Here is a 70318-nt window from a genome sequence, read left to right on the forward strand (position 1 = left end):
CAGGGGCCTGGGAGGGCAGCTTCCAGGCCAGTGGTGAGCCCCTTGCTGAGCCTGAAGCACTCATAGGCTCGGGGAATAGGCAGTCATCAGGACAGTATGGCCTAGAGCAGAATCTGGGAGTCATAAGCTGGGGTGACTTCCTACTCTGGGAAGGAAGCTGAGATTTGAGGAGGAAAGTGACATACCCAGGACCACACAAATGATCATCTGGAGGACAGGCTTGGGACTCACTCAGAGGCACTTAGCTTATTGTTTGACTGTATTCAACCCCAGGGCTGGACACAGACTGGGTCTCAAAGTAGTTCTCTCAGACAGCTGCATGCCATGGTTAAGGACATGACATCTGGGGCCGGACTGTCTAGGTTAAGTCCTGCCTCTTACCAGCTGTGTAACTTCAGGCAAGCCTCCTAAGTCCTCTGTGCCTCAGCTTCCTTGTCTATAAACCAGGGGTTATAGTAGGTTGTTGGGACAGTTAGCTGAGTCAACACAAGTGAAGTACTTTGTAAAGTGTTTGGCACGTGATGGATGTCAGTCATCATGGTAGCATCTGTTTGATAGGAAACTGAGGTTTAACAAAATCACGCATGACCCAGCATTACAGTTGTTAGAACTCAGGTCCAGGTGACTCCAAAGACTAGATTGGTTTGCCTCTGCTGAGCTGCCTGTCCTTACTGGACTTCCCTATTGGTTGATGTCTATAATTTGGGAGACAGAAGTCCCCACTCAAAAGCCCTTCGGAGGAGATCCTGTGGCCTTCTGGGCTCCCTGTCTGGGCCCAGTTCTGATGTGAACACAACCCTAAATGCTGTTTGCTGGAAAGATCTACCTTTGCCCTTGCCAGAGACCAGTCCTGCTCCACTTGGGACATCTCAGGCCCGGTGCCTCCCCTCCCCCGGGAAGACACATTGTGTTCTACCTAGAGGACAAAAAAGGGCAGGAATTTAAACAAGGACAGCACCTCTTGGATGGTGAGAGAATTTTAGACATGAATGCCAGGAACAGCAGGAGTGAGGGAATTTAGGGAAAGTGTGTGTGGAGTGGAGATGGTAGGTGTGTTTAGGGTAGAATGTGAGGAGGAGAGAATCAAACAAAATGCAAACTGACAATGCTCCAAATAAACAGTGTGGTGAAAACAAATTAGCCTGACCCAGCCCCTCTGGAGAGAGTCAGAACAGAGGCACCTGGGAGGGGGGGGCGGGGCGCCTGAGTTCAACAGCCCCTCCTTGCCCTTGTGGTTTGCATGGCACCTCAGCCTGGCCACCGTGGGAGAAGAGCAGCTGCTGCTCACTCTGCTTCCTGCGGTCCCCATCTCCATGCTGGGAACCCCATCAGGAGAGGAAGTGACTCATCTTCCTAGAAAAGCAGGCAGCATGTCCTCAACTCCCTGCACAAGCCACAGAAACGAACCTGGGTGGTAAGGAGCTCTCGGCTTGCTCCCGATGACCCGTGTGCTGCTGCTCACAGACTTTCCTGAGAAGTTGCCTCAAGAGAATAAAATAATAGTAACATTCATTGAGTACTTGTTAGCCACCTGCCAGGCGCTGTGCAGAGCACATCCACCCATTACTGAGCCAGCCTGCGGACAAGAAAGGAGAGGCACAAAGAATTAACTAACATGTGGGCATGAAGTTCCCCTTTGGGAAGATGGAAAAGTTCTGGAGATAGAAGGTGGGGATGGTTGCACAGCAGTGTGAATGGACTTGCTGCACGGAACTGTACACTTCAAATGTGGCGCAAGTGGTAGATTTTATGTTACAGATATTTTACCACAATGAAGAATAAAATGACTAAGATTTAAGCGACACAGGGGAGGAAGCCAGAAGTGACACCACGCGGTCCTGCTCAAAGCCTTATTCTTGATCACCCCCTTCATCATCTCCTTTGTTAGGGGAAACGCTGAGCAGGCAGTAGAGGCACGGACAGGGGCCCTTGGTGTCAGGTTGAGAGGGACAGGCTTATCCTAAGGGCTGGGCAGTGTTTTAAGCAGGGTGGAGCATGGTGAGGCTTAAGGGGTGAAATCTCCCTCTGGCTCGCAGGAAGATGGCAAGGAGGCTGGGGCAGGACCTAGACCAGAGCTGCTGGTGGCTGCACCAGGGCAGTAACAGCCCAACAAAAAGACTTGTGACGTGGACTACACCACTGTGGGAGAGGGAGAAGCGGACAGTGACAGCTCCTGCTGGTTCCTTCTGGCCTGTCCACTTCTGCTTCTCTGACAGTGGCCCTTGGACACAGACCTCCTCTCTGGCCCCCAGGGGGCAGTGTTGCAAAGTCTTCAGGGAGTTGGGCCCTTGCTCCAAACTCCAGGCAGCAGGGGGTGGGGAGATGCCCTTCTGTCTGTCTCCTCTCACAGGTTGCCCTGCACCCTGCCCCCAGGAGCCAAATTATTAATAACCATAATCCCTCATGTCCCTCACTTGGCACTTTATAAAAGTAATGGTACATTCTTTAGCTTACGTGGTTCTTTATGAAACACAGGGACAAGGAGAAAGAGACCCTTTTTCTATTCCTCCCCCTCTCCTGCTTACCATTTTCTTTTCTTTTCTTTTTTTAAAAGATTTATACAAGAACTGGGGTATGTATTTATACAGTCAGAAGCGCGGGAGGGTGAGAGGATTCACCAGAGACAGAGCGGGGAGCAGAACAGGCAGATGGACCAAAGACAATGCTGAGGGGAGCAGCGGGCACTGCAGGAGAGGCCTGCCGTGCCATGTGGGTTGCTCCCTGGCTGGCCGGGATCAAACCCGCGCTGCAGAGGCTGCGGACAGCTTCACAGTGTGGCGCTCAACCCGCTGCTCCACTGGGGAGGCCCTGCTTACCATTTTCTAATAAGAAAATTGAGGACCAGACAGGAAATGGGGCTTGCCCAATGCCAGCATGTTCATGGCAGAGCCGGGGCTGGGATCTGCAAGCCTAGTCGGGAGCACCCACAGAACCACAGCTTCTAACAATGGCCGCCCAGTTTGCTTGCTGAGCCCCTTCTTTGTCCTTGAGCTCCCTCCCAAGTCAGGGGGCCTTCCTGGTGATTAATTCCCGTGGGGCTGTCAGGTCAAACTGACGCGGTGCACACCTGCCATGATTTACTTCCTCTTCATCCTCTGCTTCCAGAAGTACAGCAGTCATCCTCGCTGCCAGCCTCACCCTATCAATAATGGCTCACAGCTGCTCAGCTCTCAGAACTTAGCAAGCACCATCCATCAGCTCACCTGAGCCCTGTGACAGCCTCAGGAAGATAATTCACTGAGGATCAGAGAGGGCAAGTGAGCCACACCAGGTCACCCAGGAGGGCTTGGGGCAACCGACAGTCTCCTGGGAAAGGGAAGCTGCGCACACGAGTTGAAGCTATGCCGGCATGGGGTTAGCGCAGCCCTGCTGGGAGGCTTCCTATCACTAACTTCACAGATGAGGAACCTGAGTCTCAGCGACCTTCTTATGTGTCAGGATTGAACTGTCTGAAGAGCCTGTTGGTGATTTTCCTGGAGCACAGAGCTGCCATTTTCAGGGAGGGATGCAGAATTTCTCGTGAAGTGTGTATTCTCTCCAGGCTCGAGGAGAGGCAGATGGGAGGTGGAGGCAGGTCACTGTTGGAGCTACGGGCTTGCCAAAGGAGGTGTTGGAGGTGAGGAAGAAACTCCAGGGGTTTAGCTGCTACAGAAAGCACAGCATAGGCCATGCAAGACTGGGTGGGCTGAAGGAGCCCCTGGCTACGCGCAGCCAGGTGGGTGAGACTGAGCAGCCAGGCCAGATACGCACCTGCCTGCAGACCTGTGCTTCTCCTCATGTGGCCAGGACGTTCACTGTGTCCTGACCTGGGAGCCATGCCCACAGGGAGGGGAGAAAGCCTTGAACCATTAGCAGGATGGAGTCTGCTTCTCACCAACCATGCAGGGAAACTGAATCCCAGGGAGAGATAGTGACTTCCCCAGTCCCCACACAGCAGAGACAGTGACTTCCCCCGGTCCCCACACAGCAGGCCTTCATCTCCCAGCCTCAGTCTCCCAACCTGAAAGAGGAAAGGGTTAAATGAAATGAATTCCAAATTCCTTCCTACTCTGATCTTCTGAGTATCCTGGGTCTATCCTTGCTATCCTTGGCCTCTCTGTACACTGGACAAGTAGCCCTGGGCAAGTCACACCCCCTCTCCAAGAGCCAGAGTCCCCATGGGTAAGCAACGGTAACATCGCCTTCCTTGGGCAGATTTAATGAGCCGTGCATGGGAACATGTCCTCACAATTTGGGGGTTGACCACCATGGAGCATCTGGGGGTTGGGAAGGCTGAAGCTCTGACTGAGGCCCTTGTGTGCCCAGCTGAGGGTCATTTATAGATATCCGTTCTCTGGCTGCGGGGCCAGAAGGGAAGTTGGAGCAAAGGTGCTGAGGTGGCAGTTTGGAACCCTTTTCAGGAAGAAACCACTGACCACTCTTCCCTCTTGCACCCGCGCTCCCCCCCCACTCCAACTTCTGGGCATCCTCACAGCTCTCTTCATGACAGTCCTCAAGGTGGGTGGTCATTCAGCAGAACCTCCATTAACAGATGGGGAATGAGACCTGGGGGGGGAGCAAGGACTTGCTCAATGTCCTACAACGAGGTAGTGACAGAGCTGAGACTAGTATCGGGTCTCTAGCCTAGAGCCCAGGATGCTTTCCTTGTTTTCAATTCAGCATGCTCTATGAAATGGGTCTTCCATTTTGCAGGGTTTGCAAAAGACTGTGGAACCAAGCTTAGCCAAGGTTTCGCCATTTTGTATATCCTCCACCTTGCTATGTTAGTCCTTGTCCAGCCGCATTCCGGAGATAGTTTCAGCAGTCACAACCCTCACTCCACTTGGTGACGAAAAAGCAGACCACCCCAGCCGCCAATGAGGGCAGTCCTGTCCATAAATGGGACAGCATCTCTAACCGTCCAATCAGTTTGAAACTGTAACCGCGCGCCAAAATGCCTTTGTAGTAGCCAGTGAGTAATTGCCAGCTTCTTGCAAAGTTCGCGCCACTCGCGACCCTATAAGATACCCCTGCTTCCTCTGTTCGAGGCTCTCGACCTCTGCCGTTGCATCGGTGCGTGTCGAGGGCCCGGTCTCGAGCCCGTAATAAACTCCCTTTTGCATTTGCATCAGCTGTCTTTGGATTCTTGGAGGCTATGCTCGCCGAGTCTGCTGATCTTGGGCACAACAAGACCTTTCCCTATATGGGTTGATTTAAAGAGGGCAAGGTTTCTGCAAATAGCCCTGGGGTTTTATGAACAGCATTATGTTCAGTACCAGACCTAGGACTGGTCAAGCATCATGGGCCCTGGAAGATGCAGAGTTCTACAAAACCATGCCAGGCTTTGCCAGCAGCATGGGACTCTTGAAAAGACATCAAGTTTTGTAAACTGTGGGATCTACAGATGGTGCTGTGATCCACATGCACTGTGGGGCTCTGTGAATGCACATAGCCCTGCAAACACCATGTACACAAATGGCAAAGCCAGGATGCAAACCAGATTGGTTGAAACTCAAGACTTGGCTGCTCATAATCGGACCTCTGCAGGATTAGCCCAAAGAGATCTGGTTAGCCTACTTTCCAGAAACTCCTGGGTATCTGATCTTTACTCCAGTTCCATAGCTGTGAGTTCAGGCAGATCCTTAGATCAGGATCCTTAGATCCTATGCCAACCCAGGGAAGCAAAGGAGATGAAAGGTCCATGCAGCAGGCCTGAATGCAGGAGCCAACCAGGAAGCCCACCTGGGGAGCAGGAATGCGGATACCTGCCTGGAGGAGTCAGGCGGTGCGCCTTCCCCCCTCCCACTACGAGTCTCGTCTCAGACAAAGAACCTCTACCTGCCCTACAAACTTTTCCCGCCGTACGAGCCCAACTTCCCACCTGACCTCTCCTCGCCCTATAAAACCCTGCTTTCCCCTAACAATGTGCGCGGCTTCACTGACCCCCGCCTTGGGTCTGTGAGGTCCGCCCGGGGCGCAATAAACTTTCCCTCCCTTTGAGAAATGTAGCCTGGCTCTCCTTTTCTTTACCGCGCCAAACCTTTCAGGAGAGAAGTGAAGACCAATTATGCCAGAGGTTACTCCATGTACCTGCCCTGTGGGTACTGTGCATTGTTTCACTCAAGAAATAAGATAATCCTGGCTGGTCAAACTGGTTCCAGCACATGCCCAAACCAATCCATGAATATTGAATATCTTCAGCCTTTAGGATCAAGACAGGAGCAAATGAGTCCCCAGAAAATCTAAAGGAATGGTCCCTCTCTCAACCTGCACCTGCATTTTGGAGTCTGGAAGGTTGTATCTCTGCCAATCTCCCACAGTGCTGACATAAGTCAGAAGGATTTAGAGAAATAGACCCAATTTGGTTTTCTCAAGCAGGATCAGGCAGGTCTGGTCTGTCTGTGAATCCAAGTCAACTATTGATCTTTTCTAGTGCTATAGTTGACATTATGCAAGAAATATCTATTGACCCCCTACAACGTGCCAGGCAGATCTGCGTTTATTTTAAATGCTTTCTACTTCTTACTGGAACCCTCATACAGTCACTAGCAGCCAAGTGGGGATGATGTATAGTTATCATTGCTCCCTAAAAGTTGTACTCCAAATCCATATCCGCATTCCAATCAAAGACCTATTCCTAGAACTGGATCAGTTTCACTTCTATGTCTTGGGTTTGGAAACACCCAGCTGTCTTCCTGAGAAAATGTAGCCTGGGTGGAGTAAAAAAATCTGGTTCTACCACAAAAGGCCCCAAAAATAGCCAGAGCAAGTGTGTTGGGTTTGGGAACACCCAGATGTCTTCCTCAGAAAATGTAGCCTGGATGGAGTAATAAGTCTGGTTCTACCACAAAAGGCCCCAAAGTAGCCAGAGCAATCCTGACAAACAGAAAAATAGAGGTATCACTCTCCTCGACCTCAAACTATATACTACAAAGCTATAGTAATCAAAACACTGATTGAAATTAAAACAGACATGCAGATCAATGGAATAGAACTAAGAGCCCAGAAATAAGCCCACAAGGAGCCAAGAGCATACAATGGAGAAAGAAAAGTCACTTCCACAAATGGTATTGGAAGAACTGAACAGCCACATGCAAAAGAATGAAACTAGGCCACTATCTCACACCAAATACAAAAATTAACTCAAAGTGAATGAAAGACTTGGACGTAAGGCGAGAAATCATAAAGTACATAGAAGGTAACTCTACAAGTTTGACATCAGTGATGTCTTTGGGGACTCAACTACAATGGCGAGGGAAACAAAAGCAAAAATAAGTAAGTGGGGCTACCCCAAACTAAAAAGCTTTAATATTAAAACAGAAGGACACACTACTAAATAGCAGGAAATATTTGCACATCATGCATCCAACAAGGGACTCATATCTAAGATTTACAAAGAACTCATACAACTAAACCACAAGAAAACAAATAACCTAATCAAAATAATGGCTGAAGATCTACATATACACTTTTCCAAAGAAGACATACAGATGGCAAATGGGCACATGAAAAAGTATTCATCCTCGCCTATCCTCTAGGAAAGGCAAATCAAATCCAAAATGAGAGAATACCTCACGCTGAGAATGGCTCATGCCAAAAGACCAGAAACAAGTGCTGGTGAGGGTATAGATGAAAAGGAACCCTCTTGCTCTGTTGGTAGAAATGTAGACTGGTCTAGCACCTCTGGAAAACAGTATAGAAGTTTCTCAAAATATTAAAAATAGAATTACCACATAGTTCTAGAACTTGGCATCTCCCAGAAGAATATGGAAACACAAATGAAGGGATATGTGCACTCCTATGTTCATTGCAGCACTATTTACAATAGTCGAACTATGGAAACGAACTAAGTGTCCAAAGGCAAATAAGTGGGTTAAGAAGATGAGATATATACATGTAATAGAATGCTACTCAGCTATTTAAAAGAAGGGAAAAAAATCTTACCATTTGCAACAGCGTGGAAGCGACTACGAGGGGATTATGCTGAGCAAAATGAGTCAGAAGGTGAAAGACAAATACTGGATGAATTCACTGACATGTGAATATATATATATATAAAGCAAAGGAACAGAAAAAATTAAGCCAAACAAATCCTAGAAATTTGAGTATCCTGGAAAGGAAATATGGGGGTGAGGAGCAAGTGGAGGTAGGGGCCCAATGGACCTGGAGCACTCTTGGTGCTTTGGTGGTGGATGTGATGTGATACACACATTTGAAGAGGTGTGAACATGTATCCCTAAGACATATACAGTGTTTTAAATCAATGTTAATTCAATAAAAATATTTTTAATTAAAAAAGGTCTGGCTCTAGCATCAGGAGTTCAAGGTAAGGGGCGCATTACCTACCAGCTGGGTGATCTTTGGGCAGTTACTGAAACTCAATACCTGATTTGCAAAATGGGTGAATAAATATTTACTCCAGGGTCAATAGGACCATGCAGTGGGGCCTCCCCATGTGAATGTGCTGATCAAGCAGGAAAAGGCAAACAGGGTTTGTCTTCTCTTGCTGCCCTGTCCTGAGCCCATCTCCAGGCTTGGCTTCTTGCTAGCTCACTGAGCTTGGACAGCAGCCCTGAAATGAATAATATGGTGCTTCTAACACTCAAGAGGTGCAGGGACTTGTCTAAGGCCACTTAGCCAGGGATTGACAGGGCTGTGGCAGGACCCAGGCCTGTCTGGTTCCAAAGCCTCCATCCTCAGTCCTCATTTCAGAAAACTGGGGATTTTATATTTGCCCTTCTGCTCCCTGCCAACCCTCTACCGAGATGGCAGTCATGAATGGGGCTGCCACCATGAGTTACCCCTGGGCAGGCTGGCCATTGTGATCTTCAGTGTCCAGAGCCCCTCCTTGCTCGGATCTTTGGAGATGGGAGTTCAGTGAAAGGGGATGAGAGCATAAGTGGGACAGAGGCCCAGTGAAGGAGGGCAGTGGGGTACGGGGGTCTGGATGGGGCTCATAGAGATGACCAAGTTCTGTAACAGGGACAAGAGTTTGGTGGGGAGGGGGCTCAGATGAAAATAGGAGACCAGGGAGGAAACTGGAGAATCAGGACTGAATTACCCTGGGGCTTGGGGAAGCCTATCACATTCCCTCTGCTCCCACCTCTGCACCAAGGACAGAGCAGGAGAAACTATCCAAGGGAAATGCTGAGGCAAGAGGCAGAGAAGGGGCAGGCTTGGGAGAGGAAAGACAGGAGAGGCCAGACAGCAGCCTCCTCCCATCAGCGGGCTGGATCTCAACAAACCCAGCCTTTCACAAAACTGGTTCTGGGCTGCCCCAGCCGGGATCAGAGTTCAGAAAGAGACAAGGAGCAAGTGGCCGCGGGAGACAGACACGTGGGGAGGGTGGTCAAGTTCAGCAGGGCTTCCTAAGCCAGTCGCCAGGGAGGCGGCTGCCCTCAGGGTGGCCCAGGAAGTATCAGCCCCGGGACTGGGCCCGGAGTCCCCTCCACTAGCACATCCTGCTGCAGCTCCGCGCCTCCAGGCCACGGGACAGCCGCACTCCTCACTCCTCCCCTCCTGCTAAGCTGTGCTGCTGAGATTGAAGCAGGGCCAGGACTCACTGTGCCCCAGGAGCCATGGGACCCAGGATAGGTAAGTCCAGAGCAAGTCAGCAAGGGGCATTGGGAGGGAGTCTGGAACCACGTTCCCAGGGCGAGGGTGCAGCTGAGAGGCAACACGGGTGTGTTGGGGTGGGGTGGAGGCTCACGTTCTCCACACAGAGCCGGTGCTCAGCGGGCCTGGGGCAGGTATGCAGGATGAATGCATAATGACTGGAGGGGCACAGAGGGCTGCTGTTTACTCAGCCGGAGGCAGGGAACTCCCCCTCACCTCCCCGCGGGAGACAGAGACCAAGAGGGCAACGGAAAGGCAGGGCCTTGACACTGACCCGAGACCTTTCCCCCCTTCTCTGAAGGAGACCAAGATAGAGACAAAGCAGAGGAAATGAGAGATCGAGAGAAGTACAGTCAGAGACGGCAAGTCCAGAAATGAGTCTAACAAAGCCGGAGACTGAAGGACAGGCAGGGGAGAAGACAAAGCTCAACAGGTGCCTGCAGGGGTGCAGGGAAAGAGAGGAAAGGAGCCTGCAGGGGAGACTGGAGCAGAAACGCTGAGACAGAGAAGGAGGACAGGAGACAGACAGCCCTGCACAGGGAGAGCCAGAAAGGTAGACACAGGAAAGAGAAGGATGCAGAGAGACTCACAGAGACAGATGTGCCTTGGTGGTGGGGTGGGGTGGAGGCTGCAGGGGCAAAATCTTGAGGCTTCTAGATCCAAGCCTGATCAGAGCACCATGTGGAGAGGGAAGTGGTTCCGGGAGCCCCCCACCCAGTATTTCTTGGCCAAGCAAGCTAGGGAGGTGGAAGAAACAAAGGGTCTTCAGACAGACGCTGCAGCGTTGTTGCCTCCGGCCTCCCTCCCAGCTGACTGATCTCCCTGGTTGTGTTGGCCCCACACCCACTCAGGCAAGGCCCAACTTGTTCCAGAGCATTCGGGAGCTCAGCAGTGAGGGTTTCTTGGGCCAGCAGACCGATGCTCGGGGACTGTGACGCTGCAGGAAGGGTGGGGTGGATGATTCCTCCGGGGCCCTCACAGGGAAGATGACACTGAGGTCAGATTTGGGTGAGTTGGTCCGGAGACGAGCCCCTGACATCAGCCTTGGTGCCATGGGGTGGGGTGCGTGCTCCTGCAGGTATCTGAAGGAACTAGAGACCTTGGCAGTACTGCACCTTCCCCCTGGACCAGCCCCCGGCCCCCACTGTGATTCTGGCCCCTGCAGGAATATTCTGTAGTGGCCACTCCATGCACCCCCTCCCCACCCACAACACAGCAGGAGGCTGATCCCAGCACCTGCCCACTGGGCCAAAGATCAACAACCAGGCCTCCCTGGTGGTGCAGGCAGTTGAGAGCGACATTGTGAAGCTGTCTGCAGCCTCTGCAGGGCGGTTCAATCCCGGCCAGCCAGTGAAAATCCCACATGGCACAGGGGAATCTCTCCTGTCTCGCCCACTGCTCCCCTCAGCAGTGTATTTCATCAGTCTGCCTGTTCTGTTCCCCACTCTGTCTCTGGTGAATCCTCTCACCCTCCTGCGCATCTGGCCTGTACCCCAGTTCTTGTATAAATAAATAAATCTTTAAAAAAAAAAAATCAGCAACCACCACTAACTCACTTTCTGAGTTCCAACCGGCACTTTGGACAGGCTTTCCTCATGCCCTCTTTCTGGTCTGAGGACACTTAGGGTTGTGGGGGTGAAGGCAGAGCAGGATACAGAACCTGGGAAGAGATGGGGTCCAGCAATCCCAGCCAGGGGCAGACCTGACTGTCAGCCCAGCCACACCACCCACACACCATGTGTACTTTGGCAACAGCAGAGCTTCCCTATCTGGTAGGGTGGCGGGCGGTGGGGCGGGGGGTAGGGGTAGGGGTGGAAGGGATAATGATCTTCCTAGCAGCTCCCACTTTGTGATTCAGCCACTATCCCACCTCTGCTGGTAACATCTATTTTCCAGCTCTTCCAAACGCAGAACTCTTCCAGGAAGCCTTCCAGATTGGCTCTCCCAGGGGAAAGTAACTTCTCTGCCACATGCCGCCTGCCCCTCTCTTCGCTGCTCATCCTTGCTTGCTCCTGGTGATGTCTTTGCTGCTCTCTCCAGTCCCTCTGCCTTCAAATGCAAACCCACCCTGCACAGCTAGGTGGAGCAAGGAAAAGAACCAGCAGCCCTAGCTTCAAGTTTCAGCTCTGCCTCACCAGCTTTATGAGAATGTATTGACATGCAGTCACTCTTTTTCATAGGTGAGGAAACAGATGCTCAGAGAGGGCAAATGACTTGCTCAAGGTCACCCAGCAAGCAAGTAGCAGAGTGGGGGCCAAAAACGCAGATCCGCCTGATGCCGAAGCTCTTTCCTCTCTGTGCCATTGTTCTCGGGGCTTCCTCTTCCTTCCACAGACCCCCAGACTGGTGAGCCCGTACCCCGCTTGGACACTTCTACCCTGGCTCTAGACCAAAGCAAGCTGTTCTCCAGGCGTGAGTGGCTGGAGAGTAGGTGGGGACACGGACATTTACTTTCTCCCAGGCTGGTCCTTTTCTGCTAGGCCAGACTTCAGACAGCTGCAAACCAGGTGGGGCCTAGATGACACAAGCGCTGCCAAGCATCCAGTGCCTGTTCTGCCTCTGTCCCTGTCTGGGACGCGCTGTCTCCGTGTAGGCGGTGGATGCCTGTGGTTGACCACGATGGTCAGTTGGTTCCTTTCTGTGCTGATAAACTCAGCCCTCTGTCTCTGGAGGGAGCGGTGAAGCAGCGGCATCTCCAAAGGGGAAAGTCTATGGTTTCCCCACGAGTGTTAGCTATTTCCGGGATACCTGCCTAGGATGGAGAAGAAATAAACTTGGTCCCTGCCAGAGCTCGTGGGTTGCATGCAGCCCAGATCTCTAAGCACTGATGCTTGAAATAATGGCTGGACTGGGGACTCCCTGGGATAGGGCCTATTTGATCTGTTTGTGAGGACCCAGATCCCAGTGGAGTCTATGCAGAGATGAGGTTGAAGGAAGACTCAGTGTGTAAATGTCCGCCTTCCTCTCCTTGACCTCGTGACGTTTTTCCCTTCCCTCTAACCTATTTTGAAAGCTTACCCTTATCAAGGACCGGGGTTCCCATGTTGTGGAGTAAAGCGGGTTACAGTGATGCCCTCTGAGAGTAAATGTAAGCAGAGAGAGACATGGGCTGGGATTCATGTTGGGGGGGGTGCTGTGCTCTAGGATGATGCCACCTGTCTTGGCGCCTCAGGCTCAGTGTTTCAGACCTAAGGAGACTGGCTTGCATGCCCTATGCACTCGGGGCTCGCCCTCCCCCCAGGCCCTCATTATATTTAGGGTCATCTTGAGTCTAGATGAAGTGGAAAGGACCAAAACCGGGAACAGAAAGTCCCACCACAGGGCCCCAACACTGCATGGAAACCACCAGAAAGTGTTTGACCTCCCCCCCACCCCACCCTACTAGGAGCTCCTTCAAGGAGCAACAGCTGGGAGGCTTGCAAAAGCTGGACTTTGAGCACACTATTGTCCTCCCAGCACAACACCCAAGGGTCCTGCTAGAAGGAATTTCCCAAAGATGACAGCCAAGCCCAAGGCCCAGAGACCCTCCCCCTTCTGGACCCACTCAGGCCACACCAGGGACTGGAACCCCCACACTTCCTCCTACCTCAACTCGCCCTGCACCCCCAGCACAACGCCCCCATGCTCCAGCCTTCTCTTTTCCTGCAATCAGCTTAGCTCAACTCAACAATCACACTTCAGAGCTGGGCCAGGTCTTGAAAGATGAGAAGTGATTTTCTGGGGAGGAAGGACACCCAGGCCGAGAGTACAGCATGTGCAAGGCTGAGGGGTGGAAAAGAACAGGATGAATTTGGGGAATGGCAAGCATCTCGTGCCAGACAATCATGTTCATTAGGGGTGGGGAGAGGAGGCTGGCCTGGACCTCTTAGAGGCTCCTCACTGTTGCAGCCAGAGTGGGGAGCAGGAGGGGTCTATCCATTGTTGAGGACTTCAGTGTAGCAGGCAGGGCTTTTTCCCTCAATGCTACCAAAAATGCAAGATGGCCACTATTCTCTCACTTTCAGAGACGAGGTCTGGAGAGGCTAAGTAAGCAGCCCAAGGTCACACAGTGACAATGTAGCAAAACAGATATTTGAATCCAAAGTCTTCTGACTCAGGATTTCTGGCACGGCCATCAGGACACAGGATAAGATGGCCTCTGTGAGGTGGGTTCATACCAAATCAGGCAGATAAGAGGGGCACGGGTAAGGTCGGAGAGACACCAACCTTAAAACCAAGAGAAAGGGCAGAGGAAACCGGCAATGGGATGGGGTTTTCTGGCAGAAGAGACATTTGGCATGGGCCACAGGAATCAAGGAGAAGGACCCGCAGGCCAAGGGAACCCAGGGCAATCTAGGAGGTAGGAAGGACTCAAGACAGGGCGGGCAGCCATAATGAGGAGGCCTCCTCTCACCCAACACCTCCAACATCAGCTGTCATAAGGGATTGATTGTCTGAAATCTGCTGCTGGGAACACTTCCCTTCCCAGGCTCGGGCTGTGGGTCTGCTAGTGCTGGAAGCTGGTGGGATTCCCCTTTTCCCTTCCTTGACACGCCGACCTGGTTCTGGGGTGGTTTCTTCCTCAGGTGGGGCACAAGGCTTCTCACCCTCACTGGGCAAGTTGCCCACTTGTAGCTTCTGTTGTCTTCTCTCCACACTTGCCTCCCAGACTCCCAGACACTATCTCATATTCCCTCATGGAGTCTCCTGGAACCCATGATCTCCCAGGCATCTCCTCCTGGGTGCCCTCTGCCAACCTAAACTCACCATATCCAAGGCTGAATTCAGCATCACCTATAATCCTGGCCTCAATAGTGGCATACCCAGATAGAAAACTGTGCCTCTCCTGTTTGCCTGCCCTAGAACTCCCCAGCCTCCTGTGCTCTCCACCAAGCCCTGCTCATCCAATGCGGCCTGTGGGCTCACTTTTCTCCATCGCTATTGTCACTACTTGGCCCAGGCCCACTCTTACTCATTCGCTTGGCCTCCAACTCCTGCTTGTCCCTGGTCCTTACCTGCAATCTGCGTCTCCACTCCCCTGCAGCAAGCATGGAAGTTTCTTCCCAAGAGGCCAAATCTAATCTCATCACTGGGCTCAGGACAAATCTGGCTATTCCGGTTGGCATTTGAGCCTCGTCATAGCCTGGTCCCTCTAACCACTTCAGCCTTACCTCCCCACCTGGATTCCTTACCAGACTATTTGTTCCCTGAGCAGTCTTTGAACTTTCATGCTTCTACCCTGTCTCTGATGTTTCTTCCTCCAGAAAGTCTTCCAGAACCTTATAACCCAGGCCAGGTCCTCTCTGCTTATAGCTCCTTCTAGCCCATCACTAAGCACATGTCATTGTGAGTCTATTAGATGTCTGCCTCTCCTCACCCCACACATACACGATCCCTGAGGAGTGGGAGCAGGGACTGGGGCTGCCCTGGGTCCCCAGCAACCTGCTTTAGGGAGCTGTCAGTTTGTGGAATGAATCTTCGTCCTCACTCATAAATCAGCAAAGATTAGTTCTGTCCTTGCTGTGGTGACCCTGGATAAGTCATGGCTCCCTCTGGCCCTGTTTCCTCACTCCTGAAAGGGTTAACCCAGCCTTGGCTTCCTGTCCTGTGTTGCTGTGGAACATGGCAGAGGAAGAAGGTCAGTAAAGTGGGTCAGGTGGGCATCGCCAAAAAGCCTCCAACAGGGCAAACTGCCACATGCAGACCCAGCATCTTGAACCAGCTGAGCATTGTTATTTAGAAATGTAGGCCCGCTATTGCCAAATGTGCTCATCTTTCAAGAAAAAACAAAAAAATTGGAGTTTTATGTAAAATTTCCTGATTTTTAAATGCTGGCCAACTAACTTAAAAATACTCAGTGAGTCAGCATCATGCAAGTCCCCAAAATGTCTAAGAGTCAGATGTGCCCCTAGGCAGGACTGCCATGCACTGCACAACTCCAGAGGGCACCCTCCAGCTCATGCTCCATGGCCATGCATGTGGGCCAGCGCTGCCAGTTGTAACATCTGCCTGACGTTCTCTCTCTGAAGGCTCCTTTGATCCTCCAGACAAAAATGTGTGTGTGGAGGGAGGGGCCTTTCCTTCTTTTGCACAGGGAAATTATTAGGAAAAAACAAAAAGGTCTTGGAAGGCAGCTGTGGGGACAGGGTGAGGAGGGGGCTTTAAAGACAGCAGGAGGCATTCAGAGGGGTCAGTGGCCCCTCAGAGAGATCAGTAGGTGAGAACAATTCTGGGGGAGACTCCCATAGGCAGAAAACAAGTTATTCTGAGGTCTGGTGGTCAAACCTACTCCCTGGTGGGTTTGGGGACAGTTTGCCAAAACTGAAGCTTATGAGACATCTTGGAATTGACAAAGGACATTAACCCGTGTGACCTTTGTGCAGGCTTGCGAGGCAAGGTTTATATTCCAAGTTTTACAGAGCATCAGAGAGGTCTAATTGCTGGCCCAAGACCACAACCAGGTCTAAGTGATTTTAGATCTTGTTCTCTCTGCTGAGAGACAGATGGAACATTCTGGAGAGAAAGTGTCATTGTCTTACCCTTTGCTGATCCAAGCCCTCCTTCTAGTCTCAGGATGTGGGAAATCTCCATGGCTTTCTCGGGGTCCTCAGCTCAAATCTGAGCTTTGGTTCTGAGTCCTGATCTCCACGGTGGTCAGACCCCCTGGGCCAGCAGCCACATGTCTCTCTGAGGCCATCAGATGAGGCAGATGACTAACCAGTGAACTAACTGACTGGCTGGCTAGCGAGTCAGCTGGAAGACAGCAGATCATCTCATAACTGTCTTTGAAAATTCACAAGAGGGAATCGGGGCTGGAGTCAGAAATGGCTATGTGGACATTATATTTGCATTTGTTCAAAGGCTGTCATTTCAGCCAGCATCTTGGGGTTGCCATTGGACTCTGCAAGGAGTCAGATCTGGGTTCTAATCCAGGCTTGGTCATTTAACCAGCCCCAGGGCCCTGAATAAGTCACTTCCCTCTCTGTAACTGTTTCGTCATCCGAATCATGGAGTCACGACAGTTACCTGAAGGGCTGTTAGGAAGATGGGTGAGTGGGCCCAGCCTGGCATACAGCTGGATCTATGGCAGCCCCAGGGACAAGGTCCTCTGTCAGGGCACTTCCTGTAGGGGTGGAGTTAAGCCCTGGTCATTCCAGTTGAACTTTCTCTGGTTTCTCAGGTTCTAGAAGTGACATTTCCTCTTGTTACCACAATGCAAGTATAGAGGCAGATGGGTGTTTGTGACAGGAGAGATTGCCAACAGAAAAACTGATTTCCTTGGAGAAGAAATTTTCCTTCACTGAGCACCAGCTCTGAATTTTGTCAGTGCTGGCAACCAGTGATGAGATGAAGTCTGTTGTTCACAGTCATGAGGGACAACTCCATTTTTCTAAGTTTTGCCAGTGTCACAGAGTGTGGCGGAGGAAAGTCAATATTTGTTGAAACTTACTTAGAAGTTTGTTTGAAGGCCAGTTCTTCAGTGCCGAGAGGGAGGTGGATGCAGGTTTGACTGGGATTGGTGAGTCAATAGTGGTGAGATAGCCGTCGTGGAGTAATGTGGAAACAACAAGGTAAGGAGCGGAGAGGAGGGTTGAGTTTCAAAGACTCCGAGGCACACACTGTATTGAAGTCTACCTTGGAAAAGTCTCTCTGGACGCTCCTTAAATGAACAATTGAGCGATTTGCTTGGATTGGTCAGTGTAGGAAGAGTGAGAAGAAAAAATGCTAATGAAGACAATGGAGTAGCAAAGTCAAATTGACATAGAAGGTAAGGTGTGTTTCCAGGCTTTTAGTGTCCAGGCTGAATGTGGGTAGAAAATTCTGGTTCTCAGAGAGTGCTTTTTGCACTGGGAAGTTGACATCACCGCACCTGCTTTGTGGATAAGGAGGCAAAGAGGCCACTGGACTATGGCCCCATCTTGGAACTGCAGCTGGAGGGCTTCAAACCAAGGCAATTGTCTCCAAAGCTAGTAAGTATGCATAGAGGGAAGGGAGCCCACGTCTCAGGTCTTGTGGTTGGAGCTTGGAGAGGGAAAGAGATAATCAAGAGATGGGTTAACCTGGAGGAGCCAATGTGCGTGGAAGGGGATGGTTCTGTTGGACCTTGTGGCCTCAGAAATGCTTGAAGATGATCAGGAAAGGAGACGGCCGTGGTCCTTAGTAGGCCTGAAACCGATGCCCTGAATGCCTTATCTCCTTGAGGTAGATGCCGTATCCTCCCCTAAGTATGATAAAACAGACTTAGAAAGATGAAGGGGATGTCCAGGCTCCCACAGAGACCAGTGGCAAGGCTGGAGTTCAGACCAGGTCTGGGGACTTTGAAACCAACAGTTAGGCCCACTTATAGCTGGAAGAGGCAGATTCCAGCAAAGAACCAGCAGAGAAAGTTGGCCCTGTCAGGTTGCCCTCTGAAACCTTGTCCTTTAACACCCAGACTCAACTGGTATGAAGATTGCCAAAACCTGCCCACAGAGAGGGTAGCTAGGCTCAGACTGGTGATCTGCCTTGCAGACCTCTGCAAGTATCTGACTGAACAGAAGGTCTCTGGCTGACAATTTCAGGGTGACTAACAGGTTTGCTGTGCATCTTACGCTGCAGGCCAAACGGACAAATCTCCTGAAAGACAACAGGAGCAGTGACTTACCAGCTGGTAGATGTGGGGGTGAATGACCAGTCTTGTAACCAACTGACAGACACATGGCCCCCAGGCCTGCCAGGTCTGAGACCATGGGCTCCTAGCCCTAGAACTGCCTGGCCTATGTGGGGCCCCCAAACCTGGCTGCCCACCTGGGAGAGAAAGGGGCTGGAATCTGTTTCTGGCTCCCTGCCCCTGCCCTCATGCCTGAGGCCACACTGTCCTGGCCCAAGTTGACTCCCATAACCAGCCTTGTCCCACCAGGGCTGGCCCCTGACAAAGGCTTCACGGGACCAGAAGGGCCTCAGGATTATGAGGAGGCACATAACCCTAGACCCAGGAGCCACCTTTTGAGGGGAGTTCTGACCTTACTCAGGGAGTCAGACTGTGTGCTGCCATCCCTCAGTAGAGGCCCCAGCTATAGGAGGGGCCAAAGGAGACCAAACCTGCGTGACCAGTCCCTTCAATGACCAACTGACCAATCTCCTTGCTTGCTGATGGCTGCTCTTAAAGTCCAAAGGATGGGACCTGTACCTTCATCCCCCACCCAGAGGCTCAGTCTGTGGATTCTCCATCAGAAACCGAAAGCAACTTTATCTTTAGAGGGAGAAAGAATCCAGGGAAGACTTAGAGGTTTCGGTGGAGATTCAGGGAGGACCAGCAGGTGAGGGGGTGGGGAGTTGGGCACAGGGAGCATGCCCCAGGTATTCCCAGGAGGTCATGCCATCAGTACAGGATCTCAGAGGATCTGGGCTAGGGCTCAGTTTCAGCCTGCTTCTCTGAGATTCTGAGCTGGTCTGTTGGGTAGCTTTCTGTCTCCCTGCCGCATCCATCCCCTCAGCTTCTTTCAGAGATAGGGCTCCAAGTCAGTGACCTTTGCCCTCCCAGAGTCAGCTCCAGCCCCATCAACTGCCTGCCTGTCCCCTGCTTCCTAACCTACCTTTGGTTAGGCCAAGACACAGAATGTTCCCTTAGTCAAACCTATGCAAGGAGCATGGAGTGGTGTTGAGGTTAACTCCTGGGCTTGAGTCCTTGCTCGGTTGTTAGCCAACAGAGCTAGTTCCTTCTGAGCCACTGTGTCCTCATTACAAGAAAAGAGATAACAAAAGCACCACAGGAAGAGTGTGGAGAGGCTTCCCCCTGTGTGGAGTGGGCGTATAAAGCACACACGCATATAAAGCATGCAGCACACACCTGTGCAGTGGCAGGGGACCTGTGTCTGCTGGTGACAGGCACCAGGGACTCATAAATGGTCCCATCAGTCTCCTCCGCGTGAGTTTGCTTGAAGCCCCCTCATCTTCAAAGTGAACTCCACAGAGTCCCCTAACTCTGCTTCACTTGGCCAAACCCGTATCTCCCCATGTTAGGTGTCACTTTTGTTTCACTATCTCCTTATTTCCTCTGTGTGCTTGTGGCCTCAAAAGGGCTCCTCTTCAGCCAGACACACTTTTATTTCTTCAACCAAACTCCTCAAGCTTTTTGCATCGACATTTATCCAAAGAAGATAAACAAATAGCAAATAAGCACATGAAAAGATGCTCAACATCAATAGTCATTAGAGAAATGCAGATCAAAACCACATGAGACATCACTTCACGCCCTGTAGGAGAGCTATAATCAAAATGACAGGCAATAATGAGTATTAGCAAGAATGTAGAGAAATGGAGCCATCTTACACTGCTGTGGGGGGTATGATGGTATAGCTGCCTTGGAAAAAATTGACAGCTCCTCAAAAAGTTAAACATAGAGTTATCATATGACCCAGGAATTCCATTCCTGTCTACAGACTCAAAAGAATTCAGAAAATACGTTTACCGAAAAATTTGTGCATGAATATACATAATACTTGAAGCAACCCAAGTGTCCATCAACGGATGAAAGGATAAACAAAATGGAATACATACACATACCATGGAATATTAGTCAGCCAGGAAAAATAATGAAATACTGATGCATGCTACCGCATGGATAAACCTTGAAAACATTATGTGCGAAGCCAGTCGCCAAGGACCACATGTTGTATGATTTCATTTCTCTAAATGAATACAAGATATTCAGAATAAACAGCTCCAGAGAGCCAGAAAGTTGACTCATGGTTGCCAGGAGCTAGGAGAGGTAGGAATGGAGAGTGACTGCTAATGGATCTGGGATTTCTCATTGGGGTGATGAAATGTTCTGGTGTTAGATAATGGTGATGGCATATAACTTTTTTAATATACTAAACACCATTGAGCTGTATATTTTTAAATGAGTAGATTTTATGGCATGGGAATTATATCACCATTATTTGAAAATTCCTGACTCTGAGGTCTCTTGTGTGTGGAGCACAAAACCTTGGCTTGCAGCAGTTCCAGGCCTCTTTAGCCCCCTCCCTGAGTTTGTTTTCCAGGTCTGGAGATGGAATGAGAGTCCCTCAGGGTCTTTAGCATCCTTAAGTTAGTTGCCAGGTTCCAGAAGGAGCTTGTTGAATGAGGGGAAACTCCTGACAGAGTTGAGAGGCATATCAGACAATGGAAGAGACTTCCGCAGGAAGTGGGGTACTAGGAGGGCAGGAAGGCCAAGGAGGCTTAGGTTGCCAGGAGGCAGCAGGTGATTTTCATTTGAAGTGGAGGGTGGAGTGTCCCAAGGCCAGACTTCTGGGCTCCTTGCTGAGTTAAGGAGACCCTGGGAGATGCTTCTGAGGGATCAGCTTTCCTCTCACTGCAGTGAGTGGGGTACTGACACGTTACCGTGGAGGAAACCCATCTGTCTAACGGGCAGGGTCCAGGTTTTACACAGCTTTGTCTCAAGTCATCTCTCCCACTCCGGGGTCTCAGCTTGTTGGGAAGGGCTTTCAGGTTTGATGAACTTTGAGGGCAATTTCTGTCCCAAGCAACAACATGGTTTGATGGTCTGATTTGGGGACTGGGCTGGTTAGCTCTGTGATCACATGCAGGGTGATGTCCTGTGGGGTCTCAGGATCTGTTCCAAACTCCCCCCTGGGAAAGCCTTTATTCCCTGACTATGGACCAAGTTTGACCCTGCACCTGGCCCAGACCTCTGGTCCTAGGCTGCGCTAGACTGACCCAGACCCAGACGCAGCCTCCAGGAGCAGTGGACATGACAAAGTTGTAAACCCAAGGAGGCAATAAGACTGGGCATCCCCACCACCAGGGCCACTCTCAAAGGCCAGCAGCTTCTCCCTGAAGCCAGGTGTGTGCTGGGAACAGAATGGAGGCCTGAAATAGGTGGTCCTGTCAGGATCTATGGCACACGGAGGGCACAGTCCCAATTAGGTTGGGACCCTCCAGCACCTGGGACTCAGGAAGGCAAAGGTGCTTTGACTCTCAGATTCTCACCAACCACTAAGATTTCTTCCCTGTGAAGTATTGTGTCAGGGTCATTCTCTAGGATTCCATCTCCACTCTCACTTCCTGACTGGCTGTCCCACAGGGCCGGTGGGCGAAGAGCCCCAGATACCAGAGCAGGACGCGAAGGCCATGATGGGCACAGAAGACATCCCTGGAGGCAAAGCCAGCCTGGGCCCTCAGGACTCGCGGCCACGCATGTTTCACAGCATTAAGGTATCTCGGGGGGGCCTGGCAGGAGCAGGACCATCTGAAATGGACAGCATTGGTGCAGCCACTTCTTGGCTGTAACGCCAAGTGGGTTGCTCCCTTTCTCTGAGTCTATCCTCTCGTCTGGAGAATGGGGTGCTGTGAGGATTGAAGGGACAAATTTTACACTTAGTTTGGTTTTGGGTACATGGAAGGTGGCCAGTACATGCTCTCTCCTTCCAGAGAGGAAGGGGGGACCTCCGTGGGGAATGGAGGCCTTGTTTCCATAAAAGGAAAGAGAAGGACCCCATGGGACCTGACTAGTATGAGTACAGGGGAGTTCTGGCTCCACTAAGGGCAGCCCTAACCACTGGAGCATCCACTGGCCCTACAGGGTGCTGGGCTCTGTGCCAGGTGCTGCCTCCACACAGGCTCACGGCGTTCTCAGTTACCCTGGGAGGTAGGGACATCAGCTTCCCTGGCAGAGATGAGGGAAATGCAACTCAGAAGAACGGAGTAAAGTTTACCAAGCTCTGGCATTAACACCCTATTTTTTAATTTTGTGAAACTAGTTTTTCTTCTCTTAGGAATTCTGCCAGTTTTTCAGGAGGCAGGCTGAGATGTTTGGGGTGGGGCTTAGTAGGGTAGGCCAGGTGGGGTGGGGAAGGATATGAGATCAGTTCCTGAATCAGGGCCAGGGTGGGGGAAGAGGGAGGAAGGTTCTATATATCTTCGGGTACTATCCCTGAGCATCGGAGTAGGCTCCCACCATCCTTGGCCCCATGAAGACCTACCCTCAGTCATGTGGGTCATGAGTGTATCCAGGAGCTTTTCTAGATGTAGAGCTGTGTAAGAAGCTGTGCAATAATTCTCTTTCTCCTCCCCCCATCTCCCCCATCCACCCCCCTGCCTTTCCTCCACCCTCTCTCTGTCTCTCTTCTTGCTCATGACTCTCTCCTCTGACTGTCTCCCCATCTTTACTTGTTGCCTCACTCGTGGCTTCTCTCTCTCTTTCCCAACTGTCTCTCCTCATCTCCCCACCTGTCTCCCTGTTCTCTGCCGGCTGCCATCCCTGGGGTTCTGGGGCCAGTTCTTCGTCCTGTGCCACAGCCTGCTGCAGCTGGCCCAGCTCATGATCTCCGGCTACCTCAAGAGCTCCATCTCCACGGTGGAGAAGCGTTTTGGCCTCTCCAGTCAGACCTCTGGGCTGCTCGCCTCCTTCAATGAGGTACTGGCCTGGCCCAACCACAGGGGTGGGCTTAAGGAAGCTCCATATCCTTACCTGACCCACGGCTCTGGCCCTCCTCTCTCACTATCCCACCACAAACACTTTACCTGTGTGCAGGCAACCCCATGCCAGCTTCCTCCTCCAAACCAGCTCCTTCCTCAGTGTCCTGGTCCAGAAACTGACCAGCTAGACGTTAGGACAAGGCATAACAGGAGATGTGAAGGGTCTCCACCTGTTCCTGCCCATGGAAGGTCAGACCCGAGGTCCATCCTGCTCTTGGGTCACTTTTTCGAGGGTTTAAGTTAAAAGGAAGAAAGAGCTTTCAGAGCTTGGGGTGTGGGGGTGGGTCACCTTCAGAGTTGTCCAGGGATCCAAGGGCCTCTGCCTCTGGGCTGATAGCCAGGCGGCAGGAAGCAGGTGAGCTGCTTTAGGCTTTGGAGAGCACAGTCCAGCTGTGCCAAGCCCTCCTCTCAGAGAAGGCCTCAGTTCTGTTTGGAGAACGCTCTCCTTCTTCCCTACCCCCTCAGATTTCTGTGAAATTCTCTACCCCTTGGGTGATGTGTCACATTCCTCCCAACCCAGGACCTGCAAGCTACACATCACTCACAGATGTTCCCCAGCACCCCACTTCCAAGTCTCAGAGGTGGGAAGGGAAGGCTAGTACTCAGTTCTCAGTCTTTGAAGGACTCATTCCCCATCTCCAGGCCTCAGTATCCCATCTATGAAATGTAGAGTTGTTGTCCTTCCCAGATTCAGCCCTCCTGCCGACCCTCAGCTGATACTCCCCCATCCACCATGAGGACCCATCAATGGCCACCAGCCAGACAGCAATATAATAGGACTCATACCCCAGCCCCTCATGGTGGAGCCTGCCCCTTCCCTGCAAGCTCTCAAGTTCCTTCCAACTCCCACATCCCAAGATTTTGATTCTAAGGCTCAAAATCCCAAGCCTGGGTCCTCAGGCCTTAGACTTCCTTTCTCTCATTCATGATGTCCCAGAAACTCAAAGCCCCCTCTCGACTGTCCACCCTCTGTATTCTGACTTGGGGCCCAATGCCCTACCACAACGAAATTGAAGCTCTAACCTTGTCTACTCTCCCCATTTGTCTCTCTTCATGAGGTAGTGGTGCCCTTCCTGGGATGACCCAGAGTCTGTTCTTAAAGGAGGGATCCAGCTGACACATTCAGTCAAATAATCCATTACCCAGACAGGAACGCTGACATTGGGGATAAAGACAGGGATGGGACAGGCGCATGTCTTGGGCTCTGCTCAACTTTAATGGGTCCCCTCGTCGCTCTGCAGGTGGGGAACACAGCCCTGATCGTGTTTGTGAGCTACTTTGGCAGCCGGGTGCACCGTCCCCGACTGATCGGCTGTGGGGCTGTCCTGGTGGCCCTGGCGGGGCTGCTCATGACCCTTCCACACTTCATCTCAGAGCCATACCGCTTCGATCACTCCAGCCCTGGTAAGACCAGGAGGGGCTGGGCTGGAAGGGGTCAGGGGAACCCCATTATTGTGCCCTTCTGTCTGAGCCTCAGTCTCCACATCCACACAATGAGCAGGTCAGGTCAGCGATGTTCAAGCGCCCATCCTGCTCTGTTATTCAGACTATTTCACTCATTCGCTCTTCGTCCAAATTGACTTAATTAATTTTTCATTAATACCTATGTGCCAGGCCCTCGGCTAGGCCTTGGGAACATAGGGTGGAAACAGAAGACCGAGCCCCATAATAGTCATATCTAATAGTCAGCCCTGTGCAGGCACCTCTCATCCTAATGTTGCCAAATCTCTGGGACAGGTGCCTCCTTACCCTGTTTCACAAGTGAGGAAACTGAGGCTGGGGGAGGGAGGGACTTTCCTGCAGCCAGTGGAGCTATGAGACCTGCCAGTCAGCCTGGCCCTCGGGCCCCTGCTCCGAACTACCGAATCATTCTACTTCTGGATCTCAGATTCTAGGAAGCTTGTTCGAGAGGTGAGGAAACCAAGGCCCAGAGAGGCAGGAGATCTCTTTCAAAGTCTCAGAGTCTTCAACCCGCCAGCCTTAACCGAAGGTCTGGATCCCTGACCTAGGTTCACACGGATTTTTCTAGTGCCAGAGAGTGGCACTCTAGGCTGGGTGGATACCACTTAGGACCTGGGCTCCTGAAAGGCTGGGCCAACCTCAGAGAGAAGGCCACAGTCACACCCATGTTGGGGATAATAATAGTGTGAGGGTCTCCTTTAGTTTGCTCACCAAATATTGGTGAGTTACAGGGAGCAAGTCTCTGCTACCAAATTAAGAAATTCCCCTAAATTTACTGCACTGTGCATCTGTGTCCTGAGCTGACCCTGCTCCTTCCCCCATGAAGGCCAAGGGCACCAGAGCACTCCACATTCTAGCCCCAGCTCCCCACCCCTGTCTGACCCTGCCTTCACCCTGGCCTGACCCCTCATGCTCCGTGAGCCAGCTGTGCTGAGCTTCTCAGCCCTGTGTCTGCAGGGGCTGTGACCTCTCCCTGGAACTCCCCTCCTCACTTCTCTTTCTGGAAAATCTTGTTTGTTCTTCTTGAACCTGAGACACAGGGCAAGCTAGAAATTAGGCAGTTTCAGGGACAGTGCAGGAGGGGACCTCTGAAGAATTTAGGGAGGCTTCAGAGATAAGGACAACCAAGGGAATGTAACCAATTCCACTAGGAAAAACAAACATCTCAGGACCAAGGACAACATTGTTAACACTGGTCCTGGTTTCAGGTGGTAAAGGGAGGCGGAGATTGGAGAAATGGAGAGTGGTTTAATTTATGGACAACTTAGAAGGGCAGCTGTTTAACTTCAATGCAGGGATGCCCATCCAGAGGACGGCCATAAAGATAAAGATGCAACAAATGGGGAAAGACAAAGCTGTTAGGTAAGGAATGTGAAGATCCCCCACTCAGTAGCAAATTAAGTGAGACAGAGGAGAACTAACCAATCACAAAGAGACTGGTGGAGCTTTAGAATGAGAAAAAAAAGGTCTATATTCCCTGAGACACGACTCCACTTTGGCTTCCTTGCCCCTCCCAGGCCTGGTTCCCTGGCCTGGGAGTCCCACTTTATTTCTGCTCTTTTTCTCCTCAATAAACTTTTTCTTTCTCTAAACAAACCTGCCTCTTCTCACTTGCTTGCCTGAGCGTCTGCGAAGTTCCTGCTGTGGCTTCGTGAGACACCAACCCGTGGGGGTCTGGTGGCCGGGGCTCAGCGCTGTCCCTGCAGCCTGGGATCCGTTCCTGGCTGGGAGACTAGGCCTGACAATTCCAGTATCAAACCCAATCTACTCTACCTCCTTTGGACGATCCACCCCACTTAAGGGTCCCATTGCTATAACTTGTCCACATGCTTCTGCTCAGAAGATGGGTGAGTTAGTTTAAGAGGAGGAGCTCACGGCCAGACTGCCTGGATTCTGGTCCTGGCATTCCCCCTTGCTAAGTGCTGTCTGAGCATCAGTTTCCTCTTCTGCGGAATGGGGGTAAAGAGAGTCTCCATCCCCTAGAGGTCAAATGATTTATGTACACAGCCAGTACCTGGCATCTGGCGAGTGCTTGGTAAATCTTACCTATTGTCACAATCTTTTCTATTATCATCTTTCAGGCAACATGCCACCGGACTGGGAAGCTTCCCTGTGCCTCCCCACAGCCTTGGCCCAGACCCCAGCCCTGGGCCCCTCCAACGGCAGCTGTTCAGACGCCACAGAGACCCAGCACCTGACTGTGGTGGGGATAATGTTCACAGCGCAGACCTTGCTTGGTGTGGGCGCGGTGCCCATTCAGCCCTTCGGCATCTCCTACATCGATGACTTTGCCCACAACAGTAACTCACCCCTCTACCTAGGTGAAGACTGCTTCCACCCCTTTAATTGCCACTTGGGCCACAGAAAAAAGGCTCAAGTCATAAATGTTCGGGGAAGTCCTGGACAGTTTCCTGGGCCTGACTGGGGAGACGGGCTCCTTTTGTCCCCTGTAGACTGTTGGGTACTGGCCTACTGAGGGGAACAAGGCCAGAAGGGCTTAACTGAGGCTTCATTTTGCAGGGATCCTGTTTGCAGTGACCATGATGGGCCCAGGCATGGCCTACGGGCTGGGTGGCCTCATGTTGCGCCTGTATGTGGACATTGACCGAATGCCGGAAGGTAAGCCTCGCTAGCACACAGCAGTCCCGGGGGCACACAGACCTGGCTGTCCCATCTGGTCCCACAAGAAACACCAAAGGGGACCAGCAATGCCCACTGACCTTGGACATGCTCTAACCTCTCTGAGCCTCAGCTTCCTCATCTTTAAGATATTCTCCATCCTGTCCGGTTCTGAAAGCTGCCATCAGAATCCAGCGAGAGGATGGAAATAAGTTATTAAACACGATCAGATGTGGAGTTGTGGGGGCTGTCACTGCTGTTATTACCAACATTCTCCTTATTCCCTTCCTCAGTTTCCCCAGTCCCCCAGCGCCTACTCAGATGCACACACAGGACTGAGCTCAGGCTGAGGCAGCCAGGAAGGAGGATGGAAGGAGGTTCTAGAACCCTGGCACTCCATGGGGAATGGCAGGGGATTCCTTGTAGAACAGGTCACTTGCCATCTCAGCTCCTGCTGCCCACACCCAGCAGCTCTGAGCTCCCTATCGTGCCTTCTGCCTTTTGCGGCTCAAAAGTCCCATCTCTCAGCTGGAGGCTTTCCAATAAGCCCTTGAAGCCTCCAGTGACATGTGTACAAATAGAAGGATAGGTAGGTCCTGCTTCTTATTCTTCTTTTGCCAAAGGTGCTTCCAGGTAGGGCAGGTTTGAACAAGAGTCACCGGGGACAGCCCCACATCACCTCCCCTCCTTCCTGAAAGCTGGGCCCAGGTGCCAAGACTTGGTTCTGGTCACAGCTCCTCTCTCCATGGAGAAAAGGGCCTGGGATTCAGGGATCCAGAAGGCTTCCCAGAAGCCCTGCCAGCTTGGAAGAGAGACTGTGCTTTCTGACTCTTTTGACATCATCTTGGCAGATATGGTGCCATCATGGACAGATGTGGCCTGGCTGTGGACCAGAAGGTCACGTCCTTAGTCCTTGCTTCTCCATTGGGGATTTCTTGGGGTGGGAAGATTGTGTCCGCTGCAGGCAGAAACTAGTGTGTGAAAAGTGGGGGAGTTGGGGAGATGCATGTGTGAGCACTCACCAGCCTGGCATAGAAGCAAGGGAAGTAATAAGTGGAGGAGGTAATAAGGGCGAAAGCCAGTTTCACCCCCGGCCTTATAGATATGCTCGCTGAGAACCTGCTGTGTACTCTGGCCCCACCCAGGACGGCCTCGGGCTCAAGCTCAGGCACCCTGTAGCAAGTCCCATTCCTGGACTTGGTGTCATCATGCATCTGTATTTTTTAAAAATATTTATTTATTTATGCATATGCTGGGTACAGGCCAGTGTTGTCGGGGGTAAGAGGATTCACCAGAGACAGAGTGGGGAACAGAACAGGCAGACTGACTGAAATACACAGCTGAGGGGAGTAGTGGGCAAGTCAGGAGAGGTCTGCTGCTCCATGTGGGTTGCTCCCTGGCTGGGGATCGAACTCCTGCTGCAGAGGCTGCAGACAGCTTCATAGGTTGCATCTTAATACTTTGCACAACCAGGGAGGCCCCTGCATCTGTATTTTGATTAAGTGTTTTTACTAACGCTCAGCTGTGGACCTTGTGGTCAAGAGGGTTGATGGGAGATGTGTGTGCTCCAGTCAGGAGATGCACTTGGATCATCTAGTCTAATTGTACCCGGGGAACTTGTTAAAGGTATAGTTTTCTTGGTCACCTTCCCACCCCAACCTAACTTTGTCTTGGGTAAGGCCAGGTATTTTTGACAAGCCCTCTGATGCTTTTAATCATCACAGAGGTGTGAGAACTCACAAGAGTCTGAAACATAAATTTCATGGCAACCCCGGTAGGAACAGCATAACACAGAAGAGCAATGTGCCAACACCGTGCAGAGTGCTTTGTCTGTACTAGTGTCCATGATTCTCACAACAACCCTACGGTGTAGGTACTCTTGCTACCTGTACTCTACAGAGAATGAAATTGAGGCACAGAGGTTAAGTAACTTGCCCAAGGTTATGTGAGTATGTAATTCAGGCCCAGCAGTTCATTTCCAAAGCCCACGACCTTGACCACTACACACATTGCCTTAGTAGGTAACAAAATCAAGAGCCAGAGAGGGACTTGCTCGAGGACCTCACTGGCAGAGTCACAGCTGTAACCCAATCTCCTGACGCCACATGTTTCAGAAACTAGTTGCAGGGTCGTGGCCAAGAAGAGACGGCCATTCCTGACCCTAACATCACATGGTCTTCTCTTCCAGGTGGTGTCAGCCTGACCTCGAAGGACCCCCGCTGGGTGGGTGCCTGGTGGCTGGGCTTCCTCATCGCCGCTGGGGCAGTGGCCCTGGCTGCCATTCCCTACTTCTTCTTCCCGAGAAAGATGCTCAAGGAAAAGCACGAGCTTCGCTTTCGGAGAAGGGTCTTGACAATCGCAGCTTCCTCTGCCACCAAAGTAAGATCCCCCACACCCTCCTGTCCCTGACCCCGTCCAGGCTCCAGCCTCCCCCACACTGTCCTCCTCTGAGACATTAAACTCTGTTCCTCCCTTCTGGGCACTGATTTACAGGTCACATGCCAGCAAGGGCAGCACTGGTACGAGGGCCCAGCTCTGTCTAGGCCCACCCCTCACACTAGCCACTGACTTAGGCCTTCTCCTCCGATCACTTCAAGTGTTTTATAAATTTTGAACATGCCGTGGCAAAGTTGAAAACTGGGGTAGATGGAGGGTGGCGGGAGGTGTGGGCAGGCTTGGGAAGAGGAGGGACTTGAGCTGGACTCTGAAGGCTGTGTGGACACATGGAAAGGAGGGAGAGGTGTGGACGCAGCCCTGGTAAAGGATTTGACTACAGAAGTGAATGGAGTATTTTCAGGGACAGTGAGGGACAAACGTCCACTGATGAGTCTGTGGGCTGGGTGTTGAGCTGAACGCTGGGATCCAGTCCTTGGTCTCTACGTAGTGCACAGTCTCTGGCTAGCGGAGCTCAGGAAATGGTTTCTACCCTCAAACAGCACAGCCTCATGAGGACAAAGACTCATTGATAAATAAAAACTAGTGAGAGGCTCAGGGGTATGACTAGTGGGGCAGGCGGTCTCATGCTGAGGAGGACACTGCACTCAGCAGGTGAGTGACATGCCCAAGGTCACAGCTGGTGAGACGGGGCAGGACTATGTGAGTCACTGGGCAGGAGAGGAGATTCCTGGCAGGGGGCCTCCAAGTCTTCCAGGAACCCACAAAAATATGAGATTGACAAACCAACCATGGCTTCAAAATATGAAAGAATATGACAAAATAGAATTTTTTTAATGCTTCATTACATGCATTAGGTTCAACTTCATGAACTTTTTGTTACTCATACATATTCCATTCCATTTGATTTTCTCTTTTCCCAAGTAGGAGAGCATAAAGGGAAATCACTGCTGTGTTTCTCCTTTACTCACACAGACCAGACCAGAGATGTGGGGTTATTCCCACGCTGACCCCAGCAGGGTGTCTTCGACCCCAGCGGGGTGTCCCACAGTCCAACCCTACTGCTACCATCCACCTGGAGAGCGTCAGAGCCCACTGGTCAAGGGCTCAGTCCCACGAGACTGCACTCACATCAGACGCCAGCCAGAAGTAGTAGGTCCCCAGCTTGCCCACGTCAGTCCCTCTTGGTTAAAAGTCAGAGGTCCCTATGCCACTTACCTTAAATTCCATCATTTGCTGGAACAATTCACAGAGCTCAGGGAAGCATATTTACCAGGATACAGATGACCAGCCAGATAAGTGAAGCCTGGAAGGGTTGTGAGTGCAGAAGCTTCTGTCCCCGTGGAGTTGGGCTATATTACCCTCCTGCTACGTGAAGTGCGCACCCACCTAGAAGTTCTCTGAGCCTTCTACTTTGGGATTTTTATAGAGACTTCCATACATACATGTGGTTGATTGTAATTCTATCCCCAGGCCCTCTCGCCTGTCTGCAGAATGGGGCTTAGGGCTGAATATTCCAAGTTTTTAATCTTGGCTGGCCCTTCTGTGTCCAGGTCCCCTTTCGGTGCCCACCAAGAGTCACCTCATTAGGACCAGAGGTGCTTCTATTACCCAGGAAATTCCAAGGGATTAAGGCCAGATGCTCCTGTAACTCAGGAAATTACAAAGGTCTTAAGAGCTCTGGGTCAGAATCTAAGATCAAAGACTAAATATTACCACAAAAGGTTCTCCTATCTCCCCAATTTATAAGAGTTTTAGGAGCTCTCTGTCAGAAACCAGCTGTAGAAACTTATTATCATTTCACAGGGAGGTAATTGAGAAATCACAGTCATACATTAAGTTACTTGGTGCTGAGTAATTCTAATTTCAGTGGGACAATTTATAAAAGTCTTGTCGACAGTTTTGCAGCAAGAATGATTCCATTTAATGTGGCAAGTTGTGCATTTGAATAAGTTTACCCTGATGTGAAATAGAGCCTCCTTAGAACTAGAAAGTTTGGTAGGTTAATAATGTCTAGAAGGAAGGAAGGAAGGTTAAAAATGTCTCTACCTTGAAATGCTGGGATTTGGGTCCAAGGCTGTCAGTTTCCCAGACTGCCCTACGACACTCGCTACCGTGCTGGGCAAAGGGTAGGACCAAGGTAAAATGATGTTGGAACAGCCGAGCAGGGACCAAAACAGGAAAGGCCTTGCCTGCCAGCTTCGAGTGCAGCGGGGTAGCCCTAGAAGGTGGGTGAGCTGGGAGTGCTGGGGCTCTGTGTCAGGTGCAAAGCAGAGAAAGTATTGCAAGGGACATGAGAGGTGTGGAGAAGCTGGGGGCGGGGAGACCGATGCAGCAGCTATGGCTATGGAGCCAGGGCTTTGCCAGCCTGGTGGGTATGGGGACAAGTCCAAGAACCCTCCAGAAGGATGCACAGATGTGGGTGCTCTGCTGTGGGGACTTTCCAGAGATGGTGAAGGGCTGGCTGGGGCTGGCTCCGAGGCAGGGGGAGGCAGGCCTGGAAAGGGAACAGTTTCAAGGGAAGAAGACAGCTTGGAACCACAGATGGTCCTTTCCGGTTCTACCTAGCTCAGGCCAAAATTTGGATGAGACAGAATTTGTGGAACTTGAGGAAGAGCACTTACAAGTAGGATCAGAGAGGTGGGGCAGAACTTGCAGTGCTGATTACAGATAATCTCCAAACTTGACCCCAAATTTAAACAGAGAAGAGCAGCTACTTGGGACATAGGAATAGGTAGGATGAGCGAAGCGAGACTTGCCTGCGTCAGGTTCAGTCACAAGTCAGTTGTTTGACCTTGAACAAGCCACTTCATATTTTCTATCTTGTATGTTGCTGAGGTTAGATTCCTGGAGCAACTCTCTGTGCCTTGGATCCTGAGGACATATGATTCCTTGAGTCAAAGCTGCTATGATGCAGAGATTCAGGTTTTAAGAACTGTCTCTGTGATGCCTTGAAACCCTGGCTCCCCAACTGTGAACCTGTCTGGCTGTCTGGATTTATCCTGTCAGCACATTGGGGATAAGGAGTGGGGAGGGAAGGGGGTGAGAGGTTCTTAAAAAAGAACCAAAGACTGAGAACATGACAATCTGCTTCCAGCAGCTCTCAGGCAATAAATATTGATGTGGGAGGAATTGTTCCCTGCCCCCTCTCGAGGCTGCCTTGGCAGGGGCTGCTTGCAATTACAATGGCTGGCCCTGCCCTATCCCCCAGGCCACTGCTGGGGAGGTGGGTGGACCAGGAGGAAGGGCGCAGTAGGGTGGAAATAGGCTGCCAGAAAGCCCAGGTCCCCTGACTTAGCATGTGTATCTTTTGTAAGGAGAGGAGGTGGCTAGGGGAGAAAAACAAGAGGGTGGGGTCTATCTCTGAAATCTCTTTGAGCATTATTGGCCAGTCTCAGGGGAACCTCTAAATAGTCTCCTAAAAGTGAATCCATTTTTCATCATGTCCAGGAGATGCTGGCATGTAGTATAAGGATTGTATGTCCTCAGTCTTGCTATCTGTGCAATGGGCAGAATGTTGAACAAATTGCCACCTGACAGGTTCAGTGCTATCTCCTCTCAATGGTTCCCTGTCTCTGGAGCAGTACAGAAGCATTTTTTACAGGGGACCAAGGGGTGCAGCCCACAGTCTCTGCCCCAAATAGCTCTCAGGTAGTGAAGGAAGGCCTGGTGCAGACAGACAGACACGGATGACTGATGCTCTGGTTTCTCCATGGCCAGTGCTTCTAGTTCTCTGCCTGGGGAAGGGGAGCATAAACAGTCCCCACGGAGAAGACTAGAAGGATATGAAGACTAGCAGGATATGATGGGAAGTAAGAGCTCCACTTTCTTGCCTTTGACTGTCCCTGTATCTGTGACTTCAGAGCATAGGTAGTCACCCAGATATCTTTCTAGGGGTACACCGGGGAAGGTATCACCTCTCTCTAGAACTCAGGCCCCAGGACTCCAGGCAGAGAGCTCTGTGGTGTGAAGTAAAGACGATCTCTTAGGGACTCCTAGCAGGTCACGCGGACCCGTCTGTCCTTGTCATGATGGGACTCTCCTGTACCCCCCACACCCTCAGGGTCTTCTTGTCTCTTTCTACATCCTAACACTATATTCCATAAAAGGTTTGTGGCAGCTCACATCAAATACTAATCAAAGAGTGGGAAATGAGGCCGATGTCAGGGGCTTACACTGTACCTAGCCCTGCGCTGAGCCCTTTGTGGTCATGCCTCATTTAATCCTCATAACCCACCTATGAAGGAGGTTCTTTATTACTCCACAGCACCCCTGGGACTGAGCTACAGAGATGAAGTGCCCTGCTAGGGCTAGTGAAAAGCTGGGACTCACACCCAGGAAGGACCCAGGCCATTGCGGGGCCTGTGTTGAATCACTCACTAAGACCAAGAAACAGGAAAATAGAAATCTCCGCAGACGGTTATCAGAATGAGGAAGACATAGATTTAGGGGCGAGAAGATGAACTCAGTTGATACAATGGAATCATTTTTGGTTCTGAGCTTTCTGGTGGCCCAAGGGAGCAGGGGGTCTGGCCAGCTGCAGTGACCAAGTTACAAGAGAGCCAGAAGCTCAGATCCCAGCACTCTACTAAAAAACACCACTTCCCTCTCTGAGGGGAGAGATAACCCCATTCCTGCGACTGCTTCTGGTGGGTTATGTGATGGAAACTGAGAGCTGTCAGAGTTCCTGTCACCCATTAGGGAGGGTCAATGCTGGCTCGAAGGTGCCTGGGACACAGGCCCTGGACACGGCCCTCTAGAAGCCCCGCTCCCTCTGACAACAGCTCCTGGATTCCTGGAGGTCTGGTAGAGAGAGGGACCTTCCGTGCTCTGGAACCCAACAGCCTGCTGTATCCCGTGCCTGTGTCCTGCAGGCTCGCAGCTGTCAGCATACAGCCTGAGAGAGGAAGTTCTAAACAGCTCCCTCAGCCAGGGTCCTGCTGACCTGTGCAAACCACAGCCCAGATGGGTTGCACTCCAAGTCCCGCTCTGAGTGGAGGCCCGATGCTTCCTGTTTCTGGAGGCCACTATTAGTCAGGAGTCCTCAAAACAGATCAGAGGAGCGAGGCGGGAACCTGCACTGCACACAGAGATAGGAATGGCCGTGGGAATGGCCAGAGACCAGTACCTGCCAGGCTAGAGTCCAAGTCTCTGACCCTGGCCCTCCAAATGGCCCAGTTCCTACTTCCGCTCCTGAACCAAAGGCTGCCTCCCGCACGGCCCCTTCCTGCAAGCACGCTCCTGCTGGGCTGTGAGCCTGCCTCACATAATCTCTCATCTGTCTCTGTACATCCCCCAACTCACTCTCCCTGGTTCTTTTTCTGAACCCCCAGCCCCTGAAGCTCTGTCCCGTCCCTGCTGTCTCTAAGCCCTAAGCTCTTTTCACAGCATGAGAGAGGAGTGAGCCAGGGCTGTGGAGGACCTGGCTTCATGAGCCTACTCTGCCAATTACTCCCTCATGACCCTTCCCCTTTTGGGGCCTCAGCTTCCTCCTCTGTGAAATAGGTGCTGGAATATGGGTTTACCCCACTCTCTGAAAGTATCGCATTCTTATTTGGTCTGCTGTGGTTGGTTATTTGGTGGGGAGGGGAAGGAGGAGGGTTGTCTGAGCACAGTAAACATGTTTTTCCCATAGATTCATGGTAAGGGTGTTTCCAGAGCCCTAAAATAACCTACCAAATAATACCAAATAGGAAAGGTCTACTTCCAGATAGAGGGGAGTCTACAGCTCCTCACCAGGCTTTTGTGGTAATTGAAGGACATGGCGGATGTGAAAGTGCAGTGCAAACCATCTAGGGCTGTCCATGTGGCAGCAAATGATCCTGTGGTTGTTTTTGCTGTTTACATAAGCAGATGAACCCCAACCAAGGAACTCATAAGATTGTGCTGACTCCTGGGTGAACTTGTCCCTCCCTGATTACAAACAAACAAACCAACAAACAAAACCACCTCTCCACCCTGGAAGTTATCAGTCTCTCCAGCCCTTCCTACTTCCCTTCCTGGGGCAGCAGGTCCTGTGGTGTTTCTCTCTCTTGGGCAGCCAGGACCCCTCCCACCACCCAACTTGCTCTCCCATGGCTTGACGGGACTAAACAAGGAGCAAGGAGAGACTTTATTGTATTTGTCAGTAAGTCGAAAAGACATCTGTGGGCCACATGTAACCCAGTGCATCGAAAACATTCTTATTTTAGCATATTTAGCACATTTACTAAGTCTTCAAAATATATTATGGCCCATCTTTGTTTGGTCTGGCCACATTTCCAGTGTGCAGTGGCCCCTGGGGCTGGGCCTGCAGCCTCACACAGTGCAGCTCTCAGATATGAATGAGTAACAGATTCCTGTTGCCTCACCCAGGGAAACAAGATTCAAATGGTAGGATTTCAGGTCCTTTCACCTCAAACCACGAAGGTACCTCCTAATTCTTCCAGCCCTGTGCCCGAGCCTCTGATGTCCAGGGTTTAGTGAATAAAGCAGGTGTTTTCTACTCAGGCAAGGTCAGATGTCAGTTGCCACTTTGTGGTTGTGTGAAGTTGAGCAAGCTACCTAATCTAGGACCTTGTTTGCTCCTATGAGAAATGCAAGTCTCCTTCCTTTGCCATGAGGCTGGAGCAGGCTCCTGCACCCAGAGCCACCAGCCCACATTCCAGCAGCCTGGCATGCCGGGAATCTCCGTTCTGCTGGGTCCCAGGGCATCAGGTGCCCCCTCTGCCCCCTCTGAACCAGAAGCAATCTAAAAGTAGCTTGTAGCATGATAGCATCTCCTGTGATATTCTCATTTTCCTTCCAAGAGCTTGGCATTCGCTACACCCGCCGCCGGATGGAACCATCTCCTACACTCCTTCTTGTCGTAGATATTTATCAAATACCCATTATTTCACCCCAGGGCCTGTGCTAGGCCACAGAGTTTCAACAGAGAACAAGGTAAACAAGATCCCCACTCTTGCAGAGCTCAGAGTCCAGCGGGGGAGAGACACCGAACGAGGTTTGACTCATACCCAAGCATGTGCAAGATATGCTTTATTTTCTCTGAAAACCAATTTCTGCTCTACTCTGAATGCCCATCCTGTTGGAGCAGCAAGAAATTCAATCTCAGCCTACTCAGGATTGCCCCCCGCCCCAGGCGAAGCAAAGGTTCTGAGGCTTTAATGAGTGCCCAGGCACTGGAGAGGTTCCTGCCCACCCACCATGCATCGGCATCTGTCTCTCCTGGCCGGTGTGTGGAGCAGTGGAGCTTGGTGCGGACTTGGGGGCCCAGTCCCCATAGGTCAGCCTGCAGCCTGCCCCCCGGAGGTGAACTACTTCCTTGGGTACTGCCTCAGAGGCTGTAGGACTCTCTGCTGCTTGTGGACCCCACAGACTGCTCAGTTCCTGGCCTGCTCCAGTTTTTAGTTGCAGGAGGATGCCAGCCTCTTCCCCTTGTTCTCAGAGCCCTCCTCTCTCCTCACAGCCCCCACAACACCCTGCATAGTCTTCTCCATGAATGCAAGCTTTGAGGCCAAAAGCCAGGAGGGAAAATCTTGCAACTGCTTTCTGCCCTCCCACACACCTCCCCTGAGACCAGAACCCCAGAGCCTGCTACCTGCTGGCATTAAAAAAAAAAAGAGAGAGAAGAAAAGGCAAGAAGCCCAGGGGGGCAAAAACACATGAATTGATGTTTGAATAAATTTTCTTGTCGGGGTGAGGCCAGCCTTCAGCCAGCCAACATCTGGGAATGAGATGGAGCAGGTTTGGAACCCAGTACCCCTGAGGTGGGGACATGTGTTCTGAAGTGTAGAGAAATGTAGAATTTGTCTCATGAGGCTCCACTCTTTCAAAAAAAAAAAAAAATGAGGGCCTCCCCTGGTGGCGCAGCGGTTGAGCGCTGGGTTGTGAGGCTGCCCACAGCCTCTGCAGCGCCAGTTCGATCCCCGGCCACTGGCGAGGGTCCCATAAAAAATAAAAAAATAAAAAAATAAGATGGGAGAGGAAAGACAAGATATCAGACACCAATCGAGGTGAGACCTGTAGGGACCGCTCACAGGCTCCTTGGGCAGAGATGAGGCAGAGCCAGAGAATCCAGATACAGAATTGGGATTGTTAAGGGGAAATGATGTCCTGAGCTAATCCCATACAGGCTTTGTGGACCCCACCCACACTCCAGACTAAAGCCATCAAGACTCTGGGAAAGACAAATCCCATCACCACCAAGGGAGGGTGGCTGGGACCTGAGGGTGGAGTTGGGCAGCCAGGTTGGATATAAAAACCAAACACGTGGGCCTTGGGGGGCTCGCTGTCACTCGCCTCCTGGCTTCACGGCTCCTGGCTGGCGGCCAGCTCTCAGAGCGCCATTTTGGGATTCCTGATCGGCGGATCGGGTAGGACTCATTTAAAACTTTGTCTCCCGCTTTTCTCCCAGAGCTGTACATTTCCTCATTTCCCCTTCCCTTGTAAATAAACCTTTTATTAACCTTTCGCGTGTGCCTGCAGGAGAGCATTGATAAGTCCTTTTAAGCGCGCGGGTGAGGACCCACAGTCAGGCACCCCGTTTTGTATCGGGGTTGCTCTACAACAGGATGAACCCGACGTCCCAGCTCACCCTCTCGTGGTCCCAGCATCCCAGACCAGCAGGAAGCCGACCTCTGCTTGCATACACCTATGGGGCACCCACTTCCTCCCAGGGCAGGCCTTGTCCAAATTGCCCGTTACGGTGGACATCGGTCCTCCTCCATGGACTTGTGGCTGCTAATACTCGTCTTAGGTTGCACAGAAAGATGCAGTAAAATCATACCCCACTTGATCACTGATATTTGAATAATCTTGTGCCAGTTGCAACTTCTCCAAGTCTGTTTCCTTTTCTAAGAAATGTGCACAGCAATAGTGTTGAATGTGCTCTCAGTTTCTCTCAGCCAATAAAAGGAAACAGAGTTTGAGGAGAAGGAAATTAGTTTCATTTGTTAACAAATTGAGGAGGGCAGCAGACTCGTGTCTGAAAGGCCACATCCTCCCCGTTGGCAGAGTGCAGAGGTATTTACACAAAGGAGTAGAAAGGGGACATGGGCAAGGGTCAGCATGTCCTTTTGGTGCAACATCTGGAGATTTCTGGGGAGATTGGGATTGGGTACCAGCTAGCTTCGTGAACACCTGGTCTTTAGCAATTTCCATATTATCTTCTCAGGGATGTTCTTTCTTTTCAGAATGTAAGAAGACAAGTTTGTTAAACAAGGCACGGTTGTTTACAAGGAGGGTAAATAAAAGAAATAGAATGTTTGCTGGTGGAGCAGGAAGACAGACATGACCTTTTATCACTGCCTGAAGTGTTATTATATTAGACAGGGGTGAGTGGTGGAGCACTCCACTGGTGACCCTGGTTCCTCCTTCCCCAGGGTGCGCCTGCTAAATGCACATGGGCTCTGAGTCAAGCTATCTGGGTTCACACCCTCCCCCCCACCCCTTACTATGTGTGTGACTGGGCAAATTACTTCACTTCTCTATGTGTTAATTTCAGCCCCTGGAAAATAGAGAATAGAATGATATTTACTTCAGAAAGTTGCTGTGAGGTTTTGATGAGCTAAGCATTAGTCATAAAACCCTGCAGGGCCTGTATAATTTCCTTCCTTTTTGACCATCAGAAGACCGTGATTTTGTCCCCTCAAGTCTTCCTCTTTCTGGGGTACAACACATCTCTGTTGCATGAGGCCACCCTCCCCCAGGTGGAAGAACGCCCTCCAGGGTGTCCACAGCTTCCTCATTTTGTGGTCACAGAACTGAGAAAACCCCCATGGGTGAGGCCTCCATCCAAGGAGGAGAGGGGTCCATTGCCTCATGCCTCCCCTGACCCGTTCTCTTCCCGTCACAGCAGATGGGGTAGAGCAGGATCCATTTGCAGTTCCTAATCGCCCCAGCCTCTTGGAAGGCACAGCTCACTCAAGGCTCTGACCCATGGTGCCTCTCCAAGTAACGGCAGCCATGAGTGACAGAGTAACAAGATGGGAGCGTGGGGATAACCTGTGATAGAGGCTGGTGGTGCTAGAGATATGATAGAGGCTGTGATGGTGGGGTGCCAGGGGTAGTATAACCCAACTCAGTGGCTTCATTCTCTTGGTGGGTGTCTGAGTCAAAATGAATCCTAGGGCAAGTTAGGGATAATTAAATTAGGCAGCCTCAAGGACAGTGCAGGGACTTCAGGAGAGTTAAGGAAGGCTCCAGAGATAAGGGCCACAAATTCCAAAGGGGACTAATCAAATACCCCAGGACTTATGACATTAGGGACTTACTTTATGACCTTGGGGTCAACAAGACATTCCAAGTAGAGGGCAATGAAGAAAAAAAGATAAGGGCTGGGACACAGAGACTTAGTTCTGGGCCCAGAGACATTTAGGCAGTGAGTGAGACCACCGGGAACTAACCAATCACAGAGAGACTGGTGGAGCTTTAGAATAATTAGGGAAAGAAGATGGATATTCCCTGAGATATGACTCCACTTGGGCTTCCTTGCCCCTCTCTAGCCTGGTTTCCTGGCCTGGGAGTCCCACTTTATTTCTGTTCCTTTTCTCCTCAGTAAATTTCCTTTCTCTAAACAAACCTGCCTCTTCTCGCTTGTTTGCCTGAGCGTCTGCAAAGTTCCTGCTGTGGCTTCGTAAGACACCAACCTGTGGGGGTCTAGTGGCTGGGACTCAGCGCTGCCCCTGCAGCCTGGGATCTGTTCCTGGCTGGGAGACTAGGCCTGAAAACCTACAATTCCAGTATCAAAATAAAGGACACTGTTAAGATGAGGTGCATAAAGGACAAGTATTTATTTCCTTATGATAATCAAAGGAGACAGTGAAACTAGCACCTCCAAATACACTGTCTCTTCGAGGGGACTGTAAGGTGAAATTACGTAGTGTTTGGTGTGGGCGGGGTCTTCAGGAATGTCATTGTTCCTGGTGTCTTGTCGGTTTCCATTCCTTGCCATCGGCCTGTCCAACATGCCTTATCTTCAGCAGGGAGGTCTGCGGAAAAAATTTATCTTCAGGGAAACATGAAAGTTGTCTCTCATCTCATCTAGGTTTTATTTATGGACAAGAAACTAATATACAAGGTGACTTATGCCAGGATAATTATGAAGTTAGAGACAGTGGTAGAGAGATTGGTTAATTTTTTTTCTTACGTAGAACTGGGGTGTTGGCCAGAGATGTGGGGGATTCACCAGAGAAAGAGTGGGGAGCAGAAAAGGCAGATCTACTGAAATACACTGCTGAGGGGAGCAGCGGGCGAGGCAGGAGAGGTCTGCTGTGCCATGTGGGTAGCTCCCTGGGCAGGAATTTAACTCAGGCCATAGGGGTGATAGCACTGAGACTTAACCCCTAGGCCACCAGGGAGCCCCAAGGTTGGTGACTCTGATCCTCATTAGGTTGCTGGTGATTCTAAAGGGTGAGGGGACAGTGATGATGATAATGATGGTGTTGGTAGTAATGACATGACAGAGCAATGCTGATAAGGACAATACTGGTCATTGACTCTTAACTATAGTGGTGACACGAAGGTGGGTGATATTTAAGGTGATGGAAACAATGATATTGGTGGTGGTAATAGTGGTAATTTTCACAGTAATATTTGTGATCATTATTATGTTGATGATGGTGAGGACAAAGTTCAACCATTGGAATTTCATGCATTCTTTCAAAACCACTTGGTAAGTACCCCCAGGGCCAAGAACAGAGGCAACACTGTTGGTCTGTGTAGGAATGCGGTGACAGTCCCCCACCCTGTCCTCCCCCAGAACTCCCTTGCCCAGCCACAACCATCCCTAAGCAGAATGTCTGGCAGCCAACTGATTATCTTTGGTTGTGTGTCTCAGGGTGAGGACTCTCCCTCCTTGCAGAGCCCTGGGGAGTCCCCAGAGAAGCAAGATGGCTTAGCTCAGATGGCGCCGGACCTGACTGTGATCCAGTTCATTAAAGGTAAGTGAGTTCAGACCAGGCTAGTGGGTGGTGGGTCCTGTGGCTGTACAGGATCCAGCCTCTTCCTGCCTTTCTCCATTGTCTCCCACACCTGCAGGACCCACCTGGGTACCACAAACTCTCCCTGTCATTGCTCATATGATCCCCTACTCCTCACCTCCCCATACCCCCATGCCTGGAACATCATTTTCTGTTACTATCTATCAAACTCTTCCTTGTCCTATAGGCCAAGCTCAAGTGCTACTTCCCTTCCTCCTTGCAGCTCTCAGAGCCCTCAGGGCTTCTATGGCAGCCCAGATCTATACCAAATACTTGTCCAGCCCTCCCCTCAGTGAGCTCTTGCGCTGGCTCATCTACAACCCTTCCTCTCTACCGCCTCTGAGCCTGCAAACAGAAGGCTCTCAGTAAATATTTATTAAATTTCTAGAATGTGGTCTGGGTGAAGGGAGCCTTGGGCCAAGGTCCAGGAGGCTGGGCTGTGCTCCTGGGTCCTGCTCCTTTTTCCACCTCAGCTTTCCTATCTGTACAGTGAGGGGTCGATTCAATGATCTAATATCGTGTCACGCTGGTCAATAGCCAGGGTTCGTGTGGCAACCAGGCTGTCCTTCTAAAGATTCTGATCCCACGAGCTTTGATAGGGTACCTGCTGGGAGCCAAACTTTTGTAGAACCCTGAAGAATAAATCAAAGGCCTGGCATGAAGCCTTGCCCCCGCACTGACCAGAGTACAGTCTTATAGAAGTTACTTTCCATCCCGAATCCTCATCTGAAACATTGCGTCAATAATCCTTGTTCTGCTTCTCTCAAGGTTGTTAGGAGAATCGAGTGAGATGATGAATGGAAAGCCTTTATAGACTATTAAAAAAACTCTTACTTATATAAGGTACAATCATTATTTCAGTTATCAATCTTGCCCCCTAGTATTATTATTCTGCCAGGAGAGTGATAACCAAAGGGTTTGCTTGATGCCCTTTTTTGATAGAAAGCAACAGAAAATGATGTTCCAGGCAGGGACAACCCCCTTCACCTCACTAAGGACTTTTGAAACAGGAAGTTAATTAGGCCAAATCTGGGAGAATAGTTTCTTAAGAATTGATGTTGAGATACCAGTAATCCAGTCCCCTCCTCACCCCCCACCCCCACACCAACTCTGCAGCATCCCCAGGGATAAGGCAAGTGAGTCTGAACTCCGGGGGGCTGGGGCTGGCCCCAGAGGCAAGGCCTTAGACTCGCTAACCTGAGCTCACCCCTCCTGTTGGAACACCCCTGCACACTGCTCCATGGGACAGTTTATTAATCATTGCTTTGGCTCCTGCCCAGAGGGCCATGTGGGCCAGCACTGAAATTGGATCCTGGAGTGGGTGTCCTAGACCAGATTGTCTCTGGTGGTTTCAGCTCCTATATGAGCCTAGAGGAGACCAAGGCAGGACTGGCCTTGGGCCCTGTGGGCTTTCTGCTGAGCTCCAGAGGGACCAGCCTGACCTTGTGGCTTGGCCTTGACTAGCTGGGACCATGGGGGGAGGGGGCAGAGGACGGAGGATCCATGGTTCTTCAGCGGGAGGAGTCCCTAAGCCAGGGAAAGCCCCTGACTGAAGGGGGCAACATAGTTTCTGAGGGGGGTGGCATTTGATGGGGGAGATGCAGTCTCTGTGCTAGGGAGGTCTCTGACTGATAAGGGAGAGAGTGTCATTGAGCTCAAAGTGGGCTCTGACAAATGGAAGACACATTAGTCCCCAAACTGAGGGGGCAACTGTCCCCTCTGAAGGAGGATACCATGCCTCTGAGATGCAAGAAACCCCCATCTGACGAGGGAGACATAGTCTTTGAGTAGAGGGAGGCCCTGGCTCGTCTGACGGGAGAGACATTATGCTCAGCTGCCTCCTAGCTGGAGATTCCCTTCAGGTGGATATCCCTACCTAAGTGAAAGGCATAGTCCTGACCTCCAGGAATTTTCCATTAGTTCGAGAGACATGCTGAAAAGAGAATGGAAACAAAGTGCGCTGCCGTGACCGCCGCAGGAGAATGGATGGAAACAATGAACCAGACCAGGCCCTCTGGAGTCAGGCACAGAAATACGGAGTGGTGGGATCAGGAGTCAGGAAATCCCAGGCAACTCCAGGCCTTGGCCTGGCTTCTCTGGATGAACTTGGGCGAGTCCCTGCCACATTCTGAGCCCCACCTGCACAATGAGGGCACCTGTAGAGCTTGGACCAGCTCATGGAGGGGGGGAGTCTGGCACCTGGGGTGAAGCCCAGCGATCATACCTACCCATTCCAGAAGGCACTGCGTGTGTAGCGAGTGACTAGAGACAGGAGGCAGACCTGGGGCATGAAGGAGGGAAGTTCCAAAGCCACAGCTCCCACCCGCCCTGCCTGGACTGTTTGTCTTTATTTTCTGGCTTCTAAGGAAACAGCTTCTGACCCAGTCCAGGGAACTGGGAGTCAGTTAGCTTAGCCATGCTCTGAAGACAAACAGATATCTCCCATGACAGAGGCCTTTGTCTTACAGTTACAGGAACAGAAGGGATTCCAGTCAGCCCACAGCACCCACATGGCCATCCCTCCCTCCAGTTCCGGGTGGCAAGTGGTTTGCTCCTCTGATGCCTCTTCCTAGAAGGAGCTTCATCCCCCACTCCTGCACACCTTATTTCTAACTCCAGTCTCACCTCCTGCAGCCAGAAGCACGTCTCTTCCTCTTGTTGGTGGACAGAGGGTTGTACATGTGACAGCAGATGCATTCTTGGACACACCCTGGCTGCCTCTGCCGGTGACGTCCTGAAGCCCAGGGTTCGAGACTTACCCTTTGATTTCGGAGACTTATGAGGGAAACCTGTAAATGAAGCACTGTTGCAAGAGTTGCAGGAGTTGGGGGAAGTTGTCAGCCCTAGGACAGTCACTTTTATTCTTGTCCCGTGCTTTTGCCTCTGCTGGGCATTTAGGGTTCCTTTTCCTTTCCACCCCACCACCAAGTGGAGTGGACGTGTGCCTGCTCTTGAGGATCCCCCTTTGAGCTGATGCCCAGGCCGCTGCCCAGCCCTCTCAGCTTTCACCTACACTGGAGGTCTTAGATGCTGTCCTAATATTTTGATACCTGATCACATGTTAGTAGGTCCATTCATTCATCCTTCACTCGTTGTGTAAATATTTACTGGGTGTGTACTATGCTCTGGGCTCTGGAGATTCAGCAATTAACACGATGGACAGAAATCCCTGCTCTTTAGAAGCTTACCTTTTGGTGGGGTTGGGGGTGGGGGCGAGGGGGGGCGGCGGAGCAATACAATGGCTAAATGGGTAAAATGTGCAGTATGTTAGGTAGAAGTGTTATGGGGAGACACAAAGGAGAGGGAGATCAGGGATGGGGAGGCTGTCCCACGTTGGGGGCCCAGAGGGAAGACGGAAGCCTGGCTTGATTTAGAAAGAGCCGTAGAAGAACAGGATAGAAAGAGCTGAGAAGGAAAAAATCGAGTGAATAAGGAGGATGGAAGAGACGAGATGAGATGGGGTGGGATGAATGAGATGAAATAAGATGGTGTGTGCACGGAATTGAACTCTGAATAGAACTGAATGGAAAGAAACACAACTGGATGAAATGCAATCTCACTCAATGGAAAGGAAAGAAACAGAATTTCTGAAATGGATTAGATTTAAATGGAAAAGAGTCAACTGTAATGGGACAGAATTGAGTGCAATAGAATTAGATGGAGTGAGGGGGTGTGGCTGGAAGGGAAAGGAGTGGAACCACTGTCACCGCACAGAGTGGGATGGGACAGACGTGAATGGCGTGGTTGGTCTGCCTGCCTGACCTGCCCTCTCTTCCAACAGTCTTCCCCAGGGTACTTCTGCGGACCCTGCGCCACCCCATCTTCCTGCTGGTGGTCCTGTCCCAGGTGTGCATGTCATCCATGGTGGCTGGAATGGCCACCTTCTTGCCCAAATTCCTGGAGCGCCAGTTTTCCGTCACAGCGTCCTATGCCAACCTGCTCATCGGCTGCCTCACCATACCATTGGCCATCACGGGCATTGTGGTGGGGGGCGTCCTGGTCAAGCGCCTCAACCTGAGTCCCAAGCGTTGTACCCTCCTCTGCCTGCTGGGGGCGCTGCTCTGCCTTCTTTTCAGCCTGCCCCTCTTCTTCATGGGCTGCCCAACACACCAGATTGCAGGCATCACCCCCCCGACTGGGTGAGTGTGTGAGCATGAGGGAGGGACAGGTCAGTGGGGTACCTACCTCCAATTTCACCTCCTCTCTCCAAGCCCTGTTTCCTCTCCCTATTTGGATCTATGGTGAGCTGTGAGAATTCGTAAGGAAGGTTCTGGTGAGGATATCAGAGACCACTAGAAGGGGCAGGACAGCTCAGGTTGGGGGTTGCAGCAGGGCGAAGCCACTTTCAGGGATGGATTCTCTAGAGCAGCTGGCTGAGCCCTGTGCAGGGGTGGCTCTGCTCTCAAGCAGAGGAAAGGCCTGCCCAGGAGGGAGCACAATTTCCCTCCCTAGGGAACAGCAGGGGACTGTGAGGACAGGCTGGAAGGCCCCGGCAGGGAGGCTGCAGAGAGGATTTAAGCCCTGGGAAGGGATAGCCAGGACAGCTTGGAGATTCTTGGATTGAGAGCCTGGGTGTTAAAATTCTGTTGTTCCATGACCCTAAAATTCCAGAATTCTTTTTCCAAGTCTGGAACAGCACCTGCCTCCATTCTCCGGAAGGAAATTCTCAGAGGCCTTTGCCCCACTCTGCACCAAAAGCAGACGGTCTCCTCTGGGCAGCTGTGTTGGAGAGGATGTTGGAAGTTACATTCCTGCCCCTTTTCCAGAATGACTTCATTTTTTCTGGGAACAGCTTCAGAATTAGGCTGGCCCAACACTCAGCCAGAATTCCCCAACTTTCTGTATTCCCTCCTCGCCCTGGCCACCTCTCCCCCCACCCAGGTACTGCTTCCTACTCCTGTGTGTCTGTGGCCCCAGAGCAGGTGCCTTGGGTCAGGGCCCAGACTGCTCAGGTCACTGGCTTCTCCCCAGCTCCTACCCCTCCACCCTCTCCTTCCTGTCCCTCCTTTCCCAGGGAGGCAGCTCTGCAGGCTACCATGAGCCTCCTGTCTTTTGCCTCTGCTGGGCTCTTAGGGGTTCCTTTTCCTTTTCACCCCACCTCCAAGTGGAGTGGACGTGTGCCTGCTCTCGAGGATTCCCCTTTTAGCTGATGCCCTGGCCGCTGCCCAGCCCTCTCAGCTTTCACCTACACTGGAGGTCTTAGATGCTGTCCTAATATTTTGATACCTGATCACATGGTAGTAGGTCCATTCACTCATCCTTCACTTGTTGTGTAAATATTTACTGGGCGTGTACTATGCTCTGGGCTCTGGAGATTCAGCAATTAACACGATGGACAGAAATCCCTGTTCTTTAGAAGCTTACCTTTTGGCTTCCCCCACACCCTCGTGAAGTCCTTCCTCTGAGGAGAGAACCAGGGCCTTGAAATGATGTTTGGAGTAGAAAGTAGATCGTTGACCACAATTTTTAAGAAGCAAATGAAGGAAAGTCCGCTTGCTCCTCACACCCTAGTTCTCCTTTATTCTCCCTTGACGCTGCTGTCGCATCTTGGGGTGTCCTCATCAGTATTCCTGCAAGGTAGTCATTGAGCTTTGGATTTTAATTCACTGAAGAGGCCTTTTAGGACCAACTGAGCAAATTGAGGAGAATTTCTCATTCTCCAGCACCACCAGCGGTATGACAGCTGGAGGAATCAGGGTGTTCCATGAGCCCAGCACCGCACACAACTCCACATATTAGCCTTTCTGGGAGCTGGCAGGTGGATCCTGTCATTACCCCCACTTTACAGATGAAGGCAGTGGGGCTTGAAGCAGTGAAGTTACCTCCTAGGGTAGCCCAAATGAGAGGGGGCTGAGCCCAGAGCCAGGGTCTCCCCAGGGGAGCAAGGGGTTGAGAAAGAGCCCCTCTCCCACCCCCTCTATCCCACTCGGCCTTCTCACTGCTGGCAAGGGGTGCTCTGACAAGTGCCAAGCCATGTGCAGGCCCCCCTGGCACCACTCCTGATGAGCCTTCTACTCAGAATTCACACTGTTCTCCTTCCTGCAGGAAGCAGACACCGCACCGTCAGGCTTGTCAGGCAGAGGGGACTGTGCTGGTAGAGGATAGAGACCCCCACCTTAGAAAGGGCGTGGAGCTCTCCCAGGCCCACTGCCCTACCCCTGGAGATGGCTCCAGGCCATCTCCACATTGTCCCCTGCCCCCTCTCCAGCCCCTGCTAATTCTCTTCTCCAAGGAGGTGAGATTCCACTAAGCTGTCCAAGTCCACCCCTCGGCCCTCACTCACCAAGATCCAAGGAACTTGGCCTTCCCCCTCCAGCCTTAGCTTGTGCCTTGGCTCCCTGAGAGGTTTGCTGAGCTCCCTCCTAGCTGTGGAGCCAGGACACACTCTGAATTTCAGGGGTAACCTCTACCCCCTCAGACTCAGCCTCCCTTCTGACGTCCTGCCCCTGTTCAGCCCACCTTGCCCTGGCCCACTAGAGAGGGGCGTACCTGAAACATGGGGGCAAGCCCTCAGTGGGAAGCTAGTGGGACTTCAATCTGCCCTGGACACTGTGACCAGAGAATCGAGAATGAGCCATGAGGTTGTGAGACCACCGGAGGGCCATGGAGGGGGCCCCAGCCAGGGCAACGCAGAGAAGCTGGAGACCAGGCAGAGGCAGGAACAGACTGGAGATTCTGCAGCTAGTCAGGTCTCTTGATCAGGACCCACAAGCATCAGGCCCCACAAGGCTGAATTTTCTAAGAAAATCAAGTGATCTGTGTCATTGAGACAAAGGCTCTTTGCAGCTAAGGCTAAATTCTGGGAGGAATTTATCTTGCATTCCCTAAGAAGGGTCTTTGAGGAGCAGAGATATTTGCACAAGTATTTCAGAGAGTCATAGGATCTGGAGGCCAGAGAGGATCTCAGAAGGTTCTGGGCCATTGCCTGTAGCTTGCTGCCCATCTCCCAGCTGTCATACCTCCAGGGTCGGGGCTCACCACCTTGGGGCAGCCCTGACAGGGAAACACCTCTGTATGGAGCTGAAATCTCTGGTCATTGCTCACAGGGGGAGAGGGGTGAGGTGACCTCAGTTTGTGGCCCAAGGGAAGGAGAGCCAGGTTAACCCTGCAGGTCTTCTTTCCCCAGACCCAAGCCAGGCCTGGAGCTCTTTCCACGCTGCATGGAGTCCTGCTCCTGCTCATCAGATGACTTTAACCCCGTCTGCGACCTCAGCACCCACGTGGAGTACCTCACGCCCTGCCACGCAGGCTGCAGGAGCCAGCTGGGCCAGGAGGCTGTAGACAAGAGCCAGGTGGGTCAGGCCTTGGGCGGCAGTTCTGCCCCTCATGGCCTTCGCCCTCCCCTCTCGGTACCTGAGCTGCTCACCACCTCTGAGTGTTTTCACTCCCTGACTTCTTTCCTCTCGCCTTCTCTCCCTCTGTCCTTCCTTCCTTCTGTCTCTTTCCATTGGCGGATACAGAACGTTTCCTCTCAATAAGCATTCATGGCCAGCCTGGGCCTAGCCGTGTGCCTGAAGCCATAGCACAGAGGTGAACCAGAACTGGTGCACTGTCTGAGCAGGGGAGATAGAAAAAGGAAATGCCCAGAAATCCCAGTGGTGCTGACAGGCAGAAGTGGTCCCCACAAATATATTCAAGGGTGGAAGGAGAAACATCCCACCTAGGAGGGTCTCAGAAAACATCAGGGAGGTAACATTTGGCTCTTCAAGGATGAGTAGGCAAACTACAGAGGCAGAGTCTGGAAGCAAGAACATGCATGTCACACACACACACACATACACACACACACACACAATATTTCAAGAAACTGCAAAGAACTTGTTGGAGCAGAAATAAAAGGGTTCACGGAGGGAAAGCAAGACCCAAGAAGGAAGGGCCTTAAACTTTATCAAGAAAACAATGGGGAGCCGTGGCTGTGTTTTAATAGGTCATGACAGGGTCAGATCTGCATTTGATCACAGCTGATGCCACAGTGTGGAGGAAAAAAGGCAGAGTTCAGGCGAAGAGACAGGAATAACAGTGGACGCTAGCACAATGAGCCCACTCAATCAGTTAATTAGTCAGTCAGCAATACTTCATGGTGCACCTCTGCTGTGCCAGGCCCTGTGCTGGGGTCTCAGGACCCAGAGCCAAGGGACCCTGCTATCACGGAACTCTCAGTGGGAAAAAAGGGCAGCATAACCAGAAGCAAGGCCTTTTAAGTGAATCTCAGTAAGGCCACTAAGACCAGCTGACTCCTGCTCCTCTGGTAGGTGGGGGTATGCTCTCCCTCCACCTCTGTGATGCAGAACTCTGCTGTCACTGTGGCTCTGGCCATCTAAGCCCATGGCCCTCCAGGGAAGACATAGACCCCAGGGCTGGGGCAGAGGGAAGTACCCTCTGACAATGGGGCTTCATAAGTCAATCAAGAACCATCTGGGCTATATAAACTGTTTGCATTTCAAATACCCACAACCCCCTCTTTTGGGTCTGTTAGCACTCATTGTCCTGACCTGTTTGGATTTCCCAGAGAACAATTTCAGAGGTCCTCAGGACCTGGCAGCTGAAACAGGATCCCTAAGGGGACAGTGAATTCCTGCGGATATGGGCCCTGAGTGTTAAGGCCAGGTTCAAATCCCTGTTGTGCCTCTTACTGGTTCTGTTACCTTAGGCAAATGACTTCATCTGTACCTCAGTTTTTCGGTCTGTCAAATGGGGGTGATAGTATTGCATGCCTACTAAATACCAGACACTTTATCTGGATGAATTTGTGAAATAGTAAGTGAAGAGCCACCTGACATAATCCATGGAAAGCACTTACTTACCACTGTGCCCACGGAAGTTTTAAGTACTCAGTAATACACCTTCTTGTTGTATTATACTCTTTAAAAAAAAAAAAAAAAAACCAAAATCCAGCTGAATAAACTGAAAGATCAAAATGGCTTTGCTAAATGACTCACATATCAGATAGCATCCTATCTAGCAAGTAGAAAGGAGCCCCAAAGGGTTATACAAAATGGAAGGGTTTCAGAGGCAGAAGTGGAGAGGGGAAAAGGAAGACAGTACTGTTTTAGGCGGGTCCCTTTTTTTGGGGGATCAGACAGGATCATCAGGCCAGCCCAGCTTGCCCTGGAAAAGGTTTCATTTCTGGGAAAGTTGACTCAGAAATTAGCTTAGGCATTAAATCTGGGTTTGCCAACTTGAACCCTAGCACAAATGACTCCATTTGGGGCCTCTTGTCTCCTTTCTAACAATACAGATGGAAATGGAGGCCCGTAAATGGAGCAGGCATTGCCCAAAGCCTTAGAGCCTGAGCTGGGACTAGAACCAAGGGTCCTGGCTTCCCAGCTCAGTCTCCTCCCTTAGGCGCATCTTCAGAGCTTGTGTTGGGCGACAGCGCTTACATGGTCGCTCCAGCTTGGCATTCTCTCAGCAAGTCTGCCTCCTAGGCCGACTGAACTCTCGGCTCATGGGTGGGGGGTCTGGGATCCACACACTTGTGCTCAGTAACCATTTGTGACTGGGCGAGTAACCAGGGGAAACTGGGCAGGGGTGGGCAGCTGAGGGGATCTAGAGTTCAGGGGTGGGGCTGAATCCTTGGGAGAATGAGACCCGGGCAGCTGGGGAGATTGAAGCCACTCATAAGAACTTGCTGCCATGGAATCAGATGAAGGTGAAGGAGGGACTGGGGAAACCCTTCAGCTTTTGCATCCATTCCAGCCACCCTCTGCCTCTCAGAAAAGGAGCAGGGGCAAGAGATGGCTTTTCCAGCGACCTTGCCTTGGTGTTGTTCTCCCCTTACCTGTCCCTCCACGGTACCTCTAGCCTAGTGGGCTGCTTGACCTGTAGTTGAAGATTCAAAGGCCACTTTTTCTGCAGTGTGAAATGCTGTGTGCCCAGGAGGTCACACAAAGGCATAGGAGCTTTGCAGGAAAACAGAGAGGGCACCAAACACCAGAGCCCAAATCTCTCTCCCCATTCCACCTCCTCACCTTCTCTCAAAACCCTCTTCTCCATCCTTCTCCCTCCTCCCTGCTGCCCAAACCACTCTCTCTTCATTGGGCATGTTCACCTGCCACTCCCACTCCATCCGTCCTGCAGTGACCGCAGCAGCCTTTGGGCTGTCAGGTCTGTCTCTCCCACACTTAAATCTCCCCAAGACTTGCAGCATCTACCTTGGGGCTTCCCAATCCCTTTCACATTGGGAAACGACTAAGGCTGCAAGGGCTAGAGGCCAGAGACCCAGAGGGTCCTGGCAGCTCAGGGCCAGCCTGGCCTCCCTAAGAACTGATGGAACCCTCCCTAAACACCTGTCTCCCCGGGAGGCCCCGGGGTCCCTGTGAGCTCAGGTGGAGGATCTCTGGTCTAAGGTGGAAAGGACAAAAGCATGAGCTTCCGGGCTTGGCTTTGCTCCTGTTGTGTCGCCTGAGGGCACTGGCCTCCCAGACCTCTCCTGAAAGCACCCTTGGCTGGAGCTTCTCCAGGCCCAGGAGGGGGTGGGAATGCGGTCCGCAAACACTTGCCAGCCAGCCTGGAGACGTTCCCTTGCTGTTTGGAAAGGGGTCAGCTTTACTGATACTTTAGTCCTCAGAGGATCCCCACTTCTTTAGGGGGCTCCCATTAGACCTTTTACACTGGCAAGGGAGGGCTAGGACTTGTTCTCTGGCCCTATAGCCCTCCAAGCCTCAGAAAGGTTAGACCCCTTTGTACAAGTTTCTGCAAGCACCTCAGGGCCAGGCTGGTTCCAGGACCCTGCTCTGCTCTCTACATTCTGACCTCACTTAGAACTGATGCGTGTTTCACTTTACTTTCGGATCCATGGATGGAGCAGAACAATCAATACATTCAATACTTTATCCGGCATTTTAAGTAGGATGATTGGTAGGGCATCCAGCCCGCCATATTTTTGGAAACAACAGTCCAGACTCTGCTTTCATGTCCAAGGCTCTTCAAGATCTCACCAAGAACTCACCACCCACCCTTACCCCTTCACCGCCCCCTACCCCAACACACACACTCTCTGTTCGAGGCAGAAGGAAAGATTTGCTGGGTTCTTTCATGCCCCTGTGATTTTACATTTGATGCTCCCTCTAGTTACTTCAATCTTCCTCCTAGAGAACTCCTAGTCATTCCTCAAGACCCAAATCCGACACCCGTCTTGGGTGATGCCTTTCTTGCCTCTCACCCATTGTCCTAGGCCCCCAAAGTACTCTCTGCATCTCCCCGTCCAGCACTCACATCTCTCCTTGAGAGTCCACTCACGGACCCAGCACCCCAAATGACCTCAGTAAAGTGGGAGACTGAGCTGGAAATTCTGCTTCCTTTCCGAAAGCACTCTTTGTAGCTTTGATTCCTTACACAAAAGGTCAGGAAGTGGGAACATTCTGATATCACCAGGAAAAAGTTAAGAGTATGTAAGTGGTATGTGAGTGTGTGTGTTAGTGTGTGTGGTATGTGAGTGTGTGTGGTGAGTATATGTGTGGCCTACGAGTATGTGTATGTGAGTATGTGTGGATTGTGAGTGTGTGTGTGGTGAGTGTGTGTGTGGTGTGTGAGTGTGTGGTGTGTGTTTGTGTAAGAATGTGGCGTGTGTGTATGTGGTGGGTGGATGTCAGTGCGGTGATGACTATGAGTGTGAGGTATGTGAGTGCAGTGTGTGAATCTAAGTGTGTGTGGTGTGTGAGTGTGGATATTGGGGACGGCTGCTCTCCTGGGCGCCCTCTCTTTTCTCTTCTCCTCATTCCTCTCCCCACGTCCTCAGTCTGAGCTCAGCCCATTTGCGCTCAGACAGCTGTGTCTGCCTGCCTGCCTGGCTGCTCAAGCCATCCTGGTCAGCTCAGGAGTCGGAACCCCAGTGTCCGGACAGCTCCGGCCCAGCTTCTTTATGCCCTCGGGCATCTCCTGGCCTTCTGGGGCCTCAGGCCCTTGCCTGGCTGCTGATCTTTGGAGGATGCTGAGGGCTCTTCTTCCCCTCCCCCTCCTAGGTCTTCTACACCAACTGCAGCTGTGTGGCCGAGGGTGTCTCCGTGGTGGGGGGCTCCTGCGACTCAGCCTGCAGCTACCTGGTGCTGCCCTTCATGCTGCTGGTCAGCCTGAGCGCCGCCCTGGCCAGCGTCACTCACACCCCCTCCTTCATGCTCATCCTAAGGTGAATAATGGCAGGCCGGGCGGGGGACACACAGGGGCCCTAACCACAGGCAGGACAGGACCCCTGAGGGAGAAGGTGGAGGAAGAAGGCCACTCAGGGGTCCCAGTTCCCTGCAACAGGACAGGTCCTCCCTGTCCTGCCTTCATCCTCCCCGGTGACCCCCTGAGATGCTGTCTTCTCCCCATCTCACAGATCAGAAAACTGAGGTTCAGGGCAGTTCATGGCTCCTAGCAAGTGTCATGTAAGAAAGTACTGGCCCTTCTCACCCCAGCAGAGGGGCAGCCGCCCCAAAGGGGCTGCCCTGGCCCCCCTGTCAGAATGTGGAGGAGGTGGAGGTGGTGCTGACTCCCAACCCACTCACCTGCAGTTGCACAGCTGGGGGCACGGACAGTGTGTTCGGGAACCAAACGCCATCTGAGCATGGCTGAGAAATCTGTCATTTCAAATCCATGAGCACTACTTAAGCGCTGGCCGTGAACCCAGCCTGTGCAGAGCGCTGCCTCTTGGTGCAAGAGCTTTCTGGACATGACTGGGGGTGCCTGCTGGGCCTGACATATATCCACTGGGGCCAAAGTCAGCACCTCCTGGGGTAAGAGCTAGGATAAGGGACCCTTGGGAAAATTCCAATTTCTCATTCTGCTGGGATTATTTTATTCCCTATATACTTTCTGGAAAAATGATCCATAAACCAGGAGGGCCACAGAGGAGGTAAATGAATCAGATACCCTAGTAGGCAGCCATACAGGTCACACCGGCCCAAATCGGGTTCTGGCACCCAGCAGCCACAAGATCCTGAGCAAGTCTCCCAACCTGCCTAAGCATTGGTCTTCCTACCTGCACAATGGGGCTAATTAAATACTTGCCTCCTGGGTGCGTGGGGGTCACGGTGCAGAATGACTGAGCCTGGAACAAGCACCCCGTCACGGCCCTTGCAGGGCTGACTTAGGCGCGGAGCCGCTGCAGCAGCGCAGTGGAGGTTATCTGTAAGATGGGGAGAACGCGTCATCTCAGGAGGTTGCCATGGGGACAAAGGTAGGTCAGGGAGGACCTGGTCTCTTGTGGAAACTCAGCTCCAGGTTTTGCCAAGCGTGGGAGGAAGAGGAGAACGTGGGGAGAAAGGAGGAATCTGTGAGCAGGAGCTCTGGGAATTCGGTGCAGGGCCCCGATGGCTAGTGAGTGTGCCTGGGACATGGGGCGCAGGCTCTGTAGGTTGGAGAGGAATGGGTACAAGACTTGCCCCAAACCCACAGACCTTCAGGCTAGAGGAAGGCAGGCACGGGGTTTGGGGAGAGAAGGGGGGTCAGAAGCCCTGTGGGCTGGAAGCCTCCTGTCCCTCATGCCGGGTCCCTGCTTGCTAGGGGCGTGAAGAAAGAAGACAAGACTCTGGCCGTGGGGATCCAGTTCATGCTCCTGAGAGTCTTGGGTAAAGAACCTGGTGGGGCCACGGGTTCAGATCCCCACTGTGCACTGGGCTGGGGGCGCAGGGAGGAGTGAGCCCAGCTCCCACCTTCGGGTTCACAGACCCACGGAGCAACAGACTTGACCGAGGTGTCCTGGAGGTGGGTGTCAGCACCTGGACAGAGTCAGGGAGGCTGCATCTGATGCCGGGGTGAAGATGGGCTTGGGGCTATAGACTGATGGGCCAGGAGGTCCGGGAGGTTCAGAGTCCCTGGGAGGGGTTCATTGCAGGGAGCAAGGGGGGGCAGGGATGGCAGGCCCCACTGTCCCCTGAACTCCCCTTCCCATCAGCCTGGATGCCCAGCCCTGTGATCCACGGCAGCGCCATTGATACCACCTGCTTGCACTGGGCCCAGAGCTGTGGGCGTCGGGCCGTCTGCCGCTACTATGACCACGACCTGCTCCGAAACCGGTAAGACTGGGGGCAGGGGTGGGCTGCCAGAGGTGTGGAAAGGTGCTGGAAATATTCTCAGGGATCCAGGCAGGACACCAGCAGGGAGGGGCATCCGCCTGACAGGTGATGGGTGCTCTATCTAGATGAGGAGAGTTGGAGTAGTGGCCAAGGTCGCACAGCCAGTAACTGGCTAAGCCCAGCCTTGAATGCACACTGTGTGCTGTAGTCTGTGCAGGAAGAAGTGTCGGTGTGGTAGGGCCTGGGAGAGCTGGGGCAGCAGTCCAGTGTGGGAGTGACAGGGAGCTGGGGTGGGGCAGGGAGAAGGCCCTGTCTAGGACACAGGAGGTCAAGGCTGAAGGCCCAGTCTGTCTTCCTCATGTGTCCCCTTTTCTGGGACTCAACTTTCCCTCCTGTACAATGGGGAACACAAAAGAGCCCGAAGTCAGAGCCCTCTGGCCCTGGGAGGCTGGGTTGTCAGCCAGGCTGAGAGCAGGGGTTTCCACTTCCATCCAGCTCGTCAATAGGAGACCTGAGGAGTGAGGGGGTGTCTGGCTCTCCACCCAAGGCCATGGGGACAGGGTGCATTGCCCTGGGGTTCCTCCCTCCGAGGTCTCGGTGTCTTCAACACAACAGCAATCACTGCCGAGACCACCCTGCCCCCGTCCATGGACATCCCAGCCCTGGACGGCAAGGTCCTAAGTTCGAGAGTCTCGTCTCTTTTCCCAGGTTTATTGGCCTCCAGTTCTTCTTCAAGATTGGCTGTCTAGCCTGCTTCGCCTTGATTTTGGTCATTCTAAGGCAGCAGGACAAAGAGGAGGGGACCAAGGCGACCGTGCCCAACCCTGGCCCACAGAAGCAGTCGGTAACATCTGGGCCAGCCCAGAAGCCGATTGAATCCAAAGTGTGAGCTGTCCTGGGGCCCCGCCCTGGCCGAGGCTGGCTGCCATGGCAAGGACCGACTCTGGCCCTTGGCCCGGGACTGGGTTTGGGGAGTCCTGTACTCCAGATCCAGCTCTTGTGCTAGCTTGTTGTGCAACTTCAGGCATCACTGGACCTCTCTGGGCCTTTATCTGCTCATCTGAACCAAGGAAATTCAAACCAAACAAACTTAGGGTTTGCTATGTTGGCTGCTTCTAAAGCAAGAGTATCTACCCCCTTCACTGCCCCCAGCCAGACTGACCTAAAATCAGGCTTTCCTGGGTGGGAGGACAGAGTATCTTTCCCCCAGGTACCCTGGGGTAAAGAAGTGGACAACAGTAGCCAGGCTATCCTACACATGAGCTCTAGCTCTGCTCTGTAGCTCACTAAGGGCACACTCTCTGAACTCCAGACACGTCCTCTGTCGGGTGGAAATACACTTGCCGGCTTTCAGGCTCCCTCCAGCTGTGACCCTCTGTGTGGTCGGAATGGACTCAGAACCTTCCCTGCTCGCCCATTAGGCCTGGAGGTGGGGCCAGCACAGCCTCTGTCAAGAAGTAGCCATTTGGCGCCCCCTGCAGGCAGAGATCTGGGCTGGGCACTAAGGGGAAAACCTGGGGCCAAGGGAGATGGTCTCACACTCAGGACATCCAGGACCAGCAGGGCTTCCTGGGGTTGATGTGAATTGGGGACACAGACCCGCTCCCCGAACTCAGGAAGTCCCAGTTCCCAGAGCCACAGCTATGGTGAAGCCTACTCACTGCCTTAGGGTTTCGGGGAGGGAGACATAGTCCCTATTTTCTAACTTCAAAGGCCAGACACACTAAGTACACACACTCACTCGTACCCTCGTGCTGCCAAGAGTTCACCCATATGACCAGGGCCCACCAAAGTCACTGTGACTTTTGTCACTAGAACCCCCATTTCACTATTTCCTCCCAGGGGCTCCAATCTGTGTCACCTGGAGTTATGGCGATAATGTTGGGTTTTGTAACACTTATGTTCTGGGGAGTAAGAAGTGGCTCTCTGTGCTTTCCGGGACCAGTTCTGTAAGGACCAGTTCTCTGTAAGGCCTGTAAGGCTGGTCCTTAAGGCTGGGAACAGTCATGTCAGGCTCGGGGTGTTAGGTAAGTCTACGGAAGGCTTGGGTCTAAACAACCGATCCTTTTCTACATCAGGCCTTGTCATGTGTTATGGCCTGTCTATCTGATGTAGTTATTTACCTGTGAGGGGGAGGGAGTCTCCTGATCAGCTCCTTGGCCATTCTGCAGCCTCCACATGCCCCGCTGTGGAGCAGACAGGATCCACCAATCCTGTGTCCAGTCCTATGTGTCCAGTTCTGGCTGGGGGCCTGGGGAGAAGCTGGGTGGTGGGGAGGGCAGGGAAACACCTGGGTTTTGCTTTCTGAGCAGCTCCCAGTGGCTGGGCCTCGAGGCTACCCAATGTGAGAGAGGGTGGAGGCACAGAAGTTCTAGTTCACCTTTTTATTCTTCCGGTTGATACCTTTAACCGTTTAACAAATAACTGAGCCTATATTTATCAATGCCAAGAATTTCAAAGGCTTCTCCAACAAGATGAAGCTGTTACTATGTTTATATTCTTTCTCCTTCCCTCCTGTTTCCCAGGTTTTGCTGAAATAATCTGAAATTATAGACACAGCTTATTATTAAATTTGTCCTTGCATAATGTCTCTTCTCGTACAAAAATTCTTTCTTACAAACTGCATTAGAGTTTGAAACAACCACATTATTTCCAGTTATTTAGATTTAAGTTTTACTGGATTCATCGCTTACCATCATTTCTCGTATAGTACAGCTTTCCCTATCTGTATAGTCTGGTCTAATTTTCGTTTGGCTGGGCTGCTTCCTCCAGCAATGGCTTCATAAATGGAATAAGATCATGAGCTCTGGAGTCCTCACCTGTCCAAACTGCCACTAGCATCTTACAGAGGAGAAAACAAATAAAAGTGACATGCCCGAGATCACACAGAAAATGGGTGGTGGGGCCGAGTTGGGTGGAGCTTTTGTGATGCTGGACAATTTGAGGGATCCTCTTTAAGAAGTGGAACACAAAATTAAGTAAGGGAAAGTAAATATCTACCTAAATGAGAATAAAAGCCAAAGCAAATACATGAAGCAATTTTTTCAAAGTATAGTATTTTTTTATTAATGAATTCTCTCACATGGCTCCAAAACACATAAAATGATGGGAAGTATTTTTCACAGGCCAGTTTTGAGAGCCAGGCAACATAAAACACATTTATATCACAAGATGACCTCTGGATAAGACGCCTGGATGTCACAATGCCAAATGAGTTGGACGGTGGGTAGGGAGATTCCTAGAAGCCGTTCTCTACACAGTGGTGGCCAGCAAGGACTTATTTATACATAGAGGGACTTATTTATACATAGAGCTGACTGAAAACCATATAAATACAACCCAAAGTAGCCAAATTAATTCTTTCCCCAACTCAGCTCCCCCTTAGCCAGGTCCCAAAATGGCTACACAAACCACATAAAGGGAAATTGGAGCACGGAGGAAGCTGGAATGGGAAGAAACAAGAAACAGCCATCTTTTTTTTAAAAAAAAGATTTATTTATTTTTACAAGAACCGGGGTACAGGCCAGATGCGCAGGAGGGTGAGAGGATTCATCAGAGACAGAGCAGGGAACCGAACAGGCAGACTGACGAAATACACTGCTGAGGGGAGCAGCGGGCGGAAGGAGAGGTCTGCTGCGCCATGTGGGATTCTCGCCAGCCGGCAGGGATTGAGCCCACTCTGCAGAGGCTGTGGACAGCTTCACAGTGCGGCGCTCAACAGCCTGCACCACCAGGGAGGCCCAAAACAGCCATCTTAATTGATGGTGGCCAAAGTATCTTACTGATGCAAACTGCACAAGAACATGACAATATGAACATTGTGGAGCCCCTCCCTGAGTCTGGGGAGAGACCCTGGGTGTCCCAGGAAACCTCTAAGTTGAAGAGGAGGTCCTTATGCTTAAAACTTCCCAGGATGGTGGGGTGATTCCCAGATGAAGAAGGTGTTACTGCTAGAGAGACTGGGCTGGAATCCGGGTTTGGGGGGTCGGGCTGGAGGGGAATAGGTAAAGGCCTGAAGTCTTCCCAGGGACTGAGGGGGTCCAGGAAGCAACCCTCTTCCCTAATATGGCCCCTGTCCCTGTAAGAATTTAATGAGTATGTACAGCATGGCGGTGGGGGTGACGTGAGGAAGACAGAGGGAGGTGGGTGCATGGATGGGAGATAGACTTTCTTTGCCCTGGCCTGGCTGCAGCTCTGCTTGTCCCCTAATCTCTCTTCCACTGTCAGCCAGGGCTCAGCAGACCCAGTCTTATCTCTCCCCACAGCCAGCCTGGGACAGCTTTTCTCAACCAGATTTACATTTTTATTGATTTTCTTTGTCCCTTCCAGAGAAGTCCCTTCCTCTGCTTCCCCTTTTGCTTTAAAATGGGTTTGCCCTGGGAAACAGCAGTTCTGAGGATGGCCAAGAAGTGATGGTTCAAGGATGGATTCATTTACCATTTATTCATTCATCCATCCATCCATCCATCCACCCACTCAGTCAACAAATCCTACACGACTGTTCCACTAGCACTTCTGAGGACACACATGTGTCAGGTATAGGAAACTCCCAATGCAAGCGATAAGCTGACAAGCAGTAATAGAAGCAGATTTCAGCGAGGGAAGAAGAGGAACATTCCAGGGGCCATCAAGGAAGACTTCCGAGAAAAGTTTAAATCAGAGAAGACCTGAAAGATGAGGCATGAATTTCCCAGATGAAGACTATAGGAACAAGCATGAGAAATAACAGAATGAGCACAGACAGGAAGGCATGAGAGAGGAGGTGTGTCTGAGACGTGGCACAGGAGTGATGGGGCTTGGGTGTGCCACGTGTGCCAAGTGATCAGTAGACAGGAGAGCTGAGACAGGAGGCTGGAGACACTGGGGACCAAGCCTGGAGTTCTAGCAGAAGACTTTGGATGTCTTCCTGAGGTCAAGGACGAGCCCTTGAAGCATTGATTGATGAATTATTCCATTGACTGGTTATTTTGAGCAGGAAGTGACATGACAAGATTTGTGTTTTAGAAAGGATGCTAGCTGCACCCTGGGGGCTTGGAGTAGAGAAGAGAAGCTGGAGGCTAAAAGCCCATTGGGCAGGAGCCTGGTGTACTAATCAAGAGGAGAAGTAGGAGGCCTTGAGCCAGGTCAAGAGAGGCATCTAGAAGTGGGGACATCAAAGCTGAGTCTTGAAAGATGAGTAGAAATGGACCAGATGGAGAAGTTGGGAATGGTGTCTGGGGAGAGGAAAGTGCACACATAGAGGCTCAGACTACAGAAGCTCCTAACAGCTCTGGGAAATTTCCACTACTTCGGCAGGCCTGCAGTGTGGCCCGAGAGAGGTCATGGTGAGGGATGAGACTGAAGAAGTGGGCCAAAGTCCTCAACTTCCCTCAGTATTCTGTCTCCCGAACCTAGACTCAGAAGGGAGCAGAGGGGTCAGTGCCATTTTTCCAGACGGAGCTTTAGGAAGCCACCTCCTCTGCACACCGTGGAGCCCTGGGTCAAAGAAGCAACTTACTTAAAAAAACCTTTCTATGATCACAACACTGTACATATTTAAAAGTCCCCTCCCACTTGATCTTCATAGTTTCCTGGTGAGGAATGCAGGATCTCTGCATAGAAGATAAAGAAACTTGGGTAGGAAATTGTCCAAGGTCACTCAAGGGTCCATTCCCCTGTTAAAACTCTTGATTTTTCCAGTAAACTTTTTGTCCCTGAATCACATAAACACAAGTTTTGGTAGATGCTAACTTGGCAGGTTGAAACATAATGCTCTTGGCCTGGGAAGACAAGATTTGGCAAGAAAATATGAGAGGATTCAGAAAAGTAAATTGTGACTCGAATAGGGCAATTATCAATGATTGGTAGAGAAGTGTATAGTAGACAAAAGGTGGCAATGAGGGAAGGCTCCCTGGTAGATGTAGAAAGAGGGGAGGCCAACCCAGAGCGGAGAGGAGGGGAAGGCAGGCACTATTAGGTTGCTTTCCTGTAGTCAATCCCCTCTTCTTTTCCCCAGAGCAAGGTATGCAGCCAGAGCTGTGATCCACGTCACAGAATGCCTTCTCCTTTGCCAGAGAGAGCTGTAAGAGTGGACATGGGACTTCACTCTGTTCAATGAGATGTAATGGTATGGCCTTCTTGAAAACTTTTCTCCTAGATAAAAGGTGTAAGAGGAGAAGCTCATTTTTGCTCCCACATTCTCCTTGGGAGAGCATGGTGACTGGTGTCACATCCGCCATCTTGTGCTCAAAAGGTTTGAACTTCAGCATGGGAAACCCCTGAGACAGCAGAGACATGAGAGGCATTATTGAATCCCAGAACAATCCTGAATCTACCTTCCTTGGGCCTCTTTGTTAAGGAAACAATAGATTTATGTCACTCTATACAAGGGTTTCTCTTACTCACATTATAACTGATTCCGTGAGCCAAGTACTCCAATTCCATCTTAGGCTATTTTCTTTTCCCTAGGAAGGAAGACTGGAAATGTGGGCTGGGAAAGGGCCTTGGGCTGGGAGGCAGGCGTCCTTGATTTGACCCTAGCTCTGCCTCTGGGTTGCTCTGTGATCTTGAGCAAATCCCTGCCCTCTGAGCTTCCAATAACTATAGCTAATATTTATTGACTGTTTGCCGTGTGCCAAGCTCTCTAAGAGCTTCTCTTCATTATCTCATTCAATCATCAAATCACCCTACTATTTCAGTACTATCATTCCCTTCGTATTATGGTTAAGGAGACTGAGGCCCAGAGATACCAGGTAATTTGCTCAAAGGTACACAGAAAATGAGTTCTGGGTCTCTGAATTCTGAATCCAGGCTCATCTCTCCCTAAAAGCCAGACACCCGACCACGATGCTATACTGACATGCAGTGAGAGCGAGTCTCTGGACACGATGACCTCTATTTCCAACTCAAATGTTCTTTGACTTGCTGTCCCATTTCTAGCTACATGATAAACAAACAAGCTTAATCCTAGAGAAGAAAGAAATAAGGACTGTCTTTAGCCATCTGAAAAGCTGTCATGTGAATGGGAGATTAGACTTATTCAGGGTAGCTCAGAGGACATGAATTAGACCAGTGCAGGGACACTGCAAGGAGAGAGGGTGCCACTTATATAAGGGAGACTTCCTAGGTGCCATTTGTCAGGCAGTAGAGGTGTATGCAGGTAATGATTCTCCTGTCATGACATTTAGGCAAGCCTGTGTTTAATAAACTTTTGTACAAAGTATTGCATCGAGTAGGGATGAGGCTAAATGACTTAAAACTGCGGTAGGAATTAAATGGAACAATACACTCCCAGCACCATAACTGATACAGAGAGGGTCAATAAACTTTCTTTTCATTTCCCTTTTGACATGGATTCTTGGATTTTAAGATTTGCTAATATGGATTTTTGATTCTTTGGCCCTAATATCCTACTACTCTATAATTTCAACACACTGTGATTCTGCTCAGCTACGAGGCTATGATTTTAATACTCTCACTTTCTATGATTATGTAGACTCTAGAAGCTGAACAGTCTATGATTTTGTAATTTAATAGTCGCTAGCTTTAACAATCCAAGATTCAATAAAGTGTCTCTCACCAGCTCCAGAAACATGAGGGAGTTGTGCCAAAGCTATGCTTCAGTGGCCTGGGCACATATCGAGCTACTCCTTCTGCCTAATTCATCACTCCATTGCCACCCCACTCCCCTCTCTATTCCAAACAACCCTCCTCCCTGATCCCTGCCCCATCTACTGTCTCCCAAGCCATCATTCTCTATCTGTTGCTGATTGGTCATTAAGTAAGAGCTTTCTCTGAGTCCAGGCTGGAACTTATTACAAAGAGGATATTAAGGAATGAGAAGGAGTGTTGTAATTCTCACAGGTACTATGATCTGAGGATCCAACACCTTGCTTCATTTAAACTCAACACAAACTCATCTCTATCAGGAAGCCTTCCATAGGTGACACTATGTATCTAGCACCAATAACTGCAGTCACGAGTATGACTATAAGAGCTCTTTGATGGACATTCTGTCCATCCTGTTTCCTTGATTATAATTGAGGTTTCCCACAAAATCAAACCAGACTGAGAATTTTCCAGAGGAAGACAATGTTTGCCCATCAGACTGGAAGCCCCATGTAGACATAGGTTGCTTCTCCTTATATCATACTTGAGTTAGAGTTAAAGGTAGAATGATGTTCCTCCATCAGATGAATAAATTCTCAAGGCAAGGTCATGTCTTTGCCATTAGACCAAAGATTTTGTGAAAGCATAAGCCATATGTTTCCTTAAGATATGTAAGTTTCCACGGCCAAGAACAGTAGTTCCACTCCTGTACTGGGACTGTCAGCCTGAGAGTAAAATCTCTTGGGTTCTCCCCTCTCTATTCCTTCAATCACAGCTCAGAACTCTAGGTATAAGAAGGGATATTTTGGGGCCTCCCCCGTGGTGCAGCGGGTTGAGTGCCGCGCTGTGAAGCTGTCCACAGCCTCTGCAGTGCGGGTTCGATTCCTGGCCGGCCAGGGAGATTCCCACATGGCGAGACAGACCTCTCCTGTCTTCCCCGCTGCTCCCCTCAGCAGTGTATTTTGGTCCATCTGCCTGTTCTGCTCCCTGCTCTGTCTCTGTCTCCCTCCCACGCCTCTGACTGTATCCCAGTTCATGTATAAATAAATAAATCTTTTTTTTTTAAAAAAAGGGATATTTTTCCTAAAGCAGATAGGAAGATAAATGGAAAAGGAAAAATTCAGGATGCAGATTAGGAAATCAAGCCTCTCCCCGACATGTCTATAACCTTTTTCCCTTTATTCTGTGCTAAAAACTGTTTTTCCTCGGTCTGAGTGCATCCCTCCAGCTCCTCCCAGAAACTAGGAACAGCAAGTGAAGATGTCAGCACCTTGGACAGCGCCCAACCCATTACAGGACTTAGAGCCAGCGGAAGCCAAGCTCTCCAACTCCCTTAGCCTCTGGGTGATGGATTTCCTCGTTTCTCAATTTGATTAAAGTCCAGTAGATAACCAGAGCGCCTTGTTCCTTTCCCTTCTCTCTTCCTGATGAACATAATTAACTCCGTCAGGCTGGGAATACTTGCTCTTAAATATTTGCCCAGCCCCCACCCAGGCATGAATCAGTAACAGAGCCGGAGCACTCCATTCCTGGGGAATGGAGGTGGCAGAAGAAACTATCCCTGAAACACACACACACACTGTGGACGGAGATTGAAAAGTGGTGATTGGGTAAAGAAAACTCTAAACTGGAAGTCAAGACATTTGAAGTTTATTCTGGCTTTGACACTAATCTAGCTATGACCTAGAGCAAGTTGTATGCCCTTCATGAATCCATTTTTTCCATTTGTAAGATGAGGCTGTTGAACTAGATTATCTCAAATGTTGTGTTCAATGCTAAGATTCTGGGGTAAGGGGGAGGCATTTTAAACAGAGAGGAAAAGAAACTTGCCTGAGGTCACATAACAAGCTCATGGCAAAGCTGAGTAAGTTGAAGATAGGTAGGGCTGAGTTAATTAGTACCAAAAGAAGAAAACAAAATTTAAGTTTATGAGGAAATGCTCATATCTCCTCAGACATCAGAGAACACAGTAGAAATAATTAAATTCAGGGAGAAGGATCACCTGATAGACAGAAATTCAACCCCAAACTCAGAGAAGCCCAGAAAGGTTTTGCGATTTACCCAAGGTCATCCAGTGAGGCAACTGTAGAATTAGAGAATGAACCCTTATCCTGATCAAGTATTGGGTGTTCCCATGTCACAGAAGAGAGGGGAAAATATCAAGCATCATATGTATTGTATTACTAAAATGTGTCCAGCTCACTTGGGTAGGAATAGACAGATGGATGGATGGGTAGATGATATATATATATATATATATATATATATCCATCATTCTGCTATTTATATCTTTGATGTACTGAGTCTTCTACCTAAGATTATTTTCAGTGCATCTATGTATGTCTAAATATTACTGTTCCATCAAGGCCCAAACAAAAATTCTCTTCTGGCAGGAAAGCATTCGTGACCTTATCTGGATGTGACTTCTCCCTCCCAAAGCATATTTTTGTTCCTGTTTTATAGTATTCAGCATCATTTTCTTATCCGTCCTAATCCCCTCTCCTAAGAAGAGTGAATAGAGAAAAATCTGTATTTTATTTGGTTTTGAGTCACTCATTTTACTCAACACAAGATATGAAATGTAATAGAATTCCAGTGAGTAGTGGATGGGCGATGGACAAGGGATCTAGATGTATGGGTGACTGGGAGAGGGAGCAGATAAAAAGGTAATCACTTGATCTCTGTGGAAATGGGTGATCTCATAGGTGAGTGGTGGTTGAATGGATGGACAGAAAAGTCACAATCAGTACTTGGGTATAAAATGAATGAATGAGAGTGGATGAATTGGTAGGTAGGTGGGTAGACAGACAGGTGATTGAGTACATGAATAAATATAGGGAGAGATGAATTGATGGTATATAGATGGATAGTAGGGGTGGTAATGGATGGACTAATATATAGTTAGCTGTGTGGGTGTATGAGGGAATGGATAATTGAATATTGTCTGAAAAGATAAATGCCAGGGTAGATGAAAAGAAGAATTAGGGGTAAGAAACATGGAGATGTTCATAATATCCCAAAGATAGTTTTTGTGGAGACTCTTCATTGTTGTTATCAGAAAAATGACTGCCAGGATTAGCTGACTCTGAGTTTAAGCTGACTCAAAAGGGTGCTAAAGCCCCAAAAGATCCCCAGCCAGGGAACTACCCACATGGCACAGCAGACCTCTCCTGATTCACCCGCTGCTCCTCTCAGCAGTGTATTTCAGTCAGTCTACCTGTAGTGTTCCCCACTCTGTCTCTGGTGAATCCTCTCACCCCGCACACCTCTGGCCTATACCCCAGTTCTTGTATGCACAAATAAATAAAATCTTTAAAAAAAAAAAAAACTATGCGGAAAATAAAGGCAGCTCTAAGATCTCATCCGACTCCCAAATTAAATTCAACCTTCCATTCATGTCTTCATCCCTCAACAAATTAAGTTTAGATATGCCCTGTGCTCAGATTGGAATGCAGGGGATTTCTACCCAGAACAAGGGGTTTGGGGAGCTAGATAGGGTCTTGCGGGATCTCAACTTTCCATGTAGGATGGGAGTTTGAGGAATGAAGAGGAGCTGAAAATGCCCTTTCAGAGACACAAATACTGGGGAGGGGGGAGTATCAGAGTCATTCAGAGCCAATCCATGACCTAGATTCCCTGTAATTAATGAGCCTATGTCAGTGACGTGTTGGCTTCTGATCAACACTGTCTTCCAACCAGTCCAGCTCTCTGGTATGAGAAAATTAAATCAATTAGGAGGAGGAGGAGGAGATCTGGCTGGCGCTGGTTGGAAACAGCGGATAATTCACTTATATAACAGGGCATTGAGATTTGCACTTGGCCCTTCAATAACGGAGATGGATCCCAGACCCCGGAGCTTGAGGAGAGGGGAAATTCAGAATTTGGGAGTGAATTCATCGGGGAAAGGAAGTCCAGGGGAGGAAAGCAGTGGCGACCCTAGGCAGAGACCCACCATCCACCTCCCTGCTGGAAGCTAAACCCCTGTCTTCTGATTGGGGCAGTACTAAATTGGAAAAAAAAAAAAAAAAGTCATTCATTTCCCCCAAATAAGGTGTCCTAGCCACCAGGATCATTGAACAAGAAAATTTGACCAAGCCTCTCTTTTTTTTAGCCTGGCACTCAAGGCTCCACAATCTGTCTAGTTGCATCTTCTGCATTCTAAGGGGCAGGGTGGGAGTGGGGGGTGTGGGGGGCGGCAATAAGAGAGGAAACTATATGTTCTAGTTTTCCCTCTGTGCCAGATCCTGGCAAGGCACTGGGGTACACAAAGAAACAGACCGAGTTCCTCTGAAGTACTGCCTAATGGGGAGACAGACACCCACAACACTGTGTCAAGTGACAAAACAGAGGCCTGCATGAGCAGAATCCAGAGGGGATCCAACAGGAGAAGGCTTCAGGGGTCATTTCCTGAAGGCTTCCCAAAGGAAGCAGTACTTGCACTCACTGAGCTTTAAAGGAAGGATGGATAAGTGGACTTCTTAGGGCTGCCCAGGTTAAGGGAGGGTTTTGGGTGGGGGTTACAGCATGTGCAAGGGCCTGGTGGCAAGATGACTTGGCACAGATTCAGGGAACTAGTTGGGGTAAATGGAGCCTACAGCGTGAAGTAGGAACAGGAGAAATGAGGCAAGAGAGGTAGCAGGATTCAGGTCTTGCTTTGGATGTCAGGCTAAGAAAGGACTGAGCCGATGATTCCAGAGCCACTGAGATCTCACAGCACCAAGAGTCCACCAAAACTGTGGACAGGTGAGGTTGGAGGAAACAGAGATGAGCCAGACTCAGGAGTTCTAGAAGGACACGTAAATACTTCCACTGACCAAGCTGGATACTCCTACCTGGCTCCAAGTGGAATCGGGACCTGAGTAGGTGGCTTTGCTAGTTGGCTAGGTTGCCCAAAGCCCTTGGCCTAAGGACGGAGGTGCACAGTCTAGTAGTCCTACAAGACAAGGGTGAGCTGACCTCTGGAGCTTGCACCTAGCTGGCCTCCTGATGGTCAGTCCTATGGTGAGCTAGGCCCCAGGAGCAAATTTGGATAGATGAGAGAATGACAGCTTGAGCTGGTGTCCTGAGGATGCCACAGGGCATGCACTGAGAAGCACTGAGAAGTGGACTGGAGGGTCTTAGATGACACGGAGGGTTTTTGTCTTTAGGTCATGCCATCCTATGGGGAACAAGAGAGAACATATGTTCAAGTTCAGGAGGGGAAGGAGGTAAGTCCCTACTGTTTGAGGTTGCTCAAATCAGGATTCATCATGTGGAGGCCAGGAAGTCTTAGGAACTGGAGTGGACCACACACAATTAGAAATCCCTCCCTCCCTCCCCCTGTCCCTTCCTCCTTCCTTTTCTTTAGCAACTCTCTGAGTACCTCCTTTCTCCAGGCAGGTTTTGAACTGAGCAGCATGGCACAGATCGAGGGTCCCCCTGTTCATTATCCAACACGGAGCACAGCACTTCTAGCACATGCAGGACGACTGACTGGGAATTAAATTGAGTGCTTGAAATTTATTCTGTTGTTAAAAAAGATTGAGGAACTAATCTACATGGTAGTAGGCAACAGAATTGGACTCCGATTAAGCTCAACAGGAAAAAATTGTTGGCGGTTCCACAGGGCAGCTCAGAATGCATGAGGAAACTGGAGAACCAAAGGACTGGGCAGCTGAAATCTCAGCAGAGGTCAAACTGCAGAGACAGCTGGTCCCCATGTCTCCACTGGCAGGACCTTTGAACAACCCCACCCACTGCACACCCAGGTGCACTGCAACGTGACACAAGCACAGATTTATTCTAACAAGTCTTCCTCCCGGCCTCACTGGTTGTCAAATCAAAGCCCCAAGTCAGGCACACAACTGGCCAGATGCCAGGGAATGGGAGATTATCTGGCCCTCCTTGGGCTTTGAAATGAAAGGTGGAGCCCCAGTTTCCATAAGGACTGACCTAGTGGGAGATTCATTCGAAACACAAAACAATCAATTAATCTTAGGTAGCACCAAAGTGACAAATGTCCACTACACCTTTATTGCAAACTCACAAAGTGCCAGTTGCATGGCCATGTGTTTTAAATACAAATCTGCAAAACAGCTCTCTAAGGGAAGCCCATGACAGGGAAGCCCATTTTATAGGTGAGGAGATTTTAGAGATGAAGGGGCTTTCTGGAGTCACTCAGCTGGTATGTGATGGAGCCAGGGTGAACACAGGTGGGTGTTTTTGTTACAAATACCTCATGCAACCCCGACACTGTAAATACTGAGCACTGTGCTATGGTTCCTGATTTGTTTTTCTCTTCCGTGTGGGGCACAGAAAAATGACTAGACATTGGGCCTCCCCGGTGGCGCAGCGGTTGAGCGCTGGGTTGCAAAGCTGCCCGCAGCCTCTGCAGTGCCGGTTCGATTCCCAACTGCTCCCCGGCCACTGGAGGAGGGTCCCGCATGGCGCGCAGACCTCTCCTGCCACCCGCTGCTCCCCTCAGCAGTGTACTTCGGTCCTTCTGCCTGCTCTGCTCCCTGCTCTGGCTCTGGTGAATTCTCTCACCCTCCCGCACTTCTGACTGTACACAGTGCTTGTATAAATAAATAAATAAATCTTTTAAAAAAATAATGACTAGACATAAATATGCCAATGTCTTCAACACAACCGTTGATGGGATGAGGGGATTTTATATGATGTCTGCTTTTGTGTGTTTTTCTATAATTGCCCTCTTTCTTAAGAAACAAAGCACATGCTTTACCTTAATAATCATAAGAAAAATGAGAAAACAGTGTCAAAAATGATAACAGTGTATCACAATGATGGAGAAAATATGCATAGAAAAAAGACTGGAAGGACATTGGTCCTAAGAATGTCTTAGGATAGTGGGATGATAACTGTGGTTATTTTTTTTTTCAACTTCTATTTTTCAGGCTTTCTAAAGGGAGTGTCCTGAAAAAAAAAAAGTTTCATTTTAAAACCAAGCATAAAAATGATGATCACAAAGAGATGGTGCTGCCATGCGTTGGTCCTTTAATTCCTACAGTCATGTCCCACAGTGGTTTGGAAGCCAAGATAGCTTTGGATTTTCTGGGATGGCCTGGCAGTTCCTTGCTGTGTTTGCTGCCAAAGCTGGCACAGCTGGCATGGATCTCAGTCACCAGTTATCTCAGACGGAACACTCCCAGCCAGGAAGGGAGTAACACCGAGTTCCCACCTCTGTAACAATGTAGATGTTATCAGGTCCTGCACTGCAAGGGGCCGATGGATGGAACCTGCTTCTGGACTAGCTCGCTCGCATTTTCC

At 50.7% G+C, this 70318-nt stretch overlaps 1 protein-coding gene across 3 annotated transcripts; it reads left to right on the top strand.

The window, feature by feature from the left end:
• Nucleotides 1-9103: 9103 nt before the first annotated feature.
• SLCO2B1 (solute carrier organic anion transporter family member 2B1) lies at nucleotides 9104-58065 on the top strand. 3 transcript variants are annotated; one of them, XM_037522970.2, is made up of 14 exons: nucleotides 9104-9573; nucleotides 21641-21771; nucleotides 22835-22972; nucleotides 24276-24438; nucleotides 26577-26816; nucleotides 27016-27114; nucleotides 29303-29493; nucleotides 41327-41429; nucleotides 45250-45607; nucleotides 48595-48760; nucleotides 53432-53595; nucleotides 54954-55018; nucleotides 55345-55465; nucleotides 56174-58065. In XM_037522970.2, the coding sequence occupies exons 1-14, from the start codon at nucleotides 9558-9560 to the stop codon at nucleotides 56352-56354; spliced, it is 2136 nt and encodes a 711-aa protein (XP_037378867.1). In that variant the 5' UTR covers nucleotides 9104-9557; the 3' UTR covers nucleotides 56355-58065. The 3 variants fall into 3 exon arrangements, with proteins under 3 accessions (XP_037378867.1, XP_054555519.1, XP_037378869.1); XM_054699544.1 differs by lacking the exons at nucleotides 9104-9573; nucleotides 22835-22972; nucleotides 24276-24438 and having other exon boundaries at nucleotides 21750-21771; XM_037522972.2 differs by lacking the exons at nucleotides 9104-9573; nucleotides 21641-21771; nucleotides 22835-22972; nucleotides 24276-24438 and adding an exon at nucleotides 24459-26342.
• Nucleotides 58066-70318: the final 12253 nt, after the last annotated feature.

This window comes from Talpa occidentalis, unplaced genomic scaffold (genome assembly GCF_014898055.3).
Source record: "Talpa occidentalis isolate TD23 unplaced genomic scaffold, MPIMG_talOcc4v2.1 talOcc4.3, whole genome shotgun sequence".
NCBI lineage: Eukaryota > Metazoa > Chordata > Mammalia > Eulipotyphla > Talpidae > Talpa > Talpa occidentalis.

What these genes read in the sequence shown, in the direction of transcription:
- SLCO2B1 (XM_037522970.2), top strand. An exon ending in CTTCGATCACTCCAGCCCTG is followed by an intron (nt 24,439 to 26,576) that starts GTAAGACCAGGA and finishes ATCATCTTTCAG; the next exon opens with GCAACATGCCACCGGACTGG. An exon ending in GGCATCACCCCCCCGACTGG is followed by an intron (nt 45,608 to 48,594) that starts GTGAGTGTGTGA and finishes TTCTTTCCCCAG; the next exon opens with ACCCAAGCCAGGCCTGGAGC.